Here is a 69,008-nt window from a genome sequence, read left to right on the forward strand (position 1 = left end):
GAATCAATCTTACAAAAGACCCAGCCCGCTCCCACCGAACAATCTGCAGCAGTCCACGCCCCGTCTACAATCACACTCATCTACACCGAATCAGAAGGACAACCACAAATACAAGTCATCGAACGAGGTACAGAAAGAGAGTGTGGACTCTGCTGAGCAGCTAAAACCTGAAATGTAAAAGACCAGCCTTGTTTCCTCATGAGACCCAATCATCAGCCATAGCTAGGATGGAAGAAGGAGAGTACAGCGCATGTCGAAAAATATATTGGTTTCGCGACAGCCAAATAGCCCATAGAAAGCAAAGAAAAGAACGAAGTTCCCTCCATTGCTTAAGGAGACCAAGTTGGGAAACCAGGTTAGAGAACCAAAGCTCAAAAGACTGCCCTGGCTAAGAGGAACTATCCCATAACGGAAATCTTAAAGTGTACAAGTGTTGAGTAAATGAGCAATCCCGAAAAAGATGAGAAATCAATTAAGGAGATTCTCGACAAAAAACAAAGTGGGATTGATCAGAACACCTCTCCAACTTAAAGAAGTTAAAAGCGGTAAAGCATCATGGAGAATCTTCCAACAAAAGATCTTCAGTTTTGGAAGTATAGGCATTCCCCAAAACTTTTTCCACCATGTATCTGAGGCAGGCTGACTGGCTATATTCTCCATTGAAAGTCGGACGAGCATAGAGTAGGCAGTCTTAGTTGAGAAAGTACCGTCCCGTGAAAACTTCCAATACACAAAATCATCCATAAGCTGCTGAGGACGTTCGCTGACAGAATGCGAGACGCCGTGGGAGGATCAAAATACTTGTGAACCAATTAAGGTTCCCACGCGTAAGAACACGAATTAATGATAGAATACACATAAGTCGGGACATCCGACCCACCAACACCAGATTTAAACTAAACAGGCCCCCCCGGGGCCCAAATATCACCCAGGATACGCACCTTGGAACCTGAGCTGACTTTCCAAGCAATACCTTTAACTATCATCTGCATCCTCACAGCTAACCCCTTGCTCCCCCAAGATCTACAACCAGGCCTGGAAGGAGGCAAAGATAAGAGACAAGGGTACTTAGCCGACATAAGCTGGGAGGCAATAAGAAGCTGAGGATGTTGTCCAGTGTTATTTAGTCACAATAAACATTAATTAATTCATTATATTACCACAAAGTTAGAATTTATTTAATACTCATCAATTACTCACCAACAATAACTCACTAAAATTCATAGCTTGCACAATTTTTACCTTAACAAATTTGTCCAAAACAAAATAAAAATGAACATTCTAAATCCTTAATTGCATTGTAAAATCAAAATACAGACTAAATTATTTTTCTAAATAAAACTCTAAGCTATAAACCTTTGAAAAAATGACAAAGTCTCCTAATTACCATATTTAAAATCAACTAATTTAATCTATTATCCTTAGAAGTTTCATTCTTAGGTTGAAGATAGGATTGTGCAATATAACCATAAGCACCTTTAGGAAAAAACCCACCAACTTTCTTAGGATCACCACTTCCATACACAATGTTTAATACTTCTATTGGACTTCTAGGGTACCCCAAAGAGTTGTCATCCCCTACAAGTATATTGCCCTTAATCTTGCCTTCTGCACCGTCTTTCCGATCTACGAATATGCCTTCATCCCTTGAGCCTAGGTCACTCCCTAGCTTGTTCCTTAGTTTTGAAAGCCGGTTTGTGAACTCTTGCACGGTTATTTTGTAAGGTATCACCCTTTGTAATCGTCTTTGGTAGAGCAATGATCGGATTACTGCGTCTTGGCCTGATTCCACTGCTAGCAATCCTGCTACTAGCTGATTTATAGGAAGGGGAAGAAATTATGGGAGGTCAAAATATGATAACACATACAATTTTAAAGTATGCAATATGAAGTAATATAGTATGTATTCCTCGGATAACTAACATATTAGAAGCGACATTTTATATTAGTTCGTCTTAGAATAATAGACCAGTAGATGGTAGTGGAATAATCGGTCGTTGGACAATCACCCTCAAGCCAAACACTATTTCTACCTAAACTAACCTAAGACAAGTCTAGGGCAAGTAAAGGATCGTATCCACAGGGAATGGGTATGAGTACACCGAGAATATGAAACGGTTGTAATCTAGTTCGGTCACAAATGGGAGGTTTGATTAAATAACTACTATATGGAGACAAACACTAGGGGGAAATGGGAATCGACACCAACCAAACCAATGAATCAAAACAATAGGCAAGCATGTACACAAATTGGGTGATAGAAAGGGCACTCAACATTGTCTTCTTTCGAAGCCACCACACTAAGCATTCTTAAACCAAACTCAACTAGCAAGATAGGCCAACCAAGTCTTAACAATAGGAAGTAGACTACTAACTCGGGTTCGTCTTTCGATCGATTCGAGATAGTACTAAGGCACAAATAATTGGGATTTCTCACCTAATTATCGCAACTAAGACTACTACATCATCCAAACAAGGAACCGTAATCAAGATAGAAATTCGGTTTAATCATACAAGAAAAGGTTCACTTCTCTCGAAACTACAACACTAAGCATTCCTAAACTAAACTCGACTAACAAGATAGGCCAACCAAGTTTTAACGATGGGAAGTAGACTACTAACTCGGGTTTGTCTTTCGATCGGTTCGAGATAGTACTAAGGCACAAATAATTGGGATTTCTCTCCTAATTACCGCAACTAAGACTACTACATCATCCAAACGAGGTACCGTAATCAAGAGGAATTTAGCATAATCATACAAGAAATGGCTCACATCTAGACCTCATCTTTCAATGCAAGCATAGAAGTGAATACATGAGCAATAAGTGGCCATCCAATTACACATGCAATTAACCAATTCTTTAACAATCAATCATCAACCCAAAATGAACATGCAAACACAAACATCAATTAACCCATGGCTTGGTTGGGTCTCCACCCAACCCCTAGTTAAGAAACTACTCACTAAACATGGTGAAGAACATTCTAACAACAATATCTAAATTCAAAATTAATCTAACAAATTGAAGAGAGTAGTAAGAACAAAGTAGATTGAACATGCAACAACAATTAACCAAGATTAAGAGAGAAATCTACAATTCAAGGAATTAAAAACAGAAAATAAAGAGTAAGGGATAGAGGAAAGAGATTACTAATGAAGCTTCAAGGTTGAGAAAATGTTGAAAGGAAGAATACAAACTTCAATTAATCTACTTCAATGATAGAGTTTGAGAGAAACTAAGCTAATTAATAAGAGTTTAGAGAGTTAAGGGCCTAAGAAGACTAAAGGGAAGAAGGTGATCTTCTCCAAGGAAGAAGATGCAGAAAACTGAAGCCAAGGGTCGTATTTATACACCCCGAAATAACATTGTAAAATCCGCCTAAAAAGTCGGGTCTGCATGTAGGAGCGCCCGCTCCTACATAGAGGAGCGCCCGCTCCTCAGGCTGGAGCGCCCTCTCCTGTCTCTTGCGCGCCCTCTCCTCCTGCAGCGATTTGAGGCAGTTTGTGGAAGATCAGGGAGGAGCGCCCGCTCCTACTATGGTGCACGCCCTCTCCTAGCTGGGAATAAAGAGAGGCAGATTGTGGCGCTTGGGGTAGGAGCGCCCTCTCCTAAGGGGTTGCACGCCCTCTCCTCTTGTGCTTTGCTTCCAATATAGTTCTTCATGTTCATGCTATATGACCAATTTCTCCTTGCATCTACAAACACGAACACACACATAAAAAGGAATGGGGAAGCCAAAAGTTGTAATCATACACAAAAAGGAGTCGGAAAGGGGGGGTAAAGAGGGGAAAATGACAACAAAATTGTGCTAAAAATACCATGATAAGTGGACAAATAAAACACTTATCAGTAGACCACTTTCTCTAATTAATTTTGAACTTTTATCGTGTGTGCGCGCGCGCGCGTCTTATACATGTATACATAAGAATTATTTTTTACTATCTTAGAGGTAAACTATTTTTACAATCTTACACTTTTATAATGATTGTCATATACGTAATATAAAATCTAAAGCATGCATCGTGTGCAATTAGATGTGATAGTGAATAAACTAACAGATCAAAATAAAGGCCTCATGCATCGCGTGCAATTAGATATGACAGTAAATAGACTAACAAATCAAAATAAATGCCAAAAATTAAGCAGTGAAGAAGGAAAACATATAGTACTACCTTTCTGGCTTCAACGGAAATAAGCTTGGGAATAGTGCCCACGTAACCAGTAAGACCAACGTAGGGAATCAAATAAGAGGCAAGAAGGTAATTTATTGAATTTCTATAAGGGTCAAATGGTGGAAAGAGTGGATGTTCAAATGCTGAGTTCACCACTTCACTAAACTGTGTTGTACTTAGATTTAATGTTGGTCTTGGAAATCCCTTCACCACTTTCTTGATTGCCCTACATAAAAATAAATCATTACCTTTAGCAAAAAGACACTATATAATGTCAAATTTCAATCAATTGAAAATAATCTTATACATGTTTATAGTTCGTGTTGTTTAAAAGTCTATGTTGGATGGTTACTTAGCTTGCTAGCTAATAATTGAGGTGAAGTATGGTTCGTGAAATTGATTCTGCATGTACAGAATTTCAATATTAACTTGAAATCGCTAAATTTTGCTAATCATGAACATACGAGAAGTTTGTACTTTATTTTTAATCTACATAAACAATAATAGTAATAACAACAATGATAAAGAACAAAACTAACCTTAAATGACCAACTTCTTGGAGGGCAAATTGAGCGATAACATCATTAGTGAAAGGGTCAAGAAAGGCTTTTCTAACTCCAATTGGAGGAGGACCTCCCTCAGCAAGTTCAGGGGCAATTTTGTCTAATCCCCTTCCAATAGAACCCCATAAGAAAAACTCAGCTTCTAAGTATTCCAAATTCAGTGGGAACTCCAAATAATTTGTGTCCCATGTTGGGATATTCGATTGTACCGATTCTCTTTGGTGTTCAACAATTTTTGAACTACTAACACTTTTCACTAAGCATAATACATTAATTAAAAGAAGAAAAGGCATTACTATTAACTTTAAGGTGAAAGACAATGTCATTTTTTAAGGTTAATCAATACGGAGTAGTAATTAACCTAAGCTCGCTCTTAAATAAGTACTAAGCTAATGTAATGTATTATGTTGATGAGAAATGAGAATAATTGGACCTATATTTATATATACATGGGAACAAAATCCTCTAACGTAAGCAATTGTACGTGTAAAAATTGTAGGATTTGAGGTTGTTACATTTATGCTTAGTCAAGATCCTAAGTTTATGCCTCTTGGATTATTTTAATTTAAGACTATTTTTTGTCATGCTTTTAGATTTATTGCGTTTAGGCATGTATCTAGGTAATGTAGTTTGTAGTTGGCATTTATTTTGGCAAAATTTGATCTCAATTTGTTGGGTCTAATATATGGAAGTTTGTCTTCCATTTTGGATGGCGAGATCTTAAAATAATTCCCCCAATCTATTACGATGAGTAGTTTAATTTGCTACGATAAATGTTACTATGTATATAATAAGTTTCAAGACATACGTAACTTTGTATTTGTAACAAAAGTCTGATCTTATTGATACGAAAGTACTATAAATTATCAAAATATGACTTTACATGTAACAAATATTTGGTTAGAGTTAGAGATGATATTATTAATTATTAATTAAAAGTAACTCTAACCTTATTTGTCACGAAAGTACTATAAACTATCAAAACGTAACTTTTTAATATGTAACCAAAACTTGATTAGAAATGATAGTGAGTAACTCCAACCTTGCTTGTTTTATTGTTATGAGATATAATAGGTTACGTTATAGGCAAGTGCTTATACAGTTATATATGAATAATAACATAATAATAATGGTATCCTAAAAACTTTTTTTTTTTTAAAGTATGCAAACTCGATAAGAGATGAGCTTGGATTTTTTTTGGGTGCGAGTAGTGGTAATTTTAAATTTTAAATAGCCGCTTAAGTATATTTATTGTGGAATGATAAAATTAGTACTAATGAGGCCATGAGGGTTTATGAAAAATAATAGATGCAAACATGGAGATTGGAATTGAAAAGGAATGATTAAGAATTATTAGCACGTACTAATAGCATATTAGCAATCAACATGCATGTGATTTTTATAATAAAATTTTGAACTTACTAATGCGGCTAACATCATGTGCGCCATAGTTAGCCATGTTGGAATCGAATGTTTTCTAATGACATAAATATAAATAAAAGAATATATACCCTTTTTTTTTTTTTTTTGCATTAACACTTTACGTCATCTTCGTTCCTTCTTCTTCCTCCTTTGCCCATCCCCATCCACATTCATCTTCTTCTCTCCTCTTCCATTCGTCTTCATCTTCTTCATCCTTACTCACCTTCCAATGTAAGCACCTTTTTCACCATTTCCAACGACACCGACACTTTCATCTTCTTCTTCTCCACCGACTTATCCATCACTATTTTCGGCGAGTTTGTCACCAAATTGTTGAAAATTCTAAGAAAAAAAGGAAAAATAAAGGACATGGTCAATCGCAAAGGGTAAAGGTGTCTCCCAACCTCCTTAAGACCTTAATGTCATTATTCACAAAGTTAACTTCTGTTATCGCTTTCGTCAAAAAAAAAAAAAAACTTCTGTCATCATTGGAAATTACAATCTTACCCCCACTTACTCAAAATGACAACACCCCAAATAAAAAAAATAAAAAAAAAGGAAATTACCCCCCAATTAGGCGAAGTGAATTTTATTCAAGTCTGGTTTAGTAATTATGCTCGTTCCAGTGTTCCACAATTATACATCTTCATTCTTTGTTAATTGCAAAGTTGAAGTTAACACTCTCCAGTCTCCAGCAATTGAAAACCCAACACAGTCAGCTTCCAATTTCAGGTAACAATTTCTCAGTTTTCAGAACTCCCCAATTTTTGGGCAAGTGTGTTAATTTTTGCTTAATTTTTGCTCCCAATTCAAGTTTTTGATTATAAACATGTATCTGAAAGATGGGTGCTCCTTGTTATTAAAAATTCAAAAACCCTCAATTCCATTTCTTCTCAACAAAAGAAACCCAATTCCTGATCCTAAACCTTACCTTGAAACCAACAAAAACAATCTCAATGAGTATACAGTAGTGAAGAATTTGAGAAAAGAATCTGATATTAGCTTAGCTTTGAGCTATTTTAAGCATATTTCCAATTCAAATTCTTTCAAACACACCCCTGAAACTTATAGAATCATGGTTCAAAAGCTTGGGAAACATGGGGATTTAGATGGGGTTCAGTATTTGCTGCAACAGATGAAATTAGAGGGTGTTAATTGTTCTGAGGAGTTGTTTGTTGATCTGATTAGTTATTATAAGGATATGGGTTTAGCCGAGCAGGCCTTGAAAATGTTTTATAGGATTCAGGATTTTGATTGTAAGCCGACAGTTAAGATTTATAATCATTTGTTGGATGCTTTGCTTGCTGAGAATAGGTTTAAGATGATTAATCCCCTGTATAGTAATATGAAGAAAGATGGGGTTGAGCCTAATGTGTTTACTTATAATGTGCTTTTGAAAGCATTGTGTAAAAATGGTCGTGTAGATGGTGCACGTAAACTCCTTAAGGAAATGACTAACAAGGGTTGTGCCCCGGATGATGTGAGCTATACAACAATTGTATCATCCCTTTGTAAGGGTGGGAAGGTCCAGGAAGCTAAGGAGCTTGCTGAGTCTTTTGGTGCGGTTGTACCGGTTTATAATGCTTTGATTAGTGGGTATTGTCGAGATTGCAACTTTGTGGAGGCATTTTCTTTGTTGAATGAAATGGCTAAAAAAAGTGTTGATGCAAATGAGATAACGTATACAATAGTAATTAACGCCCTATGTGATGCTGGGATGGTTGAGTTGTCTATGGCTGTTTTAGGGAAGATGTTTTCCAGAGGATGTGAACCAAATATTTATACGTTTTCTTCATTAATCAAGGGTTTTGTCTCGAGAGGGAGACTGAATGATGGATATGATGTTTGGAACCGGATGGTAAGGGTGGAAGTTATGCCCAATACAGTTGCTTATAACACTTTGATACATGGTCTTTGCTCAAATAGTTCCATGGATCAAGCTGTAGCTCTTCTCCATGAAATGGTGAAAAGACATCGTATACCAAATGTGACAACCTACAGTACCCTTATAGATGGTTTTGCCAAGTCAAAGGATTTGATTGGTGCGTCTGAAATATGGAATCAGATGATAAGAAGTGGCTGCCAACCCAATGTTGTCGCATATACATGCATGGTGGATGCCCTTTGTCGAGTTAAAATGTTTGATCAGGCTCAAGATCTCATTGAGTGCATGATGCGGGAAAAGTGCACCCCTAATACTTTGACATTTAACACATTTATAACAGGACTATGCCACGGTGGACGAGTTGATTGGGCTTTGAAGGCTTTTACTTCAATGGGAAGGTACGGTTGTTTACCTGACACAACTACATTCAATGAGCTTTTGGATGGCCTTTTCAAATCCAACTGTTTGGAAGAGGCTTTTGGGCTATTTAGGGAGATGGGAAAAATGGAGATCAAGTGGAATCTAACAACCTGCAATACAACTATCTATGGTCTTTGTCAGCTGGGTAGGTTTAAAGAAGTGCTGATGGTGGTAGGAAGAATGTTGAAAAAGGGAAATAAACCTGACAAAATTACTTTCAACACCATAATTAATGCTTACTGTCAGCATGGTGACATCAACAGAGCCATTCAACTAATGGATGTAATGAAGGCAGGGGAGTGCCGCCCAGACTTGGTTTCTTATACTAGTCTTGTATGTGGCTATTGTAAATGGAATGATACAGATAATGCTACAGCTGTGCTTCAAAGGATGATGGATGAAGGATTTACTCCAAATATTGCCTCATGGGATGATTTAGTTCGAACATTATTCAGCAAATCTGCAATTTTCTACCAAGAATCAATAAATAAACTGGATATGGTAGCGGGACTTTCACACAGATGTTCTATGCACTAATTCCTTCTGTGCTAAGGTATATTGGGTTGAGGATCACTACCTTGGCTTTTTTACTATGACAATGGGCAAACATTCTAGCAACCAAATCCTTTTAGGGAATGAATTACATCCAATAGCTATAAGTTTGTAACAGAGTTTTTAATTTTTGTGTACATAGAAAATTCCCTACTGTACTGTGATAATCTTGCAGCCCTTTCCTCTCAAAACAAATTACATACATTCTGTGGAAATTAAGACTCTCAAGGGATGACTCTTAGAGTACATCTTGCCATCAGAACCAAATACCGGGTATTGCTGTTGGCTCTAGCTGTTGCATTCAGAGTTTCAGATAATTTGGAGCATTAATTAAACAAAGCATGAAAGATAATTTGGAGCAGTTTAGAAGGTAGGCTATGTTTTTAGTCTTTCTCATTAATGTTACTGCGCACTACGAGAAAGAGGATCTCAGCATATGTCTGATACTCTTTTGTTCTTTCAGAAATATCATGTGAAGAGAAACAACAGCTGTCCACAATTTTGAATACTGAAGATTGAAACATGACTGTCCATTACAACTTACAGCCTTACAGGGTATGAATTGTTATCTTAGAAGCATTAATTTCTTTTAAATCTTGTCTACCTATCTGACTAATCTGAGCAATCCTTAGTGGGTTAGAAAACTAAGGCCCTGTTTGGTTTAATGGAAAATGATTTTCCATTTTTTACCCATTTTCCTTTGTTTGGTTTGTCAAGGGGTGGAAAACAATTTTTCCAAGAGTGGAAAATTCCATCCTTAATGATGGAAAACATTTTCCTTCCAAAACCAAGGGAAGCCACATTTTCACTTCCCTCTCATTCATCCTTACATTTCCACTCCTATTTTTTATTTTTCTTGAACTTTTCTTGTATGCAACCAAAGGAAAACTAATTTTTAATTGTGTTTTTCCTTGAAAATATGTTTGCATGAAAATTAATTTTCCACTGAAAATGTTTTCCATTAAACCAAACAGGGCCTAGTACAAGTACTTGTTTTCTGGATTATTATTGTAAAGTACTCCGTAGGACATATTTTCATTTAGAGTATACTGGTCAAAGTTTTGATATCCATAATTAGATAGGTGAGCAGCTATTGCGTGTCATTTTTGCTGGAAATTTGTGATCTACTGCTGTTAAGCTAAGGAAGTCTTAAAGGAGGCTGTGCAGTTTGTATGATCTCCGTCGCCTTACCTTACATAATTTCTTCATATGCATACCTATGCTGCTTTATAATATGCATGAAATCATCTTCTTTTATGAGCTCATCATCCAAGAGCCAATAATACATGGTTTATGCATGCTAAGGCTTCTTAGTTGTGTTCAATTACAGGCATACCTTTAATAAGGCATACTCGAGGCCTGAAGCACAGAAATCTTGTTAGAAAGATCTTGAAGAACTAAAACGATGGCTGTGTTGGAGATACTGTCTGATAAGGTCAACAAGGCAGAGAACAAGGAAAACAAAATTCCAGATTATGATTTTTACTGTACAGTACTACAGTTGGGAAGAAGCTAAAGCATAAGCTCTTGACAATAGAAAAGGCATTTCACGAAGAGTCTTCTAATGTTGGTTATGCACAATTGGTTAAATTTCTCCCACTTTCGGCTTTGAGCACAACTTTCCCCATCAAGTTATATAAATTTTGTTTTCCTTTTTTTTTTTTTTTTGGCTTGAGCTTTGCAGTTGTTCTATACCCTTCAGTACTTCATTGTTATTTACTAGAAATAATACGAACTCTCTTAATCCTTTTCAATAAAAAAAAAATAAATAAATAAATACATTGTATTGTCAAATATAGGTGAAAAAGATTAAGCATCAATTACAAATTGTCATGCAAAGTTCACTGTTCATACGAGGGAGTATGTTTCCCACGTTCCCTGGGTTAAAGCCCTTAAAGGACCAAAATGGCAAAATCTGGTTATATAGGTAAATTGAACTTGATAACCCATATCTTTAACTAGTTCAGAAAAATCTTGTCCGTAAAAAAGAATTAATATCTCAATATCTTAAACTAGGTTCAGAAGTTAACCAGCTTTCTTGATTATTGGTTGAGTGTTATCTCTGACCACTAGATCCAGGGTCAAGCATTGGTATCTAGAGCTTTGTACTGAATTTTCCTGGAAGTACTTTTAAGGAGAAAAGAACAGACCCTTAGTAACACTCGCTTATAAAAGCATGCATACATCTATGTAGGTTAGATATGTCACAAAGCAGGTAATGCAGTGGTCAGACTGCCAAAGATTGCTACTCGAATAAATCAACCATATTTCCAAAATACTTCGTATTGAATAAATAGGCATATAGCAGATGACAAACATAAATTGTGCAAAAGGGCCACAGGGGAGTCCATAAACAGATCAGCTACTCTTACAGCTTTACATCATCATATTCAAACAGAAGAAGCATATCAAGCTTCATGCATTTCGACCACAAGGATGCATAATTATATTCATCGATCTCACTTTGGGCTAACCATCAGAGGCAGTTACCAGCATTCTTGAACAAAAATGGTCAGGGCTAGTTCTAGCAGTTGTGTCTGATGTCCTGAGCTTTTCTGACATTACTATTGCTAAGATAATATATACTGACGTCTTATCTAATAGCCTTCTCACGTTTTAGGTTCTCTATGCCCTTATTATCAGTTCCTTTGATAGCATTACTATTGCTAACATCTTCATTACTAACGGTATCATCTTCATCGCCTTCAAATTCTTCGTCATCCTCATCATACCACTCATCATCTTCATCATCGTCGTCATCTACTTCAAACTCATCTGTCATGTCAGCTCGTAGTGTATGAAACTCCGGAGGGGGTGGGCAATCTTCCGTGATCGCCTTATCTCTTTTAATCACAAGATGACGAATCACTCTCTCATCCTGGTCTAACATCTGCTTGAAGTCATTTATCCACTGGGCTGGCAGCTCAAGATTCATCAATACATAGTGGGCATGTGTCGTCTTTTGTATCTTGTAAGCTAGTCTTCGCATACCCCAATCACTAAACCTCCAAACTCTGCCTTTCTTCTCCCTTAAAAAGTCTGCAAAAGTATGTGCTATGAGGAACACTGTCTAGTTTAAGAAATATTTCAGGCCTACAAGAGAACTCAATTTCCAAGATATATACGAATTATGTCATATTTGTGTTAAACCACAATCAAGGATATAGTAAAGCTTGATGCCATTCCTAGATTAAAATTTGCATCATTCTTTTCATTTTTTCAATAAACAAAGAAAATAATATTACAGAAACAAAAACACCTAAATCATACATGAATCTGAAAGAGTGAGCAAAGTGTGACTCTGTGAGACATACAATGTCAAAACCAATAGCACCACTTAAACTGTAGTGTCTAAACCCTCTAAAATAAGCTGTCCTTGTCTGTTTATTTGAAACTCAATAGGATCAAATTTTCCTACATCAAATTAATTATTTTCCAGTAACTTGCAACTCCATAAATCTTCTACTGAGCTTTATGGAATGCTTCAAGTTCTACAACAGTAAGGAAATTGAACAGGCATGGCCCACTTAGAAATCTTCTACTGATTCAATGTTGATATAAAAAAAAATACATTGCAATTAATTACCTTGTATCTTGGAATTCACATCTTCAACCTTGCCTTTATAGTCTTGATGGATCAAATAAACCACTTCATAGTGACGCACTGTATCAGATAAGGGAAAATAGATCAGGATATAGCTTCTGAAGGGCATATAAAGAAGCGCAGTATTAGCTCTAGACTTGGAACGTTGTAAGAGTACTACTATGTGTGCAACCAAACAGGGGATAATTACATAAAATCAGCAAAAGAACTGTAAGAAGAAATCAGAAGTATCTTTGTTATTTCATTATTTTCTCTTATCCTGCCATCATCTTTCCTTAACTAGTGATTGTATAGGCATTTGCACAGGTGCGCATTCCGTTAGAAATATCTGTGACGAAGACAACAAGAACCCATAGGATAATGTATTTAGATTGAATTTCGCTTAATGGAGGCTGCCCCCCCTCCCTCCCTCCATTTTTTTTACACACACACTGATACACACACACACACACAAGGCTTTATTAAAACAATATGATTTCGGCTTCAATTCGATTCCAGCTTCACACAGCAATAAGTCCACTTAGTTGGACAGGAGAAAAGTTCTTTAAGGAAAAATTTGCTTTTTATAACAAAAAAATTTTAGTCAAATTATTCCTCTAAGAAATTTGGAGATGATGGTCATAGCTTCATCCTTTGACAAATACAAGTACCAGCAACATGGCGAATCCACACAAAGTAATGTGCAGTTTGACTACACAGACTTGCTAGATAATCTAGACTCTAGAGTCTGGACAGAACCAAAAAAAAAAAAAAAAAGACAAATATGGTACATGGGAACTCCCTTACTTCAGTATCATTGTTTTAGAGCTACTTAGGGCCTGTTCAGATTTACTGAACTGAGCTGAAGTGATTGGAGCTGAGCTAAACTGAATAGAGCTGAAATGAATTGTTTATGAGAGAAGGAAATTAAGAACTAAACTGAACTGATTGGAGTTAAATTGAACTGAAATTAAGCTGAGAACAGGCCCTTAGTTAATTTTAGGAAATTTTGTCAGAAAAAACCATTTATAACAACTATTTTGTTGGAAAAAACCTTATAAAATTTTTTTGGCAAGGAGAACCAGATTGTAAATTATTTTTGTTGAAGACAACCAGATATATCTCTAATCACTCAATTAATCACTAATTTACCCTTAATTAATTATTCTAATTAGTCATAACTTTCACTAATTATTTAATAATTAGATTGTTTTATAAATTAAAAAAAAAAAAACCAAAAACCACCCTTACCACCACCAGTCAACCACCCTCTCCTTCTCCCCCTCCCATGGGGGCACCCCCCCTCCCGGCCTCCCCCATCCCAAGCCACCGCCTGGAACCCCTCACCCCCTCCGAACCGACCCCCTCCTTTTCCCCTTCACCCTCGCCGACCACACCCTACTCCAGAACCCAATTCACCATTTTTCTAACTCTTTCTCTTTATGTCTCTCCTCTTCTTCCCCAATTCAACATTGTTCAATTGTTGAAGCTATTGTCACGATTATGTTCATCTCATTTTCTCTCTCCTTCACTTCATCCTATATTCCTTCCGTTATCGCATTCGGCGGCGCTTTTCTCTCTCCTCCAGTTGGAGTTCGGGTGGTTTTTGGGTTGTGGTTATGGAAGAAGGTGGTATTGGTGGGTGGTTTTTCGGATGAGGGTGGTGTACGAGGGTAAAGGGTAAAGGGGAGAGGGAGGGGGACAGTTCGGCAGGGGTGTGGAGGCTGGGAGGGAGGGGTTGCTGCCATGGAAGGGGAGAAGGAGGGGGTGGTTGAGTGGTGGTGGTGAGGTGGTTTTTGATTTAATTTATAAATCAATTTAATTATTAAATAGTTAGTGAAAGTTATGACTAATTAGAAGAATTAAGGGTAAATTAGTGATTAATTACGTGATTAGAGATCTTTGGTTGTCTTCAACAAAAATATTTTACAATCTGGTTTCTCCTTGCCTATAATTTTTTAAAAGGTTTCTTCCAACAAAATAGTTGTTATAAATGGTTTTTCTGACAAAATTTCCTTAATTTTAATCTGTTCAACTGCATTAAAATGTATACTTAAAGCTGCTTTATGACCGTGTCAAAAACTACAAAAAATTACATGGCATTGGCAAGTGAAAGTAACAACATGGATTGAAAAAAAAAAAAGCCAGAAACAAGAAGGTAATAGCAATATTACCACTCGAGCAACATCCCTTCATAGATTTTATTCTTTCCATTTGGGGGATGGGTAACAAAAGAGGAGTACATGTATGTCTTTCACATCACTTGTGGCCTTGTTGACTGTGGCCTTTAAGTTGTGGGATACTGAATTACTGATAGCCAACATAAAAATCTCAAATGGACTAATAAACTGAAATGTTGAATGGGCTTACTCTGATCAACATTCAAATCACTTTCCAGCTGAAGGTTTAAAAATTCAAATAGTTCTTCTGCAAAACAAACAAATAAATTTAGCTATAGCAAAACTTATTTTACACAAAAGGACAGAATCTCACATTTGAATCACTTACGCTCTTCATCATCAGCAAATTCGGGCAGAGCTCTACCATCATCCTGAACATTTTTCTGAAAAACACAAGGAAATTTATAAGTAGTTTAGTTGAGTTGACTTATGAAATCATGAACATTGAAGCCATCAATCAACTACAATAAGAAATCTAGAAATTCCAGCCACATCAATTGTGAACACACTTTTGAGCTCCCAACTTTGTTACCAAGACTCTTCATTTCACCTCAAGTACCCATTGTCATGTCTCTAACACACTGACATGGGTAATGACACTTCAAAACATAACTTTGGGCCAAAATCATGGAAACTTTTCGCATAATATCTGAGTCGAACACTTAGACATGTACCAGTGTCTAAGTAGCTAAGTCCGAGTAACATAGTATAGGCTATAACCAATGCTAACCTAAAAAGTACTTAACCCGAGGAAGAAAAAAAATTACAAAATCAATTACATGTACAGAAATAATTAACAATAATCGAAATTTCCAACTTCATTACGCAGAAATTAGGATCTAGCCAAATAAATTCAAGAAGCTAACAAATTACTCAACAAAAACACCCTCAAATATCATAAAAGTATGCCGAAACTAAGAATACAAACAATCTCAAAAAAACACAATTACAAATAGAAATTACAAAATAATAAGCAAAATTAATCGAAAGATAGAAAGTAAACCTCTCTAAGTAAGACAGCTTCAGGAAAAGGGCCAATAGCTTCATCAGGTTTAGGAGCAAAATTATGAGAGTCAATCTTATTGTTCTTGCTCTTTTGATCGTCACCCTTTTTAGCTTCCACCATTAATGACCTTCTAAAAAGTACCTTATTTGATGATATTGGTCCAAAAGGTGAGTACCCATTTCGAAATTTCAAGCAATAATTGTGTGACGAAGAAAACCCAGATGAATTTTTAGGGAGAGTTGATGAATTTTTAGGGAGAGGTGAGAGAAAAGTGGTAGCTTTGGAGGATGAACCAAAAAGGGTCTCCATTGGAATTGAGTAATGGAGGAATTGGGGGTTGCCTATTGCCCGTGGAATATGGATAACACAGGGAGCGCGCCTTCTTCTATACACTGGAGTAGGAAAAATAGGGATAATTGTGAGGGGGTGAATAAATCTATACTTATATATTAAAAAGTAAGATTCGAATACGTAACCTTATATTCCCGCAACCTTATGTTTTAACACCAAGCTATATAATACTTTGATGTTATTTTTATATTACAAAATATTAATATAGCGAATGATAATATGAATTAAAACTTTAATTACAAAAAAATGGAGTCGTAATTCAAAATGTATATTAATAATTAATCCTATGAAATTACTCGGGGCATCGCCCGGGCCTACACACTAGTTATTATAGTAAAAGTAATATGGGGACCATGAAAGAGAAAGTACGTGAGAGAGGATAAATATTTTTATTATTTTAGTGGGACCATGAAAGAGAGAGAAATGATAAAATAAGTTGAGTGAGGTTTAAAATAAGAGAGAGAAATCATAAATATAGATAAAAGTTACCAAATATAGAAGTGATGCATTTAAAAAAAAAAACCTCAAAAAGGAAAGTGATGTATATAAAAAAAAGCGGAGGGAGTAGTAGGTTAAAATCCCGTGCAATATACGGTTGTTAAATATTTTTTACAATAATTTATAAAATATAAAAGATAAAAATATTTCATTTGAGTATATATGGAATGATTGTCAAATAAATCAAAAAAAAATCCATAAGGTATAAATAGTTTACTTAAAGATTTTGTAAAAAAAAAAAAAGAAAGAAAGAAACGAAAAACGCAGGAAATTTTTTCAGAAGGTAATGAAAAGTGTCATACTGTCATGAAAGGATTTGCTTTTAATATAGGTTAATAGATAAGCTAGATTAGGGGCATGTTCATATTTACTTAATTTCAGTTCAACTCCTAATTTCCTTCTCTCATAAAATATTTATTTCAACTCAGTTCAGTTCAGTTCAGTTTAGTTTAGCTCTAATCAGTTCAGTTAAGCTCAGTTCAGTAAATGTGAATAGACCCTAAGTGTGTTACTACTTACTAGAGATGGTTTAGAACTAAGGGCCTGTTCACATTTACTTAATTTCAGTTCAGTTTAGCTCCAATCAGTTCAATTCAGTTCAGTTCAGTTCAGCTCCAATCAGTTCAGTTTAATTTTGCTCCTAATTTCCTTCTCTCATAAAATATTCATTTCAGCTCAGCTCAGTTCAGTTCAACTCCAATCAGTTCAGTTCAGTAAATGTGAACTGGCCCTTGTGACAACTTTTTGAATTATGCAATGCACGACTTGTTAATAGGAAGTACTCCGTAGTAAAATCATGGAAATAGATACAATTTTCTTAAAACATTTTTTAGTGGGGAGAATTAAAGGATGAGAGAGATATGTTAGCATTGAAATTTACTAATGAAAGGTTAAATTGACGGATGTATAATGACAATAAGCATTTTATATACGAAGTATTTAAGAATTTGGTGCAAACATATAATGGTGCTTCGTATCAATTTAGAAACGCATAGCAAAATCAACCGTACTTCGACATATGCGTAATATGTGTTCCTCTATTGTATTTATTAATTTATCTTACTTGTTATTATAACCCTAAAAACTATGCATATTATTTCCCATATGAAAAATGTTACAATTATTATATAAGGAGGCTTGTGAAATTAGGAGGTAGTACAGTTCATTATAAGCTCATTGTGGGTGTGCTTGAAAAGATTGAAGATTAAAAGAACGAGCATCGGTCACAGACAAATACTGAGATGCAGCTAAATTTCCCAACGCTTAACTTGACATTTTAAAGTTGCATTAGATTTATAGATAATATAAGAAATTCAGAATTAAATTTACAAGGCTAGGCTGGTAAACTTCTATATTTTTTTGCTAGTTGATCTTACAATTCCGGAAAACAGAATTGCCAGTTCTTTCAGAGCATTACATTCTGTCAAGTATAATGATAATCTAAAGACTGTCAAACAACAGAAAATATACAATCTGCGCATGGCTATTTCAATTGCAGTGTACATTTTCAGACCACATTACAAGACCGGGTATTTGACACGTCGAGTCTCTTCATTTACACTCTCTCCTGCTCACTTACAGGAATCAAGATGGATTCATAGAAGGAAGATTTGTCAAAATTACCACGGTTTTTTACCCTTTTTCTTTTTCCTACTGCTGCTAGCACTACCACTAGTATTTGCACTACCAGTTTTTGTGTCATTTTTGGAGCTACTTTGTGAACTCTCATTCGGATTAACCCCATTAAAGTTCTCAAACATTCCTGATTGCATAGCGTTCTGTAACCACTCAAAGAACTCTTCCTCACTCATATTTTCTTCCATATTTGCTGCTGCTGCTGCTGCTGCTGCTGCCTCGGCCCCACCACCTCTATGTGATGTAGATGATCCTTTCCCAAAACTGTTCTTTGTTATGCTAGTGTTAACATGAAAACTTGGTTTGTGTGAGTTAGCCGGGCATCTCATTCCCTACAACAAAAAATTGCAGCAGTAGAAAGTCAAGCTCATGGAAGATGCAAAGATTGCAAACAAGTATTCATAGCATCATTGCAGGGAACAAGAAATTGAAATTTTCTTCCTGAATTTAGAAATACTGATTACAGATAATATATCCAATATTTCATATGAATCCGAGATTCCTACAAGGGCTGGGATAGATACCTGACAAATATACCACTCAGTGGCATCATATACTCTGCCATCCGCACAAACATACGCAACAGGTACATCAACCTGCAGGCCATTTACATCAAAATCAGAATGAAAAAACCTCCAGTTGGAGCAAAAATAATTTTGTCTTTTTCATGAGAGAGACAATTGCAAAAAATAGAAATATTCACACTAGGCATTTATTCAACATAATATTCCACTACAAGCTTCATAGCTTCCTCGTCTTTTCATTTTATGTGTGCTTTTGAGATTAGGGAGGAGGCCGATAAATAAGGTAAAACTAAATATAAGCACCATGTTATCATAAGATATAAATATGATTTGTCTGTAATACCTTCCGTAGAATTCCGAAAAGCAAAGGTTGGGAAGACTGTTCAACCCATCCATCCCCATCTTTAGCTTGATGTAATTCCTCACAATCCTTCAGCATTTTATAAACAATCAGCATATAAATTTCAAATAAAGAGGTAAGTTGTTCTCTACAGGAGTTGTGATAGGAAAACTAGGCTAAACAGCACAAACCTGGCACCATCTTGCTTTTAATTTAGATTTCTTTGTTTGGAACCATATATGAAAGCTCCCACACTTCTTGCATGCAATTCTTCTTGCCTCCCCCAGAGGGTCTTTTCCATCCCCATCTGAGCGTGCAAAACCATTAGGAAAGAAGCTATGACGTCCACTCTGCAAATCAAAACATTCCAAAATTAAGGCTAATAACTTACCTTGTAAGTTTAGTTTAAGTTTCTTTGAAAAGCAGATCATGTCAAAACTGAAAGTTTCCCACTTGAATTGAAGTTTTGAGTCCAAAAGAAGGGACAATGAATTTGTTTCTTCATGGAATGTTGAAATTATAATAATGAATTGTTTAATGAAGGAAATTGTGTAAAATATAACATTGGAATGCCAAAGCAGAGAACTGCACCATGAATCTTAATTACAATCAATTTTTGCTATTAGGGGCTTTTTCCCCTTTTCGTGAGAATACAACTTAATACATTGACTAGACCACTAATTTTATTAGGATCAACATGTTACTTGTAAACTTACAGGTATTTCCGTTTCTAGTCATTTTTGCCTTCAAATAACATATTTTTCTGTTTCTAGTCATGTTACTTGTAAAATTTTGGACCTCCCATACTCCATTGGTCAGATCCAAACAGATTATAATATATTGCAGTTGCTTTTAAGATTACAAATCATAGGGTGATTAAAGATGAACAAATCTGTATAAAGGGACATCAAAATTATAAAAACAAATCAAACCTTTTGAGAAGAACCCTGAAACCGGCAGAAATAACTCAGTAACTCTTCCTTCCTAAGTTCATCATCGTAAGCTTTTCGCTTCAAAGAATCTAGCAAAACCTATAAGAATAATACAACTTCAGTAAACTGCCCAACAAGTTATAAGAAGCTAAACATAAACTCTGCATTACAACAAAAGAACAGAGAGTATATTACCTCATATGCATTTTGAAGTTTCTTAAAAGCTTCTGCAGCCTTTTCATTCCCCATATTTTTATCAGGATGAACAAGCATAGCCTGATGATATAACACAAATAAAATAAAATTTTTTTTTTAAAAAAAACTAAATAAAATTACTGAAAAGTAAGTATATATTAAAGAGTTATACACAAGCAGAATAATAATATTAAAAAGAAAAATACCCCAGAAACAAGCATGGTGCTCAGGGAACCTCCAAACAATGAGAACTAATCCCAAACTACCCTTCCATGTCCCATGATTAACAACTTAATGGTATGACATTTTTACACATATAATCATTACAACAGTTGTGTTATTTCTATCATCTTTCCAACACTTAATTTGAGTAAGGTCACATTAAGAAATCAAATCATAAACTATACTTTATTAAAGGAAAAGTGGCATTTTTTGGGACATCCCAAAATAGTGCAAGTGCATATGGAGACATATATAAACCCATCACCCAAAACAAACACAGAGCAATAATGTACCTTTTTTCTGTACTCTTTCTTCAGTACAGACTCATCTATTTGCTGATACCGAGACAAGCCTAATGCTGAGTAGTGATCAGTACAATTTAATAAACGAACAACTTCATCTTCAGATGTAATCTCAGAATCAGCTCCACTGGTAGAAGCAACACCAGCATTACGATCCATTGACTTTCCTGAACCAATGTCCGAGTACTGAAACTGCGCTTCACCATTAAAAAAGCTTCGATCACCTTGAACTCCATCTGCTCGTTCAGATGACTTACTTTTCCGTTCATCTATGTTATTTTTCAGGAAGTATATAAGTGCATCACTTGAAATGAATGACAGATTGAAACCCAAAAGCACCCCAAGCCATCCAACATATGCCCAAGCACAATATACTGAATATACAGTAAGAATTGATAAGGAAATGCGTTCGCGACTCAATATAAATGCCAATCCTGCATAGTTTACGTGAACCAAAAGTATGTTAAATTTATGGAAAAATAGTTGAATATTCCAATTTATAAAGTCAATTCGAACCCGTGAAAAGATTAAGAGCCATCACCGGCAAGAACGATGACAACAGATGTGGTCCAAAAACTTCCATACATCCACAGGAATACTCCTCCAGTAATAACGATTACCAGCAATGAAATGATGTAGCCCACCAAAACTCCAATTAATGCAGCAAAAGCCTGCATAGAAATTTGTCCGTAAGGAAGTGGTAGATCCTATATTCCTATAAGGTAAACATGTGTCACCCTATGTGTCATCATCACCCATCTCTCACCACATTGAATTGTAGTAATGTTTAGTCACTTTGAAAAACTCTTCATTGACATGACTTTAATCTTCTATAATAATGTTTAGTTTACTTGAAAAACTCTTCATATGTATAACCTCTCAATTTAAATTTGACATATCTTATATATATTAATGAAAGATAATATAGATTATTATATTTTTTATTCACTTATAAATATGGTTGAACATTAACCTTTCTTTTCATTTTGATCAAACTTATAAATTTATAATGTGCCGGGCCAATAACTAGTTGATATCACACACACACACACACACACAAAAACACACACACACACACACACAACAATTCTTAAGGGTCTAAATGAAAAGGACCCCGTTAAAGTTTAGACAAAGATATAGGTGAACAAAGGGCTTACCAACACCAACAGAAACTTGAACATCCCAATCATTGCAATGACGGAAAGTATGCTGAACCACAGGATAGAAAAGAAGGAAGTTGTTCCCATCCGCAGAAAGGAGTCCATGCCACGAAAAGCACAATCCAACCAAACCATTGACAAAAGGAGCATTATGTTGCCGAGATGGAAAAGCCACTTCAGAACAATAGGATATGTGTGAACAAGTTTTAATTGTATATACTTACGAACTTTGTAAACATTTCTTACTACAGCAGCGAAAACTGGTTGTTGCCTTTCCAGCCATCCACGAGATATCCTTAAGATATACAGGGCATAATGTCTCAGGTTTTCAAGTACCATCATACGAAAAATCTCCAATTTATTAGTTCTTCCAGCTATAAAAGATCCATTTACTCTATGATTATCAGCACCATCATGATTTCCTGAGCTATTGTTACTGACATGTGATGTATTAAAGTCCCTTGAAAGCTTTTCCATACTCTCTCCAGAGACAATATTGTCAGGGACTGAGGATCCAAATTCTACGCCATCAACCTTCAGCTCACCTTTCTTGGGAACATTTTTAGATTTTTTGTTCTTTTTTCTCCCATCTCCTGCAACAGAGGTCCTACTAGCACAGTCAGTCAGAGGAGAGTTAAGATGTTCACCACTCAGAAGCTCATCAACAAAACCTTTAACTTCTGGGTCCTTCTTTTTACTCTTTGAAGAAGTCTGATCAATACCCCTTTTCTGTTGATTTCCTCTCCGAGCCATGAGTAGCAGTTTGCAAGTTGTTTGCACAAATGAATAAAATCCTTATCGCATGATCATCACGCAACACACAGTACAAGATTCCTATCTGAAATAATAATGGGTCCATAAATTTCTGTCTCTAGTAAAAATTTGAAGTACATACAATGATTTAGATAAAATAAAATAACTAAATAACTTGATACAATTTCATTAATCATTACGTACACACACAGCATTTAAAAAAAGGATGGAATAAACAAATGTCATTCAGTATTGAGAACTCGTGACAGACATGGTGTGTACATGAATTAAACTTGACTATTTTATTATAAATTTCCAAATAATAAAAGTAAGGGATTCATCAATTGCTGGTTCAATTTGAGTTGGTAACTCAAAAGCAATGAAGAAAGGGATCTTCCATTAAACGAAAAGTATTAGGTCTACATTGATAAGATGATCTATCTATCTGTATATTGTAAATAGATGAGATGTACAATATATAAAGGAAATTTAGCTATTTAATCGATAATTTTCAACAACAACAACAAAGCCTTAGTCCCAAAATGATTTGGAGTCGGCTAACTTGAATTGTCATAAGGAATCGTATATTCGTATAATATAAAGAAACGAACATAACAAAACCATCATTTAAATTAGTTTGAAAAAAGGTAAATAAAGTGAGTAAATGAAAGAGTATTTAAGAAAAATAAAGGGAGTTTTAACGGAGAATCAAGAATAAAATTCAACAAAGTTTCAAAAGAGTGGTTAAAACGTTAAGTTGAAAACATAAAGGTTTGAGAAAACTTTAGCAAAAGATAACAGTACTGACATAAACAATGGTGGGCTAAAAATAAACTTTAAAACTAATATAAATTGTAGAAAATTTTGTGAAGAATTACCCCAAAGATTGATTGTTTTGTGAATAACTACCCTTTTTTTTATTTTACTAGGGTAGCTAACGCGCGCGATGCGCGCACATAGCTAGTCAAATCTAGAGACTCTTTTGGCTTGGTCTTAAAATCATAAAATTTAGTTGTTGACAGATTTAATGACAAAAAAAAAAAATATGTAAACACTATGTTTATGAGTATATAAATGTCCAAGACAACTAACATTAAAGCATGAGAGCAAATAAGTACATAATTAAATATTTTAGAGGGTATAATTGTCCAAACACTATTCATTAAAAAAACTTGTATACATTAATGAGGGTATATATGTAAATACACATTTTAAAGGGTATACTTGGCATTACACTATTCATAAGAGTAACTTTCTACTTTTTATAAGGTAGGGATTTTATTCGTGAACAACTACCCAAGTACCCATAAAATAGTAAATGTTTGTCTAGCACTACCCATAAACGGATTTGTCCAAATTATGCCATTTGTGGGGCTCACTTGGCCACTTCTAAGATTTCTCCCCCAATTAGCTCTCTCCCAAAGAACCCTAAAGTCATCCAAAAATCCAAAAAAAAAAAAAATCAATCAATTTAACACAATTTCTCAAAGTGAAAATAAAATACGCAAAAGTTACACTAAAACGCACAAAAGTTACTCAACATATATAAGAGTTATTTATGCTTCATTGATAAATTTGACTAAAGTGACACTAAATTTAACAAAAGTGCACTCGATATACAGTAAATTTGGAGCACAAATATTCGCTCAGTTAGATTAAGATGGTGAAAGGTGCAAGGTCTAAGATGAGAAGTAAAAATGGAGGGAAATTAAATGAAGGAGGAGAGAGATACTTGGGGAGGGAGTTAATTAGGAGAGAAACCGTAGGAATGGGGCCCACGACCGGCACAATTGGACGGAACCCGTTAATGGGTAGTGCTAGACAAACGTATGCCATCTTATGGGTAGTTGTTCACAATTGACAAAAAAAAACAGGTGGTTGTTCACAAAACAGCCTATCTTTGGGGTAGCTTTGACAAAATTTCCTAAATTTTAAGTCATTGACATGAATTTTCTCCCTCCACGCCGCCCTATCCAACTCCATATGTTCCTCAATCCCCAAAGCACCATAAATTTCAAACTTCAATATTTTTTCATAAAGTGAAAATAAGCGAAGATAAGCCATCCTAATAAAATAACAAATTCTATTGTTACAATAATTTAATAACAAATTCTTTGGTCATCAAGGTAATGTTTGGTGTATTGAGTTTACTTCTTTTCCGGGGCCTTAAAAAATAAATCCTTGCTTATCAAATATTATTCAACCATTTATGATAAATGGAGTCGAAGGCAGGAAAATATATATCCACGCTTACTGAGAAGATGCCCACAAGCACTAAATTAAGAATTATATTAGGGGAGAGCAGAAAAATCTGAGGAAAACCACAACCAAAGTCAAAATAATTCAAATTTGGAACAGACAGTGAAACCTAAGCATAGAGCCACCATAAACATCTAACTATCAAAGAAAAAAAAAAAAAAAAACCTAAAGTTTGATTTTAATATTTAAATAAAAGAAAAACATGAACCCTCAAATCTCCTTGCTACCGGTCTACCACTAATCTCATTCTACATTAAATTTTTACATAGAGTTTGTTGCCAATCTTGCCACTCACACTACCAACTACTTCAGACAAATCCCAAACACTTTTATGTAACAAAAACTCAGAAAACTGAAAATCTCCAACCTAACTATCCTTTTGTTTTGTTTATTCTTTATGAATATTGTGAGTAACAACATAAATTTACATGTACCGGTTCCAGGTTAAACTCCACAATCTTATGTGTGGATAACTGACCAGAAAGTGTAAAGCTTTTGGCGTATTTTGGTTTGACAAACTAATGTAGCTCATGGATACTTTTTGTGCTAGCATTTTAAAACAGCTTTACATAATGCCTCATACCCTCTCCTCTCATGAATAGCTACAACCAAGCTAATTTGCTTGTTTTTCTACTTCCTTTCCTCACCCTCAAAGCTTTTATCTTCAATTCTTACAAATTCCTCCATACAGAGTAAAGCACTTAGTATCTTACCACAGCTGCACAGAAAATTAGGGACAGCACACAATAAAACCATCGATTGTTGAATGCCAGCTGTCTCTTCACTCACTCGTGACAGTCCTCAACTCCATTTAATCAGTTTACTCTATTCACTGAGGTTCATCCTTGGCAGAAATTCCATCATCGTTCCTCCATCAATATTACCAAAATATCCACTCCCCTAAGCTTACAATACCGCAAAAGTTCCCAACCTAGATAATCTATGAGCTCTAAAAACACAATAAACAATTCATTGCCACAATTTAATTTCAGGGTCTCCTCCTAATCTCTAATTCTTTGCTTCTTTACATCCTACCCATCCTTTCAATCAATCAATTCAAACCCGTCAATTCAATCAAAACAAAAATCATACAAAAATTGAAAAATTGCAACTTGGATCAACTAAAACCCAAACAATTCTCAATTACATAGCATCAAATTAACCCAATGCCCAATTCAATACTAGAAGAAAAACCCACAAAATCAAGAGCAGCAGGTTTGTAGCAAACAAAATCAAATCAATTCAAATTATGACCCATCACAAAAAACAACAATAAAAAATAAATAAATAAATAAATAAAACCCAGAAAAGTTCCATAAAACCCAACAAAATATAATAACAAAAAAGGGAATAGTTCATTTAATTCAGAGAAGTACCTGCTAAACAATTAGGGTTTAAGAGCAATCGAGAATCGGCGTAGTAGCGAAGCATCAAAGATCGCGTCGAAGTAAGTAGGTTAGCAGCAACCCATTCCTCCAAACAAAGAGTTTTTGGCGGAGAGAGAAGAGATAAATTAACAAAATTGATTAAAAATAAAAATATGAATAGCAGTAATATCCACTGCAAAACTGCGTAACTACGACTTTAGGAAGCTAAACACTTTCTCTCTCCTGGTTTTTTGTCGATGGAGCTTAGGGAAGGGATGCTGGCAAGTTGTGGCCTTTCGTTTTTTCCTGTCTTTTGCCCTTGAAAGGGGAGTTTTTCTGGACTCGTTATTACTGTGTTCTTTGAAATTAGTTGTCACTTTTTTTTTTTTTTTTTGACACAACTCCAAGCTTAGCTTTATTAACGCATCAAAAGATCAAGGTCATTACAAACGTCCCCATGAATTTTCGGGGATACTCTTTTAACCATGTGCGGAAAACACTAAAAGAGTTACTTAAATATGCTAAGCTATGGGCAACACTATTACCCTTTCTTTTAATAAACGAGAAAGAACACGAAACACACTCTCTAGCCAATATAAGAATATCCTTCACAACATTACCAAAAGCGGTGCTAGGCGACTAGGCGTGACTCCTTTCTTCATGTGATGAAACAATGTGATATTATCAGTTTCCAACACAAAGCATCTGAAACCGGCCTCAATAGCAATCACCAGACTTTGCCAACATCAACATCAAAGCTGCCCGTCACTCTTGAACAATACGCCACCACCACTTCCCCAACATGGTCCCTTAAAACACCCCCTACACCAATCTGTTGTTGCACTTGGAAATTTGCATCTGCGTTCAGCTTATACACTCCAGCAGCCAGCAGGTGGTGCTTTCCAAACCGAGCTCGGGCTCTGACTTGGTAGCGCGGTAGACGTCCTCTCCATTGCTTCTTCGTACTCTCCCACCAAGCTAACAGCTTTGTGTAAGACATCAAACTTAGGTTTTGACTTCCACTTGAAAACCCACATATTGCGCCTTAGCCACACACCCCAAGCCAAGCACCAAAAGATGTCCCACCACTTCGAATCTGTAATTTTTTTGCACAAATTATCACACCAAACACAGAAGCAGCCTGCATCATCTTCATTTGGCTCGAGACTTAGCACCGAATGTCTCCAAATTGTCACTACTTTTGGGCAAAGAAGGAGCATATGCATTAAAGATTCACCCACATCCCCACACATTGGGCATATATGATCAACATCCATACCCCTAGCAACCAAGTTCATTCTCACTGGGAATGCCCCTTTAATACACTTCCACGCAAAAAATCTAACCTTTGGAGGAACCTTGGTCTGCCAAATGCTCTTCTAGTTGAAAGAAATAGGGGCTATAGATGACGTTGCTCTGCTCCGTTCCTCCTCTTCTATTAACAGGTTGTAAGCACTTTTCACATTGTAGCAACCATCTTTAGAGTAATGCCAACACCACTCGTCATTTCCATCAAACATAGGGATTGGAATACCACATATCCCAACCACTTCTCTCGGGAAAATAAGTCACTAAGTAAGCTCATGTTCCAGTTTCTATCATCCCACAATTCATTCACATGGGTTGGCATATAATCCCCATCCTCTCTTGGTGAAAATACACGAAAATATGGAAGATTGGGAACCCACGAATCATCCCACATTCGAATGCTACTTCCTCTCCCAACAATTTTTCTTGCTCCTTTTCAATCACATCCCTCACACGTAAAATATCTCCATGCAAAGCTCATATCAGAAACAACTTTTGCATCAAAAAAACTAGAGGAGGGGAAGTATTTGCCTTTGAGAACCCGAGACATCAAGGAGTTCTCATTTTGAATGAATCATAATTTTTACTTTATACATTCATACTTAGTATAGATATTTTGTGTAGGCGGTGACGTGTTGTATTTCACATTGAATACGTGTCCGTTACCAATACACAATTTGTGTAGGTGGTGACATGTTGAATTTATATCTAATACGTGGCATACACGTGTAATTTTATTCAGTTTTTTATTTAGTGCATACACTTTGATTTTAAAATGTTACTGGTAATTAACCGTACAAAATAACGATTAATCGGATTGATGGGTATTCAAAACGTTGTGATTGTTGGATCAGATGCTTTACTTTTTGAATCATGTTTTCGCATGATTTTGATTTTGCTCAACCCAACTTTATACCATGAAGCTCTTCCCTTTTCTTTGTAAAATTATAAGCATAATTCAAATAGCATCCCACGCTTATATGAAATAGCATCCCAAAACGGCAAATCAAACAAACCAATTCTAATATTTCCTTTTAAAAAAGGCACAAGAAACCAATATTTTAATTTCAATTTTTCCCTTTATATATTAATATTTGCATCACTTTAACCATCACATTTGTGCAGACATAAGTTTGATCATTAATATTCTACTTCCTCTGTTCTTTTTTCACTTGACTTGTTTCTTTTAACACGCTTGCCAATGCAAAACTTTAACGATCAATAACTTTAATTATGTATAAGTAAAAATTGTAAAACTTACATATTATGATAGTACTTATTTAGACGAATTTAAAAACATCCCACATTAAAGTGTTTTTCCTTATATATTATACTTAAAAGACGGTCAAATGAGGGGTTGTGAATAGTGTAAAAGTCAAAACGAGTCAAGTAAAAAATAACGGGGGAAGTTTTTTTTAAAAGAAGGAATATTCTTTTGTAATTGTTTACTAGTAATAAAAATTGTTAAAGAATATATATATGATGAAAATAAACATGGTAGTGATGGCTGTTAGAATGGTCGCACATTTCACACTCATTTAAACACATTTATAAGCAAACATCTCACAAACCAAGAACAATGATAAGCAAGAGTTTGGTCCACAAGGAACGGGATATAATCGCTAAAGATCTTAATACGCAAGCTAATTTGAAGACTTTTGTTGATTGGGGGTTTGTCAAGTAGACAAACAAACTATTGTTCTAAATCAAATAATTAAAAGCACTAGAGAAATGGGATCCACTCAACCATGGTAATCAAGCATATTGGGAGCAAATAAAGACAAAGAGATAGTAAGGACTACATGTAAGACCAACCTCATGCAATTAAAAGTTCAACTAATACTCTTAAACTTAGATCCCTCATTAGTTTAGCGATAGGAGATACATAATCAAATTGCAATAAGTAATGACGAACTTAATCTACATTCCCATGTCAAATCAATCATATCATGCTATCAAGCTCAAAATCAAGGGTAGCTACTCCTATCATAAGGAATTAATAAGCAATCTCATATAATCAATTTAATCACAATTCAAACATCAATACTTCTCCCAAATTCACTTAATTAACCATTAGGTTGAGTGTCACCCAACCACAGCCTAGCGATGAGAACTACTCACAACTCATTGTGAGTAACATGCAAAGTTCCAAGTTGGGGTTCTAAACAATTCTAAAATTGGGGAAAAGTGATTCATTAGGGGTAAAACTAACATGCAACAACAAATTATCAAGATCAAAAGAGTTTAAAGAGACTTGATGTAACCAAATAAAATCAGAAAATAGATAGAAAAAGGTGAAAGAAGTTACTAAATTGAAGCTTCAAAGTTGAGTACAATTGCTAAAAATTAGAGAATAATCATTGAATTCACTTCCACAATGATTAGATTTGAGAATTTCTACACTAAATTATTAACTAAATTAATGAGCTAAGTTGCTAACTAAGAGGAGAGTTGTTGAAAACTATTCTAAAAACTGCTGCCCTTGAAATGAACCAAAGGGGTAGTATTTATACTCCCCGAATTACATAGGTTATTCCGTCAAAAGTAATCTGGATTCGTAGACAGAAGCGCCCCGCTTCAGAAACTTGCGCACCCGCTCCCCTGTTCTTCAACTGATGGCAGATTCAAAATATCAGGGAGGAGCGTCTGCTCCTCGCAAAGTGCGCGCCCCGCTCCTCCTGTTTCAGACTGAGGCATATTCTATCAGAACAGCTAGGAGCGCCGCTCTCCTTTGTGAGTGCACGCCCGCTCCTGGCGTTGATGGCTGAAGCAGTTTGTGGTGCAACGTGCAGGAACAGCCACTTTGACACCCGCTCTTGCTAATCTCAGAAATGTGGCAGATTGTTGAGTTCACGCCCGCTCCTCTGGGAGTGACCTCTCCCTCTTCAATCTTGCTCTATCTTAATTAAGTCCTTCAAGAGCTATTCTTGCGCCAAAACTTCACCTATACTTGCGAATTAAGTACACAAGTACACAAGGAGGGGGAAAAGCCAAAATGCAAGTTTTATATACAAAAGGGGGTTAGAAAGAGGGGGAAAGACTACAAAATTGGTTTAAAATCATCACAATAAGTGGTAAAATAAACCACTGATCAGGTAGATAACTAAATCTAATGATATATTACAAGGAGATTGTAACCTTTTTTTTTATAATAGTAAAAAAAACTAAGTTAAATACAATATGTGAATATACATAAGTCAAAGTGATGTAAATATTTTTTTTTAAAAGAGAGTAACTTATTTTCAATTAATTTTTTTTTTCCAAGTTGTGAATAGTACTCCTTGTTGTCAAAAAAAAAAAAAAAAGAATAGTACTCCTTAGCTCCTCTACAAGTCTACCCTAATTGTGAGCCATGAATGAGGTGTTAAATTAAGTGTCTAGTTTGAGTTTAGTGAGATCAAATCAGGTCTATTTCAAACGTGAGTCATTCTAAATTATTATGTTCATACAAATCAAAATTTAAATCGAATAATTTTAATTTTTGAATCGGGTCATATCAAATTACATTTGGACACCTCTCCAAGATCTTACATTTTTCTATGGACAATTGAGTAATTGACCCATCTGGCCATTTCTACTCAAAGCAAGGGCCCAAAATTGTCATACAAAACAAAGTTAGGGGCAAGTTCAGTCAACGTGATCACATTCTCTCAGATAGAATCGGATTTCGGAACTCGAATTTTTTGTCTGACCACGTTTTCTTTCATCATCAATAATCATCATACTTCTACAAACTGCTTATCTCTCAGTACTGGTCCGAAAAAAAATATTACGAAGTCATAAAAAATTCTCTGAATTATTTTCAACTCCTATTTGACATTTGATACATATGAAAAAACGCATCTTCAAATCCCAGCTCACAAGTTTTCTTCATTGGTAAGCAAATTTCTAACTTTTTTTGCAAAATATTTTTTTGGGGTCAAAAGATCAATTTTTTTTTGGTATAATTGTTGATATTTTTTTTTTTGGATTATACAGTAATTAGAAGATGAATTCAATCGATTCAAGAAATGGGTTTTTCCCGGATGAAGTAATTCTTCAGATTTTATCAAGACTGCCAATAAAGTCTGTCTTCAGATTCAGGGCAGTTTGTAAATACTGGTACCAATTGCTCTCAGAAAGGTACTTTGTTCATCTGTATAATGAAATGTCAGTTAGGAGTTCTATGATTTTGGTTGAAATTACTGAGATTTCAGAGTCTAAATCAAGCTTAATTTGTGTTGATTATTCAAAGGGTGTATCTGAATTTCCATTAAATTTTCTGAAAGATAGGGTTAAAGTTAGAGCCTCATGTAATGGGTTGTTATGCTGCTCAAGTATACCTGATAAGGGTGTGTTTTATGTGTGTAATCCTGTGACTAGGGAGTATAAATTGCTCCCCAAATGTAGGGAGAGGCCTGTCACTAGGTTTTATCCTGACTGCGAGGCTACTTTGGTTGGTATAGCTTGTGATTTGTATGATACTAGGAAATTCAGTGTTGTGTTAGCCGGCTATCATCGCCCATTTGGTTATAGCCCGACTAAGACGTTTATATGTATGGTGTATAACTCGGAGATAAACCAATGGAGGAAGTTTGTGACATTGCAGGAGGAACATTTTACTCAAATGAACAGAAATCAGGTTGTTTTTGTGAATGGGATGCTACATTGGTTGACAGTGAGTTATTCGTGTATTATTGTGTTAGATTTGGAGACCGATGTTTGGAGAAAACTTTATTTGCCAGATGAAATGAGTTACGGAAAAGGAAATAGGATGTATTTGTTGGAATCATATGGTTGCTTGTCTGTGGTTCAGATTTCTGATGCTTCAATGGATGTATGGGTGATGGAGGACTATGAGAAACAAGTATGGAGAATGGTTGATAGGGTGAGTCTTAGATGTATCAGAGGATTGGCGCCGGGAGTTTTCCCTATAAGTCAGACAGGTGATTGTGTTTTCCTGGCTACACACAAGCAGGTGTTGGTCTACAATAGGAGCACTGGCGTTTGGAAAGAAATGTATTCGGTGAAAAGCAACTCAACACTTCCTCTGTGGTTCTCTGCATATGCATTTCGGAGTACAATATTTTCGTTTCACTAAGTTGGCAAGATAAGGTGAATATCTGTACATATTATCTCAAACTCATGAATTATTATGCCATATAGATGAATTTGGAAGTAGTCCTCTTGGTGTTTGTAATTAAACCTGTGAACATTATATAAACAGGAATACAGGATAGTTGCAATAGTAAATTGTTAGGTTGTAAATTTGGTTTTATTCTCTTAATGTTACATACTTTACATTGTCATTGTCTTGGGATCTTTTTCATCGAGGTGTTTGTGAAATTCTTTTATGTTGGTTGTTTCATTGTCAGTCCCCAATTCGGACTTTTGGAGTCAACATAACCACAATGTCAGATTGGTTTTGTTTGGCTGGTTGTCAACGGCATTCTCACAGAATTTCCAAGAAAAATTTACCTTAATTCCATTTGGTAGGTAACATAAAAGTTCAAAGTAGATTAAGTCTCCAGTTCAGATAGGGTGATAGCCTTCTGTGTTAGTCTCTCTGCTGTGTGCTGTGCTGATTTCTATGTATTTTGGCAACCGAGAAGAAAATGATAAATGCTTAGTGGATTTCCAATTTTCTCAACTCTCATACATATGCAATTCTAGCATCATCCTCGGGTCCAGGTTAAAAGTCTCTGTAAGAGGTGAATTTCTCCTTGACTTAACTCAAAATGGTATAAGTTCAGTGCTCTGAAATAAAAATAAAATTTCCTGTACAGCTCAAAGGAGTGCTTTTTTGCTGCTGTCAAGAATTTGAAGGCTTTAATGATATGCTTCTGCTAAGCGTGTAAGCATATCATGTAATAAGCTAAACAGCATCTTTGACAATCCCAGTCACTGTATTTGGTTGATATTTTAGTTTTCAAATCACCTGCAAGTCTGTCAAATTTCATGGATATCCAGTTATCTATGACTGAATGTAGAATTTTGTTTGGTAAGTAATGACTCCTTTTCTATTATCAAGTATTGAATTGTTGTCAAACGATAGTTTTAAGAGCAAGAATAAAATCACTATAATCATTGGCGTTTAGCTGTAGCCTGTAGGGTCAAGGAAATATTGAGAATATATCTATCAGGGTGCAGGGGTGTGCACAGGCTCCTTACAGTCCTCAGTAACAGAAGATTACCATCTGTTTGCATCAACTAAAAAAGTGAATCGATTAATATCAGTTCCAGCAGGTATATGCTGAACTGTACAGGAATTTCATGAGTAAGTGTAAAACAGAATTTACAACCACAAAACCAGAAAGATCTGGATGTTCTGGTGCTACGCTCAAGAGAATAGGCTCTTGGGCACAAAATTGTTTTGTGAGAATAATGCCAGACAGACCAAATTACTGGAAGAAATTGACACCCATCAAAAATGACTGATGCTGAATTTGCAGCCTGCTCTATAGTCTCTCTCTCTCTGAAATAACATCTAGGTTAAAAAGGTGTCCTGCATTATCAAAGTTGACAAGCATATGTTAGCATCTTTATTCTACAAACTTTCATTTTATTTAATACTAACAATTGTTCATAACCTCAGTGCCAATTCCAATTGTGCCAATATTGTGGTGGCAAGAGTATAACAGGCTCAAGTATATAAATGGCAGCAGTATTAGTTAAGAGTTTAATAAGGTTAATAGGTCATATACAGTTATTATATATACACATTGCTGATTGCTGGAAACTTGGAATTAGTAAATGAATGTGTTGTTAATCGAAAATCTGTGAACCAACTGCAAAGTTAACATATAACAGAGAATTCATCTACTAGTAATCTAGTATAACTGTAAGAAATCATACCTTAATTGCAGTAGTGATCCATTTCCCATTAATCCATTCCTGATGAGTCCTCAAATTTATATGATCAAATTCTAATTCCTCTTTGGTTGCCTCAAAGTACACCATGTATTTCAGATCAGCAAGAAGTTTAGATATCACACCTGCCCACCACCCATCATTATACCAGGCATCGACTTTTTCAAGCAGAAAATAGCAGCCATCCACTTCCATATCAGGAGGAGAAGGTCTTATATTTTGAGCCTCAGCCTCTTCTCTAAGATAATTTCTTTCATCTTCTGATTTGAGTGTCAGATACTCTACCAAAAATCTACCCTTTCTTGTTGAGCTAACAATAACTGCAGAATACCAGGATCCTTCATAGCCTGGCTCATCGCTTTTAACCTCAACCATTGTACCTCTGCTAAAACTTCTATGAGCTTCGCTTTGAGTGTATTTCCTTTCAGTTGATGAATTTCTCAACTTTAAGTCATTTGACGAATGCTGCAAAGCAAGAGCTCAGGATTCAGCATACGTAGAAAATTGGTATATGCAGATATAAAACATCGAATACCTTTATAACAACATTAGTGGACATATATTAGGGTCTTTGCTTTCCATTGACCACAGGAGAAAAGAAAAATTCACATTATCTAGCTGAAAGCAATTAATGGCAAACCCTTACTACTGGTGAACTAAAAGTTTCTCTTAAAGAGTTCATATTAGAAGAAATTGTTTGTAATATACAATCAAATTGGCTAAGAATATTCTGCATTTAATCAGCAGAAGTGCAACGCTCATGATATGCTCCATAGTTGGCCAAGCATCATTGAACTTGGATGTCTAATAAAATAAAGACAATTCTAGCAAACGAAAAAAAGAGAGAACTATTACCTTGTTGGTTATCCATCTTCCATGAATCCAATCTTGGTGAGATCTCAAACTTCCATGATCAAATTCCCGTTGATCACCTGTAGCGAAGTGCACAATGTACTTCTTTCTATTCAGAACATTGGAGAATTTGCCTACCCACCATCCACCAGCCCACCAGGCATCAACTTCCTCAAGACACTTGTAACGACCAATGTGCATTGTACAAGGAGGCAAAGGTCTAACATGAGTAGCAGGAACTTCTCCTCTTACAGGCTTGCTCTCATCTTTTGTTTTCAGACTGTCATATTCCACCAGAAACTTATCCTTCGCTATCAATTTGATAATAGTGGCTGCATACCAGGATCCTTGGTAACCATCTTCGTCACTTCTGACCTCTACCAGCATACCTTCCCTGAAAATTTCTTGTGGTGGTTTTTCTGCATCGAATCTGTTCTCCTCTGTTGATTTCTGCAGTGTAAGCAATTAGATAGGTGAGACAACTGAAGACAGAGGAGAAAGGCAAACTTCAATTCCAAGCAGTAAATCTACTAGTATTACAACAGAAAATCAGATTTATTTAGTCTACACAATAAAGCAGTTTCGATAATTTTTTATTATCAACACAGCCATAACTTGTTCTTCTGGCATACACTAGTTAAAGAAGTATGACTATTGCAGATAGTAGCTTCATCTTATCTAGATAATATCTTGACTACTGCTACCAAGAGAGTAGTAGCTTCATCTTATCTAGATAATATCTTGACTACTGCTACCAAGAGAGTATGATCTGCGGAAGTCATTTACAAATGAAAATCATACCATGAAAGCCGAACTCCATTTTCCTTCAACCCAATTCTGGTGAGGTCTCAGGTTTGGATGCTGAAAGACCAACTTCTCTTTAGTTGTAGCAAAGTAGACAATGTATTTCCAGCCATCAAGAACTTCATATATTACACCTTCCCACCATCCATCATTATACCAAGCATCTACTTGCTCAAACTCCTTATATCTATTGCTATGGGAAATCTCTGGAGGGCAAGGCCTGATATCCTGCTCATTTGCAACTTCTTTCAGGAGTTGTGACTCATCATCGGTCTTAAGGGTCTGATATTCCACCAGAAACTTGGCACATCCAGCTGAACCAACAACAGTAGCAGCATACCAAGAACCTTGATATCCATCCTCATCACTTTTAACCTCAACAGCTGTCCCAGGGCTAAATTTTGCCTCCTCTAGTCCCTTGGCACGCTTAAAAACGACCCTCATTCGCTTGCCATTGGCATCGGCTCTGACTGCAGTAACTGTCCCAGGCTTAGGAACACCATCCTTTTCCATCTTCAATGAGTCTCTCTGAAAGTCAGAAACCAAGATCATACAACTATATAAGCAACGTCCCAAAAATTTTGATTCACTGCTTAATCTAAAAACAAAGGGTACTATATAAAATGAAATCATATGCATAAAACCAATTCGACCCACAAAATTAATGTCATACTGAACTCTTAAACCCTAAATTCACCCACAAAATTAAAACAAATCACAAAACAAATTTCAAATTTTACTAAACAAAATCAAATAATCTGAAACCCTACACAAAACTTCACTAAACAAAACCAATTAATTGGAAAAATTATGTAAATAATTTGTACCTGAACATGATGATCAAAAGGAGGAATCCAAGACCCATTACACCAATCTCTATGAACCCTTAAACAAGACCCACTAACTTCAATAGGACCATCAAAATCACCCTCAATTTCAATAATATACCTCAAACCCTCGTACAAAACCCCCAAGATCATACCTTTCATCCAACACCCATCACTCAAAACATCCACTTTATCACCCACACCAAACACCCCACCAGCACCATCTTCAGGGGGAACGGGTCGAATATCGGCCAGTTCGACGAATGTTACAATGTCATTAAACTGTGTTTTATACTGCACCATAAATACCTCTTCTTCATCTTCAAATTCATCATCATAATCATCATGATCATAGTAATTATTGTTCTTCTTTCTTTTCTTTCTTTTGTTGGGTTGATTGATTTCCCGAAGAATAATTGTTGCTGGGTAGAATATTGTTGCGAAATTTGTTGAACTAGTTTTGATTATTTCAACTTTGTCACCTGCAGTAAAATTGATCAAATTTGACATTTTTTCCTTACAAGTTTTTTTTTTAGAGTGTGTGGCCCTACAATCTGTTTTGCGTGATACGAGTAATAGTTACTTGTACGTATGATTTATCAAACACCTTGTTTAATTCTTCTAGGAGTAGTACTATTTTTGATTTTCTTAAGGAAAACTACACTTGGAGACTTGGACTCTTGGAGTACACTTCATTATTTCTAAAACACCTAAGTAGGGTAAAATAGGAAATTAAGGTGATAATTAGACAATAATATCTTGTGTAAAAAGTACTTTCTCTATTTTCTTTTTAGGAAATTTTCACATTTGCTACCAATAAAAACACCACGCTTCACATTTGCTACCTGTTTAATTTTTTTTTTTTTTATTTTACTACCACCTAAAACAGAGTTTGTTAAAAATCACTACCACATGCCTTATTCTGTTACTATTTCCGTTAGTGGGCCCACTCCACCGTTTAGCCATCTCTCCAACCACCTTGCAGCCACCCCTCCTCCTCACTGCCACCCCTCCTCCTCACTGCCACCCCTCACCTCCCCCCTCCCCCTGCCGGCGCCGGCGCCGCCGCGCGAACCCACCCCCTCCCTTTCCCCCACTAATCCCCCTTTCCCCGTTCTTGAGCTCCGACCCCCACCCCGAACGAAAACCACCCCCTTTCCCCTTCCCTCCACCGGATATCGGCCCCCCTCCCCTGATTCCCCCACCGAAATCGACCCCCTCCCCTACCCCTCCCCTTTTCGGCCGTCCCTAACCCTAAACCACCACCCCAAAACCACCCTAAACGAATTTTAGGGTTTCGGTGGTGTTGGTATGGGTTTTGGGGGTTACGGTGGCGGTGGTGGTCTGGGTTTGGGGGTGTTGGCTTTGCAATTTTGGGTGGGGAAAAGGGAGGGGGGAAGGTCGTCGGCGCCGGCCGCCGGAAGGGGGGAGGGGGAGGGTGGCAGATTAGGGGAGGGGTGGGTGGGGTTGCTGGTTTTTTTTTATTTTTTTATTTTTTTATATTTTTAAACTCTTTTTAATTTTTTTTTTTAATAAACTTAACGGAAATCCTAACGGATTCCGTTAAGTGGAAGTGATTTTCAACAAAGTCTGATTTAGGTGGTAGCAAAGTAAAAAAAAAATTTAAACATGTAGCAAATGTGAAGCGAGGCGTTTTAGGTGGTAGCAAATGTGAAAATTTCCTTCTTTTTATTTGGAGTACAATCTTAGTCCTAAGAGTGCATTTTTTTAGGACTTGATTAGAGTAGGTAAATGAATGACTTTACCAAAGTAGTCTACTTCACTTAGAGAGCAATAAATTATTTTAATTAATTTATCTGTTTACGTCATAAATACAAGAAAATGGAGAAAGTGTTTTTAGAAGATAAAATTATTAACGATAATATGATTGTTTTTGTTTATAGTAACTCTTATTTCTAGATTTGGAGTGACTTTTGATAGTGTTTAGATTTCAATGGTATTGTGTACAGAATATTATATTTCTATATTAGTCTTAATTTAGTCTTAATATCATTTTGAGCAGATGAGGGTAAAAAGGTGGGATTGTTTCCATATTTTGAAAAAGTGGAATTGTTTTGAGTAGAAATGCCAAAATAATCCCACTTTTACTTATACTTAATATAGTACTCCGTATTTAATTTACACGTATACCCACGTTATTTATATGTTTGTGTAATTAACTAATTATCAATATCTTATGATGAGAGAAATGCATTTGCTTTCAAAAATAAAAATAAAAAATAACATGCATTTAACAACGCTTGATCGTTAACCAAACTTGCTTGGTAGGGTATGGTATGGGGAAACCAACCTTGTGACAAGTTCAAGATCTACTATGCCATCTACACCCATTATTCAATTATTAAGATGAGCGTAGGAATACTTATTAACTTATATGTCTATGCAGTCGAGATAAATATGACCAGCATTTATAAGCGATCCTAAAAAAAAAGTGTATGTAACAACAATTGTGTAACAAAATATACGGCGAGTTCCTTATTGCTATTTGTTTTATTTTACGCCTTCTATAGACATGACATAACAATTGATAATTATGAAACACCCTAAGTTCATCTTTTTGCTGGAAGATCTTCTCCTGTTAAAAAAGAGTGAATCAAAGCAAGTGCTTCACTAGGCTTATTTAGAGGTACCAGATGACCTGCCCCTCGAACAGTCACCAATGTTAAACCTTCGTACTCCACTAATCTTCCTCCTACCTGCATTTACAGTTATAGTTGACATACCAGCGTTAGTCCCTTTTAATGTACTTATATATAGATTAATGAGTGCACCTTAACTTCTTGAGAGACGAGAAAAGATTAGTTTACCTGATGTTGATGGTACCAGGAACGCCAAGGTGTCTTGATTGGCAGCCCAAGTGACTCAACCCAGTACCTAGTTCCAATCACTGGGACTCTACCATCCACATCTCCACTGTTCCAAGTAACACTTTAATTAGTACCAAGTAAACTTTTGATGTCTGGTTCAATTTATGAATAAGCCTCGTTTTTTTTAGCTCAAATTACAGTTTTGATCTGCTCCTGTGACTCTGTGACATCGACAACTCTCCAAATTCACCAGTCATGTCTATAACTCTATTATAGTTAAGAATATGCAACTTCTAATTTCTGTGATCTACAAGGTGGTGGATGATGAAGCAGAGCATTCTCAAAAACTACATTCATGACCAAGTAACAAGAAAAACAAAAATTAACTTTATGCCATCAATCAGAGATATACCTGTAAACCCAGATCTTGAGACCACCTTGTATCAGCTTCTTGTAGAACGGCAGGACAGATTGAACTGTAACATTGTATGTATTCAGAATGTTGTCACTGAAAAAGGAAAACCGAGGTGGTAAATATAGTATACGCCGCCGAGCATCATATCTTATAGAAAAGGCTGGAAGAGGAAGTAGCTAACTTTGTTCGATTTCACTGTAAATTTTCAATTCTTGAATTTAACATTTCAACTGTATAGACAGGTTGTATGATTGGATCATGTTATAAACTCAAACTATGAAGATTGACTATAGAAATCTGGAAAATGGTTTTAATTCTGCAATCTAGTTAATGGTTTTCCTAAATAATCAAAACTCACAGCTCACGGTGACGACAACAATTAGTTAGCTTACTTGCAAACATTCCACTTGACACTAGTATTTGAAGTCCCTCTGTTAGTATTTGCATGAAGCGATGCTTGTACATCTGCCCTGTTGAAGTACGTTTCTGCATAATTGGAATAGCAAGGGTCATACCCCCCTGAATATATTCTTGGCCTCCTCAATCCATAATTTTCCTCCTGTAAAAAATGTACCCACAAACTATTTACGTAGCAATATAGTGTAGATGTTACCCAAATAAAGGTTTTGTATCTTCACCTTAGAAAAAATGTTTCGGGAAAAATAAGTTCAGAGGGCTGAAAATCTTCATAATATGCACAGGGAAAGATACTTTTTGCACCATGAAAAAGAAGATCTTGCTTATTGCTTAAATAATGATGCGATTGAATTCTATTCATAGTGATAAAAGGAAAACAAAAGGTGATGGCTTACCTTATTTGTATAATAAGCTTGTGATGAAGTGCTGTTCGAAAGACAAATTGGAGCATATATATTGTAAAAGTCGATTTCTTTGTATTTGCCATAAACCAAATTCATGGCAATCACACATTCCTTCGGCCAATATAAGGTCTTGAAATCACACACTTGTTTAGTCTTATTATACATATCATCAGTTATTACAGCGTGACTCCAAGCATATTCTAGCAGACCCTTTGAGTCATAAAAATCATCAGTTTCAGGGTTCCCTACCTGCATAGAAAATTAATTTAAAGCAATATCAAATTTCTGTGGATCGACGTTTTTAAGAATATCAATGTACATGGCAGTATGGAAGTGTACATACTAGGAAGCCTTTGAGATTAATCTTTAGGCTCTTAGTCTGATCCTTGTTCCTGTCCAAAATAAGCTCTGCCAATTGAGGAACATAGTGACCTATGAAAAGGGAAATATATTAGATGAGAGAAACTGGTAAAGTTTGGAATTTGGAGTTGCTACTGATTGTCCGTATACTGAAGCAATAACTTAAAATACATTATCTGAATTACCTGCATAACTTTCTCCGGCTAGGAAGAAGTCTCGGTTCTTGAACTGTGGGTATCTCCCAAGCCAATTTACCAAGAAACTGTATGCATCATCAGCTTTATACAAAACAATAAAGGTACGTTATCTGAGGCAATGACAACTTGATAAGTTCATACAAAGTTGCTGCGAAGATGAGTAATATCGATCCATGTAGAACTTACCTACAAATTCATCATCCAATTTGGTGAGGTCAGAGGATGTGTTGGTGTAAGAGAACCCTACTCCGACAGGGGACTCCACGAAGAGCAAATTTGCTTCTACAAAGATAGCATGATACAGAAAAGAAAAGTGGAAAAAAAAGTCAGCCTTAGGTGAAATCATCTCACACTTATTCAGCAACATATTAAAAAGAGTTGGCCTGAAAATTAACCAGGTACCCCTAAAGTCAGCCTGCTAGTCTCTCTATAAGTTATATTGTGATACAGCCCATACTCGAGATTTTGCTAATTACTACAAGAAATATTATGATAGTGAACGTGCTGATAATAACCTGTAATCCACGAAAAGTTATTGAAGAGCAAACCAACACCATTTTCATCAACTTTAAGAGGACCTAATTCCACAAGAGCGCCATATCCTACTGATGAGCAACCAGGTCCTACATAATGGAAAATAACTTTTAAGCACTGAAGCAAAAAAGAAAATAGTGTACAAACTTAAGTGAACGCGTTGATATACATACCTCCATTGAGCCAGAGTATGAGAGGTTTATCGGAAGGCTGTGAAAGAGCTTCAAAGAACCAGTAAAATAGGGCCCTGCCATTATTTTGGTTGACAGTGATGTAACCTGAGTACTGTGATATTGGTGGGTTTGATGGTTGACCTGGTAAATTTAGTATCTTGCTGTCATGTTCTTCAGACACAGCGGATGTTTCTGACGCTTTAATGAGTGTAAAATAGAATACTAGTAAGATGAGAAGAGAAGAGAATTTAGTAATGCTGCTCATCATAAGATCAAGATAACGCCGAAAAACAACCAATTCCTGTAGCCTACTTTCAGATATCAGTCAGTCTAATTGTGTCTGAGTATATAAAGAGCTGATGTAACACTTTTTTGAACACCAATCAATAACTATTCACAGAGGATGATCGTTGGCGCACCTCATCCATTCTATTATGGAGATCACAGGTCCACCTTGCTAAAAGTAAAGGTCAAAAGTATGGCAAGTTTTCAAGTATCTTCAACTTTTTATCAATTTTGACTAGCATTATGCTCTAGATTGAACTTTCCACAATATTACAGTGAATATTACAAGTTCTTTTGTAATATATTTCTTTCGGCTGGGGAGTAAAAGTGATACGGTGAATTAGGCGCAGGTGTGAAGAGCATGCTCACCTATTACATGCGAACATATCATGCATGCGTCAAGCTAGAATCACCATTCTAAATACTCCCGGATGCATAAAATAATTTACAAGTGGCGGACTAAGCAATGTTATTGTGTATCTTAATGCAGCACATTATCCCACTACCTCTTTGGCCACTTACCTTGGTAGCAAATTGATGATATGCTAAAAGCTAAATGTCCAAAGTTAGGTAAACAAGTGTTCAATACCACATTCGTTAGAACATGCGGAACAAACGCACGAGAAAACTATGGTAAACCACTTTTACTGAAGTGGGCATCATATGTGCAAAGACCAATATCACGAGATCAGTACTCAAGCAAAGTGCAAAGATATGGAGTTATCTGCCACACTCATAAAGAGACAGATAGAAGGGAATGAATGAATTAATTCACCATAGATAACTTCCGAACTCTTCTGGAATGTCGACATCAACAATAATGCAACTTCGGTCCACAATGGTATGTAGTGGAAGACTCCAATAGCGACAACCACTGAGCTTAGCATGATAGCAACCTAGCAACCTGAAACTGGAGCTTAAGCTTAGAAACTACTTTTCTTCATCAGCTCTAATTTGTCTTTTGGGGAGTTCTGCGGTTGGGGGAAATGACTTATAGTGTTGACTTGAATCCGAAATTTCATGATCAATAAAATGTACTCAGTAATTCAGTATGCATTAGATTAATAGATATTGAATAATGTACATTAAATATTTCTGTGTACATTAGAAGTATCTGAATACAAATTTCAGGAAACAACAGATCCAAATCAATATGAATTTGGATCTTATTGGACATACGAATTTTAAATATTGGAAGATTTACAAATTTGCATATCAATATGCACTTCAATTACACTGGCAGAGCGGCAAAGCTTTCTATCAGATAATATAAACATCAGAGAGAATCTCTAAGCATCACCTTGCTGTTTCAACTTTCAAGAAACAGGCCTTCTGCGGCAAGTAAAATTCGCTTCAGATCATTATCCATACATGATTAGGAAAGACAAGCAATATATCAATGCTTAATGTAATGAGGGATATGGCAGTCAGCTACTCTGGTCTGAACACATATATAATATCCAAACCAATAATGACATGCGATTTATCCAACCAATATATCCATCAACATGAAAAATTGAAGAGCACATACTACACCTAAAACCATAAAAACAATCATAAGAATTCTATCATAAATTTCATGGAGAAAGATACATATACATATATATATATATATATATATATATATATATATATATATATATATATATATATATATATATATATATATATATGCAAATAGAAACAATAAAATACCATGCAAATATGCATAAGACATAAACACCATCGTACCAATCATAATTCTCCTTAAAAGGCTAGCCATCTGCGCGCATCGCGCGCGTAAGAATCCCTAGTATATATATATATATATATATATATATATATATATATATATATAACAGGTCAGAAAAACAGAAAGGGCCTCAGGTATCATATACTTCAGAAGGCAATTGGCCTATCTTGATAAAATTATATACTTCATATTTACTTTACCTTTATTATTAGAAGAACGCTCCTTGACAGAAAACTTTGATAATGATTCTTATACCAGAAATTGCCCATCAGGCAGTTGAACCCAGAGGCAATAAGGCCAATTCAACATCATCATCTTCAAGTTCAGATTTCCTTCTGAGTTTGAGAGGTCGACAAATAAATCTGAGGAAGCGACTTAGTGGATCCTGTAGTCCTTCCATCTCATAGTGTCCAAAACGCCAATCTCGATCAGCGTAAGGGCGCCATACGGGTTCGTCAAGACCCCCTTTTAGAGATCGAAATTAGGAAATTAATGGCCAATTGGGATGTTATCCAACTAAGAAACTAGAATTACAATTATTTTATTGTGTCATGCTCCTACTATCTTACTAAACCAGGTCCTTTCAATCAGAAGAACAATAATCAATCTAGACAGCCATTCTTACCAATTTTAAAATTTATATCTAAAACAGAGAGTTAAATGAGAGCAAAAAATTCAGTCTTGGTTAGGAACAAGAACATGATCGTGCCACAGTTACCTGCGTACATTAAACCATGTTTGTCCATAGCTCGATAGAATGGCCTAGTCTTTTTTCCTTTAGCAGCTCTACGAAGTTCCCTCCATGCTTTCTCCCTGTCTTGACGTGAGACTATACCCGTTGTTGCCACCTGAAATGTACATGAGCAATGAAGGAAACCTCAGAATTGTATATGGCAACGCAGCTGCACATATCAAACTAAATTTGGATAGGAAAACAGAAAAAAGAACAATAATTACTTTGGAAAACAAATGGTAAGAAGGACGTGGGACCCGGGCTAGATTATTGGCACGATCAACCGCTACAAGTCCAAATTTAGGTCCATATCCATCTGCCCACTCCCAGTTGTCTGAAATTGTCCAGAAGAGATAACCGATAATAGGGATACCCTGCATAACAAAAGTGAAGATATGTGAGATTGAGAATTGGTTAAAATGGTAAAGAGCTAGATATACTCAAACGGAAATATACAGGGAAGGGTCACTATAAGCACCATAATCATGGCACCGTAAATGGCAAGTAAATGCTCCAGTATATATGGCCTTCTGATTATGTCAGTCTCGTCTGAGACCCCATTTTCAGTAATAATAAATGGTTTGTTTAAATGCTTGTATCTCTCATGGAACTGAAGAAGCATACGGAACAAGCCATCAGGATAGACTCCTCGTCCAGACTCACTATATTCATCCGTCTCTACTAGCTTTAATCCAGCACCACAGACAACTTCCTGACACGAGCACAGTAGATAACTGTAGAGATTAATTTGATCCTTTTGTAAGAAAATCTTTCAGACACAATTTACCAGGGTATACAACAACCTGCCCATAATAGTTTAACCCGATATAGTCCATCTTCTCAGATATACTGTCCATAAAAGGGTAAAGAGTCATGGAGTTGGCGAGTGTGACAGCAGCAACATCAAAGAGCCCATAGGGTCGCATAAATGAGACATGATGAGCAACGCCAACAAGTGGCTTTGATAATTTGCTGCAATAATAGTTTTATAGTTAATTAATACTGATAATTGCCGATTCAAAAAAAAAAAATACTGACAATTGCATCTAGAAGCTTGCTCCAATTGAAGGAAACTTTCAGTATCTTCAGAACCAGGATAACTTGTACAGACAACAGGACATGAATTTTAAACCACCACAAGACACAATATCTGAAAATTTAGGGACCTAGTACTGAAAGTAACAGTAATCTCTTGTAATGAAACAAGCCAGAATGTCCCTTAGCAAAAAGGAATATTTTCACAAAACACATTATGTGGCATATTTAGTCAGTGTTTATGAGAGAACTTGTTAGCAAAAGATCTTTGGCTTGATTTTCTCAGTTGCACTTAGAACTCTGCTGAAAAATAACCTGTTTTCATGGATGTAATCATATGCTTTTGAGTGTGCAATGGCAATCCAGTCCATGGTTTGATTAAACACACCAGTTGGTAGAGCAGAAGTTGCCACCTCCAACATGTCAGGATTGCCGCCAGGCCAAGCACCGGCACAGTATGTCAGCATGCAAAAGACATGAGGCTCATTAAACGTTACCCAATAGTCTACTACATCTGACACGCTATCAACAACAAGCCTGCAACATTAAACAATAGACCAAGTTATACTTGACATAGCAAGTGAAAGATAGTACGATACAAATGAAAATCTAGCATGACAGCTCCCACAGGAGTATCAAACTATCAGTATCAATAAACAAATTCAATGATGGATGCAGTTTACCTTGCATGCACATCAAACAAACATTATTGTTCTAAACATTATTTTGTGAAAGCATGATACTAAACATTATTACGTGGAAGCAAAAGCCTAATAAACAATCAAATGTTCAGAAAAAACAGATTACAAACCCACTTGGAGTCACGATTAAAAGTCCTCCTCACTACCTTAGCTCATCAAAGAAGCTAAATAAGTAATTGTATCACACAAGAAATCACTAATTAAAACATTCCCTGAGAAAATTTGTGTGTTCCACTCTACCACAAAGCAAGACACAACATCTTCTCCTTTGCCCATCCAAAGATCATACCCCCCCCCCCCCCCCCCCACACACACACACACACCCCGCACCCCCATCCCCACCCCCACAAAAAAAAAGTTGCAGCAGATCCAAATCAGTTTTTTTTAAAAAAAACCTCCTCCAAATATGAATCACCAAGACGTCAGTTCACAACAAAGGAAAAACTGTGAGCAGGACTCACTACAGGCACGCCACAAAATACACATATTCTGAAGATTAGCCATTGCTGGTCTTCTCCTCTAAAGCATATCATTTGTGTGTGATTCTACCCAACACCAAAATTCACATAAAAAATTTCACCTCAAGAAGAAATATAGCCCTCCAAATAAAAATTTCAACAGCAGAGATATGGTACCTCAGTGGTAAAGAAAATTAAACCCAAAAAAAGTCTACTAACATATTAAGTTTCTTCTTAACTGAGATGGCGACAGAGAAGATAGGGTACCTCACTGGAAAAGATAACCCATTTTTATAAATGTCTACTGACAGAAAGTATTAGTATGGCACAAAATTCTTTTATGTAATATGCTTCATGAAGATCGGCTCTGGAAAGATTATAACAATGAGTAAGTTCTTGTAGAAAGACAAAAATCAATGACACAGAAAGTTCAATCCACACATAAATGACAGCTTTTTGGAAAAGTACAAGACACCTGAGAACAATTCGTTACAGAAATAAATAGATCTCAGTGAGAGGGGATAGCTTTGGCACTATCAGCTCTTAATTAGTCAATGTTGGATCACATGGATAGTTCAAAGTTACAAACTATTGATCAAGATATTCAAAGTGATCTCTTCCAAAAAAAAAAAAAAAAAAAAAAAAAAAAAAAAAAAAAAAAAAAGTTATCTTTATCTTTTTGAAAATTTGGAAGGAAGCCTCAAATTTCAAGAATCTTACAGGGGCAACAGAGTAGGGGACTAAAAGGCAAGTATTAGCCAGACAACCACAGTTACTGTTATATTTATAAACAATCCTTTTTAGCATAACCATTTAATGTTATAATAAGAGATTAGACATGATCAGTAATACTCATCACTTCACAGTTAAAATAAAATTAAATTCTTGAGACAGGGAAACGAAAATAGCAAACAGCGACCCAAACATATGAAGGGTAATAAGATTTAACCAATACTTTGGATTAGGGAAAAATGGGCTATTCAAAGCAAGCCCCTTATTAAAGCTAAAAGAGAATTAAATTATTTTAGACACGTATATAGTCAATACAGATATTAACTAAAAAGCTAGAATAGGATAGAGAGATTCATCTGAGTAAGGACCAAAGACACTATAATACCCCCATGTTATACAACAATGTATGCTGTACCGGTTAAAGAAAACCCTGAAAAAAATACAATAGCTCAAATAAAAGCCCAAAAAAAAAAAAAAAAAAAAAAAAATTCTGCACACTAAAGACTACAGGCAATGAAAATCTCTGGTCTAAAAATTCCAACATTCTACTGTGAACACAACACCCAGAGAAGAGCCACATAACCCGATCACAATAGAACTGTTGCACCTTATGCCAACCAAAGCCTATATTATATTGGATGCTTGGTAGTCCTCCAGAATATATGTTAAACAAATCCACTCTATCCAAAGTGCCTCACAAAGCTTGCAACATAAGAAAGTCCAGGATCTCACAAAACTCTTGTCATTTAATCCACACACAAGGTCCCAACAAACTAAGTCTTTTCCCCTCCCCTCTCCTACCCTCTGTCTAGAAGAATCTCTCTTGACGTTTTCCAAAATATGGGTCCCAACAAAATTCTTGAAGACATTTTCACGCCGTATGGGTTCCCCTTACCTCAGCTGTTCCTCGACACAACTCATACAAGATTTTGAATTTCAAGGACATGGTACTTAATTACCCTGGAACCCTTCACTCATTTTTCACTGTCATTGATCCAAAAGTAGAAAGTTGACTCTTTAAATACAAGATCTAGGAAACAAAAAGTTCTCAAGGAAAATGTAGCAATAAAGCTATAAACATTATTTCTATTTAGATAAAAAAAAAAATCAAAAGAGAAAAAAGTGAGTGATTTGGCAGGTAAAATATCAATGGTGAATAGAAGGAAGACCTAGTAAAATGCATGAAGTAATCAACAGTTTTCTCCAGCTTCCACCCTCCATACTCTCCAGCCCACGGAGGAAGTGAATGGTGGAACAATGTCAGCATCACCTTCATTCCATATGACCGAACCCTATTGATGATCCACTTGTATCGCTCTAATGCTGCAAAATTTACCTAAAAGAAAAGTGATATACAAACGAGCACACATAAGAAAAGGGATGGTGCCATTAAGGGATCAAAAGGCTGAAGAAGCATATAGACAACATAGTGATTATATATATATTGGAATATCTATATAGGAATCATGATACATCATATTCCATGAGCTCCATTCTTCAGATGGTCTAACTAATAATTAGCATAAGATTACAGATATGAGACGTATGAATGCAGCAGAAAGACAAGACATATATTTGAACAGGACTTACAGCTTCATTAAGTTCACATGTTGGCTCCTTTGGCATGATTCTTGTCCAATCAACACCCATGCGAAAGACAGTGACACCAGTATTTTTGGCAAGCTTGAGCTCCGTATCAGGATCAGACCAAAACCTTAGTCTCTCCTCCCTGATACGAATTTCGAGCTATGTAAAACATTGTTCCAGATAATGCTAAGATTCTAATGTAAAGCTTGAGACCCTTAAAAAAAATCTATATGAACTCCAATACATGACATAAAAGAAATCAGTAGAAGTGTGGGTTTTCAAACTTACGGGCGTGGAACATTATGCCATGCAGCCACATTGTGGTTGCATTCACTGATTGGAGCCTGCTCTTCTTCTTCTTCTTCTTCTTCAACTACTTTCTCAAAACCTCTTATCATTGCTTCCATAGCTACCTTATAAGTTTTCTTTTTCTTCAGTCTATCCTTAGCTTCTGTAGGTAAAGCTGGTTGAGCCCCACCATCTCCTGCACCTGAAGCCAAAAGAGCATCAGCTGGTTGTTGTGCAGATTCAGTTTCGTCACAAAGCTTTTCTTCTGCAAATTGAAGCCAGGCATCATTGAGCTTATCCTCCACATGAGCAGGTGCTGTTGCCAGTCCAAAGAAGAACTCAGGTTCCCCATCTGGTAAAAAAAATCAAATATAAAAACTGTTAATAAGTTCCACAAAGAGCTTACATTTCATTCAGAAATGTAGGAAAAATTATACAGTTTTTGAAACAGAAATAGTCTAGACTCATAAATGTTCAGAATTTGATATCAAATAATCAAAATGATACTGGCATTCATAAAATACATGCAAATGTTGAAGTAATGCCTCAGTCCCTCAAACACATGGACCGTGTAGTCAGCTCATCAGTATACAGTTAGTCGGTCAGTACAAGTAAACCAGAACCAGGAGTCCAGGAGTTCAGTAAATGAGTATCTAAATCATAGAGTCTTTTATTTTAAGTTCTTTATTAAGGCCTATTGTATTATCCTAATGTAAATGAAGAAGAATATAGGCTCCTTTTCTGAGAAAATACCGGTGCCTTCTGGCCTCTTTTACAATCCCACATAATGAAACTTCTCTCTACCTAAGGGCATAGCTAGTACATATTGTTAATTAAACACGTACGGTCTTCGTAATTTGATTTTCTCAATTCACTTTAATTTATTGCATCTATCTACCAAACATACACATGCTTTATAGGTTCTATATCCACCAATGACATTTCAAATTACTTTCACTTAAGCAACTCCGGAACTCTCTATTTTAAAAAGGTTTTTAATTGAAGAACATGTTACGCGTCACTTAAGAATACCAATGCCTTATTCCCTTACATATGAAAGTATTTCTAAACTTGGAATAGTGTTACACTATTACTGTATTTTCTCCTTGTAAAAGTGCATACACACAATCTTATGGATTCTTATCACTCATGCAGCTTGAACTTTCAATTCCTTCAACAAGAAAGTCTAAGCAAATATCCAATATTGATCAATCACGCATATCACCAACTATAACCAACACACACACAATCAATCAATGAGTCATGCAGCTTGAAATCTTTGATCCCTAGATTAGAACGTCTAAATTAATCTCTAATATTGATTAATCATACACACAACCTCAACCACATAAGGTCAAAAATGCTCTATTAATAAGTCATTTGTCTAAATAATTTGAACACTTTCCTTTTTCGTCTGTCCTTAGTTTGAGTTTGGAAAGACCACGTTATTTTTTTGATACTTTAGGCAAGAAAACTTTATATAAGTGCCACATTGGATATTGTACGGGTCAAAATATTGACTCGGGTTTTGTTGACAATTAATTAAATGTAATTATTTTGGGTGAAATAAGTTAAATTAGCCCATTTTAATTACTACGTATTTAAATTAAATTGTTCATTGAATAGCAAAAACCTACTAAAATGGGTTAAGCTACATAAATGAGTCAAGATTACCAAGTCAAAAGACCAACTCCATTGTACATCAAACCCTAACCCTAGGAGTGCCTCACTCTATAAATAGAGCTCTCTCTATTTCATTTGAAGAAAGAGGAAACAAGAAGCCTATATTAGAACAGAGAAGACTCCTCAAAACTCTAAACTTTTCCAAAGAAATCCTCTCAAAACCTAAAAGAAGAACAACAAGCATGAAGGAATTCAAATCATCAACAACACCAGTTCAACTTCTACATCAAATAGTCATTTATCGAGATCAAGCCTCGTTGGCCTCCAATCAAGAACTCAAGTCAAAAGTCTACATCAATATAAGTCAAAGTTCAGCATTAAATCTCTGATCGAGATCAAGCATCGACGACTCTCGTTCGAGAATCAAGTCAATTTGTGAATTACGTCAAAATCAAAGTAGCAATCGAGGATCAGTACCCTAAATTCTCAATTTTCTCTTTCCACTACCAAATGATTAGGGCTTAGGGCCCAAAATACACCAAAATTTTTAATAGCAGAAAAAATGATATTGAGGTAATCTCTTATCACAACCACTTTCTAATAAGAGTAATAATTGACAAATCTCAACAACTTATCACTTAATAGTTAATACATGCATTGTACCAGAGAAGTGTTCGAACTATATATTAAGTATCTCACTAAAACTAACACTTCACAACCACGAACAAAAAACATCACAATTAAATCACTCAATATTTGCACCCAAAAAAAAAAAAAAAAATCACTCAATAAAACAGATTTAAAAGAAACAATTAAAATTACTCAAGAAACAAAATTTATAACAACACAACAAAACTGATCAAATAAATGAATAAAAACCAATTAATTTTAGAAAATAAATTAAATTAACAACGATATATAATTGACAAATCTCAACAACTCGTCACTTAATAAATTAAGTACAATAAAATCAATAAAACAAAATTCAAAAGCAACAATCAAAATTAATCAAGAAACAAAGTTTATAACAACAGAAAAAAACTGAATTAAATAAATGAATAACAACAATAAGTCAGAAAACTAATTGAATAATAAAAAATTAAAAAAAAAAACCTGAAGGATTAACATTGAAAAGAGCAAGTTCATCAGCATTCTCATCAATAGGAGAATCAAAAGGGCGAAGACTCTTCTTGCGAAACCGAGAGAAAGAGAAAGCATTCGCTGCAAATGTCAATGAAACCAATACTCCCGCAAGCTTCGTCGCCGTTACTATCAATTCAACTACTGCCATTGGAAGAAGAATCAGTGATATGCAAGGTTTATCAACAAGAAAATGTTGCTATTTTTGGAAGGGATTTTAATGGGATTGTTTATATTTGGAAGGATTCAATGATTCATAACTCCATATACAATGTTTGAAATTCTGGTATAAAGGGAAAGGGGATTTTCAGAATTTTAGTGGACATAACGATGCCATACTAGTTTCTAGATATGGCCATTTCGGAGACATTATGGGTCAATCTACTAGGGAGTTTTGGAGGCTATATTAACGGAGGGTTGAGAGAGATTTAGAAGTATCTAGCAGGATTAGATTGGTCATTTCATACGGGATTTGAATTTTGCCATTTAGATTCAGTGATACAAAATACACTCTCAGTGGTACAAAATATAATTTTAGTGGTATTTAAAAAAAGGTTCAAATGTCTAATTAGGCTGTCAAATAAAATCATTACAGCTCAGTAGTACAAATACACTCCCAGTGGTACTCAATGCGGTTTTAGTGGTACTTGTGGTACAAAATATACACTCAGTAGTTGTGGTCCCAAATGCTCATCCCTCGCCTGGTATACCTTCCAGCATCCTCACTTGTCTTGTTCCATACTTTAACGAGTAAGCAAATAGGAATTACCTTACTCTCTTGAGTAAGCAAGTCAACTACCTTTAGATCCAGTAGCTTACTAAGGCATCCGTTGATCCTGAACCACCTATGAGATAGGCCTGCCTGTGCCTTCAGGCGAGAAAGAAAGATAGGTTTTCAATTTATTAGGAAAGTGATAGTTCTCTTGCAGAGAGAGAGAGTTCCTGGGAGTTGGAGTCTCCAGACGAGTGTCTCTCAAGTGGAGAGATTTTCTTACTCGACCAATAGGGAAGGGATAGGATAAGGCAAGTAAGTTATTACGCTTAGGAAAGTTCCCCGCCATTCATTAAAAAAGGGACTATTCTGTTGAAGTCCTAAAGACATCCAGTGCCAATGCAGCGGAGAGTGCCCTTTTCCTTCCTTCTCTTGTAACCGCGGTTTTAGGAAGAGGGGCAATTGACATACACCTAGTTTCCAGTCATGGAGGGATAGTCTATCTAGTTGAAGTTTTAGTTCCAGTAGTCTAGCTATCCTGTTAGAGGTCGTCTAATGGGAGTCGGGCTATGGGCTCTTCAAAAGATCTAGCTTTACTTATCAGCTAATTAAATGAATTCCTTGCCAATCCCAGGGTCAGCAAGACAAGAAGCAAATGCTAAAATGAAGAATGAAAAGAAGCTTTAGCGAGCCAATTACATTGCCTTGACCTTAAGAAGAATTTGAAAGATTTGAAGGAGAGGAAGCATTGAACTGAAAGGAAACCTCTGAGAACAAAAAAACATATTGAAATAGAAAGTGAAATAGAAAGAGGGGTATCTCCAGTAGGAGGAAAAGGAGAATTTCTTGTCCCAAGTATCGGGCATAACCCACTTATGGAAGGGCCTGCCAGTTTAAGATGTTTTCTTATTTATAGCTATAGCCTCTTTACTCATTATAAGAGAAGTCTTACCCGCACAATCCTATGGCGAGCTAGGTTTACGGGACCCCCTTAGCCAGAAAAGAGAGGCAATGAAATTCCTCATATCTTTCATTCGAGGCTGAGGATTTCATGTCTGGTATGACTTAACTGCCTATTCCTAAAGGGAAGTTTTTAACATCTTTTTTCTTTCGGGTCATAGGTCATTTCTGATATCGTACAAAAGGTAGTTTACTTACTTAGTTAAAGCAAAGCATTAAGGTTGTTTACATGCTTACATGCTTGCATTATGGGGGAAAAGCAAGAAAAAAGTACATATATCAATTCTGATACCCTTTAGAGTAGATGTAATAAAATCTCAAGAAGGTATTAATCTAAATCATCATTCAGATTTTATTATTGTCTATCTATTATGGGGTGTTCAGTTGATATAGGTTGATATTGAATCATCTCCTATTTTCAGACAAACCACTCAGTGCTAGCAGCTCCGATCCCTTACTTCCCAGCTTGATTCATTCGCTGTGGCTAGACAATTTGTTGGGGCCAATGCTAGATCGTAATAGACTGACCAGACACAGCAGTAGCATAACCAACCAGAGACAGCAGTAGCCTAACGAACCATCAGTATGAGCAAATTATCAGTCTGATACCCTATAAAGACCCACCTTCCCTTTGCCTTAGAACGATATGAACATGCCCTTAAACTTTTCCTTCCTTCCTTCGAGGGTAAGGGCATGTCCAGGTGGATATGCCCGCCCCCATTACCTCTAAGCGATGTCCCCAAGGATATCGTTTAGTATCCGTGAAACACACAGGAGAGTACTCTACTAATACTTAAGGAAGAAGAACCCTTACGCTTTACCCCAAGCTCCATACTATCACGAAGTACTCCGCTAGGGAGCGAAGGAAGCCAGCTCGTCTAGGCTTCCGAGCGTATCCGTGTTCTAGTTACACGGAGTGAACGATCGGATGTAGCTGGACACGCGAATCACTAAAAAGAGTAGCGTGTCCAGCGGCTAAAACAAAGCTGAAAACACTTCGTTGAGCTGTCTTTCTTCATTAAAGTCAGATAGTTGATCGAGAAAGCACCGCATCAAAAGGGCTATGAAGTTTTAAATAACTCATTGATAGTGGGCATCAAGTGATTGAAAGGGGGACGCCAAAAGGGAAGGTCGGACACAAAGGAGCGTCTTCAATAAGACCAAGGGCAGTGAGGGCGATCGAAGTGAGAAAAGATGGCATATTTCTGAAACCAGGAGTTCTTTTTTCACGATTATTGAGAACGAACGACATTGATTTGTGCAAATGGGTTGACATCAAGCATAGTAGGGGTTGAACCTACACTCTTCCCAGGGTTAACCAATTCCCATGAAGATATGCCTTTGATAAGGGTCTTCGAAAAAATTGATTCGATGTGAAACCATTTCTGAAAAGTTTTAGTAGGGCCCACATCACCTTTTTCACTCCTTCTTTCTCTCTTCTTTTTACTTTTATGTTATTTTAATGGTTGTGAGACATTTGAATTTGTCTCACAACCCTCCATTTTTACTTCCTCGGGAGTTTTGTTCTTTTTAGCCTTTTTGGGTAAGAGGAATACTAGTATTTACGTACTCCCTCCATCCCTAAATTACATTCCTCCTTTCTATTTTTGGTATTCCAAAATTACATTCCTCCTTTCTATCTTTGGTAAGTTTTTTTAGTAAATCAACTCTCTTTTTTTGTTTTATATTTAATGCTTTCTCACTCATCCTTACCTAATCTCACTCATAATCCTTGTGCCAAATTACAATGAATATGATTGGTTAAAAATTTTCAATTAGGAGCATGTGATTGGTCCTTTTTTTTTGCAAAGGATTGATGACATGCCATGAGTAATAACTAATCTATCTTTGTACTTCCCATTGCATTATCTATTTATTGTTATTTGTCTTATTCTTCTCTCCTTAATTCCCGTGTAAATTTCCAAAGAGGAATGTAATTTAGGGACGGAGGGAGTAGTAGTATTTACAAATAAGCTAATCATCTAAAATTCTTTTGATTTAAAATGTCATGCTCGTGTAGCTAAAAGGTTGTTAAAGATTGTATTGCAATCAATTTAAGTATTTAAGTCGGGTTCAACTTAGGCATGTCAGGTTTAATCATTCTAATTGTCTCTTGTCTTATTCTAATTAGGTCAGTTTAGCCTTCAAAAATAAATGAAAACTAAAATGTACCTGTGCCAATGCATGGTCATATTATAGGCGAAAGAAAACAATACAAATAATCGTGTTGAATAATGGAGTCCCTTAAAAAAAAAATTTTGAAAATTTGTGAGATAGAGAGTTTTTATTTTAAAGTAAAATGCATATAATTTGAGTGTTGAAGTTTTAGAAAATTTATGTCAAAACTCAAAATGACTCTAGTTATTGACATGTAAAACTCTACTAGTGGGTTTTCTGCTGCCTATCTCAAGTCTTGATAAAAGGAGGATGGTGACGGTAAACAAGTGATAGCCGGTGTAAAATTTTGTCACATCACTTGACATGAGCCACAAGGATCGAGAGTAGTATTAGGATGAGTGACCTCTTGTAAAGCCCTCATCTCATGTTGGTTCATGTAACCAAATCCACTTATGGGATTAAGGGCCCGTTCACATTTATTGAATTGAACTGAGCGAAACTGATTGGAGCTGAAATGAATATTTTACGAGAGAAGAAAATTACTGGACTTATTGGAGGCTTTGGGGTTGAACTGAACTGAACTGAAATTAAGCTGAAGTGAACATGCGCTAAGGGCTAAGGCATTCAAGCAGAAGAAGATTGACATGATGATAATAAGTTAGGTGTAGAAGAGAAGACAAAACTTGAAGTTGTCAATAGCCCCCTTACCAATTAAATTAAACGCAACACCAAATTGATACTATTAATTATAAGTTACTCTGTAATAAATACTACGAGTACAAAATAGGAGCATTAAGTACTGTATTTACTACGCAACTAATAAAGGTAGCAATCAACATATCAATCAAACATACTAAAAACACAATATATCAAAAACTACCAAATTACTAGTGGGTTTTCTGCTGCCTATCTCAAGTCTTGATAAAAGGAGGAGCATGGTGATGGTAAACAAGTGATAGCCAGTGTAAAATTTTGTCACATCACTTGATTTGAGCCACAAGGATCGAGAGTAGTATTAGGATGAGTGACCTCTTGTAAAGCCCTCATATCATGTTGGTTCATGTAACCAAATCCACTTATGGGATTAAGGGCCCGCTCACATTTACTGAATTGAACTGAGCTAAATTGATTGGAGCTGAAATGAATATTTTACGAGAGAAGAAAATTACTGGACTTATTGGAGGCTTTGGAGTTGAACTGAACTGAACTAAAATTAAGCTGAAGTGAACATGCGCTAAGGGCTAAGGCATTCAAGTAGAAGAAGATTGACATGATGATAATAAGTTAGGTGTAGAAGAGAAGACAAAACTTGAAGTTGTCAATAGCCCCCTTACCAATTAAATTAAACGCAACACCAAATTGATACTATTAATTATAAGTTACTCTGTAATAAATACTACAAGTACAAAATAGGAGCATTAAGTACTGTATTTACTACACAACTAATAAAGGTAGCAATCAACATATCAATCAAACATACTAAAAACACAATATATCAAAAACTAACAAATTATTATACCCATCAAACTAATATCATATCAAAAGAAAAGTTGCACGACACATTAAACTAATATCTCTCTTATACTAAAATACCCATATTCTAATTAAATACAGAATATAATTAACGATTTAATTGAAATTTTTTATTAATCGATCAAAAGAAAAATTGCACGACACATTCAACTAATGTCCTCGTCTCATACTAAAATACCCATATTCTAATTAACAATAAAATTAAGTAACGAGTCAATTGTAATTTTATTTATTGACTAAAAGGAAAGTTGCACGACACATTAAGGTAATGTACCCGTCTTATAGCATCACTTATAAGTTATAACTGTTATACAAAGTACTCCGTAAGGGCCTATTCTCATACGTTAAAGTTCAGTTCAACTCCTAATTTCATTTTCTTATAAAATATTCCGTTCAGCGTTAAGTCAAACATGCCTAAGTCTTAAGCTTTGCAAGTCTCACCTACTTATCCACCCACCTAGCAACTTTCACGGATCACTTCACTAACCCCTTCAATCTCCTCTCACCATTGTTGACCTTTTCTCACTTTCTCATTACATCTCCATTAAAACAACTCAAATCTCTGAAACCCCATCAAACATCTTATTCAGTTAACCCTTCTCTCTTCCTCTTAATTTCTCCTCCAAAAACAGAGGAGAAGAATTAGAGGCGGAGAAAACAATGTTGGGTATAAGATACATACGCCAATCTCTTAGACCCCAGATTCTTGGGTTTAATTGTTGTTGGTATTCTTCCTCTTCAGCTGCTGCAATTGAAGCTTCCAGAACTATTAAAGATGGCCCCCGCAATGATTGGACTCGTCCCGAGATTAAATCTATTTATGATTCTCCTGTTTTAGACCTTCTCTTTCACGGGGTAAATTTGATGCATTCTCTTTTTATTAATCTAATTTTTTTTTCATGTTCCACTTTGTTTTGCTTTGGTAGTGATGTAGACGGAATTTGATTCCAAGTCTTGTGTACAATCCCGAGACTTTATTAACTAAGATAGTTGGCATTATTGACATTTGGTATTCATTTTGAGCATTGTACGGAATATGTTAGATTTTTGGTTGAATTTGTAGTTCTGGTCTTGTGTTGATTTTGTGATATTCCCCAATTCTAATTTGTAGTTAAAAAAAGGTTGAGTTTTTGGTGTAATGTAGCATACTGTTCTGTTTTACCCCTTAAATTTTCTAGCTTTATATGTTTTCTGAAATTAATTTCTTTAATGCTTGATATGGTAGCATTTGAATTTTTAATTTAAACAAGTTGCTAGACTAAGTTTGCAATATTACTTATGCTTGTGCTTAATCTGATTTGACTTGGTTTGAGTCTATCTAAGAAAGCTACAATTCCTGCCAATCTAAAAGTTTCTTCGGTCCTGCTATGTAAAAAATTCAGCCTCCAAATTGGTTTGGGTCTTATAGAGCATTACAACTTGAGTTTGATTGCGGCCTGCCCGTTAATGGGGATTTTTCCTTGAAAACACGAACAAAGGTGAGCCATTGCTATATATTCTCCCACACTCAGTGAACACCGTAACTAATATAACTGGGATCCCTTGTAGTCATCAAGTCCAACAGCCAAACCGTCCCATGAATATGTTATTCTTAAATGAGGCATGATTCATGACTATTATGAAAAGACCCTGTGTTCGCGTGGTTCAAGAATTAAGACAAGGGAAAGTGGGCATTTGATGATGAATTTAGTTTACTATATGGCTTCAATCAACCTATATTGAGTAGCACCACAATAGATTTTCTCTGAATGTAATGAACTTATAAGTGATCTTTCTTGGTGTTAAAAATTCCTTACGCTTTCTATGTGTCATATGTCGATGTTTTTGTCGTATTGCATCCTTCGATTAAGTCTAATACATTTTGCTTCTTCTCTAGGGCTGCTACTATTTATTGTTCTCTTTGTATAGTTACTAAATCTAAAGAGTGATGTCCCCAATAGCCCAGTTTGTTCACATTTTCATTGCTTGTATTGTTTATTTGATTGTCTTGTCAACCAATTTCTCTTCACTGAACGGAGAATGTTGTTATATGGAAAATGGTATTGCAGGCCCAAGTTCATAGACATGTCCACAATTTTAGAGAAGTTCAACAATGCACTCTTCTCTCCATAAAGACTGGAGGCTGCAGTGAGGATTGTTCTTATTGCCCACAATCCTCTCGATATGGCACTGGAGTGAAGGCTCAAAGAATGATGAATAAGGACACAGTCATTGAGGCAGCGAAGAAGGTGATTTTTTTCCCCCATCATATCAAATGCTGAGATAGACAATGAATCCTCAGCCCAAACTACACATGAAAATAAAATATGATATTGAATGTAATTTCTAATAAACATTGGTAACAGTTCAGATCTTTGTCTCAAAGGATGAAGAAGGGAATAACATGATTTAGTGCAAATTGATGTATCCAATTAATTGTGTTAGAATGTAACTTCAATGACTATCAATTGGTTTTATGTAGGCCATATAGTTGTATTGATTTGTGTGCTTTTGTTTCTTCCCTGTGTTTGTTGTTTAATGGTATCTTTTCCTATACTGGCAGGCAAAAGAGGCTGGAAGTACGCGATTTTGCATGGGAGCTGCTTGGAGGGACACTGTAGGGCGGAAGACTAATTTCAACCAAATTCTTGATTATGTGAAAGAAATAAGGTGATGAAGATTTTTCATTCTGATTTTATGTGCTTTAGTTTTTTTTTTTTTTTTTCCCTATTTTTCTTTTCTTTTCAATTATTGAGCCAAATTCTGGACTTTGTGAAAGCATTTTTCTTTTTATTTACTGAGCCAAATTCTTGACTTTGTGAAAGCATTTTTCTACCATTTGACTATCCCCATTTGAGTTCACAAATCCAGTGCTTCTTCTACTGATTAAGGTCTAGCAGTACTCATATGTTGATGATAATTTTTAGTTTTTTACAATCTGAAAAATGTCTTTGGCAATGCGTTTCCATCTATCAAGTCTTTGGTTATCCTTTCTCTTCTCCTCTCTTTGAACCTCATGAATCTATTCTTAATCCCCAATTATTGTAAATTTTCAAGCTATCATCTTATTCTTGATATTGTTTTATGTTATGAGCTTATCACTGTAGTTGGTTTAAAAGAAAGAAATCATATCATTGAGCTGCCATCATAGCTAGATGCAAGAATTAAGAATTACCTTTATATCAGCTGTTCTTTCACCTTTTATTTCTTGTTTCATTAATTTCCTAGGATTGATTGGATTAGCCTCTGCTCTTTGAGCTTTGTGCCAGATTGTGTATAACCATTCAGATTTTGCAGATTTGAGTAGAGTTGTCTTTTCTGTGAATAAAATCCTTTACCCCTTTCTTTTTTTCCCCCTTAGATGAGATCTGTGACACAATATCTATTCAAATCATTTGGTCTCTTTCTTTATATAATGCTGCATACATATTTACCATGCTGCATACATATAATGCTTTTGCCCATGTACATTGGGAATGTAGACCATTTAAGTGATTCAATTACGTGCCATGGGCTGAAGCCTTTCCCAACACATTAAAGTATGCAATATTACAGGAGGAATATGGCAGGGTGAGAGAGAGGAGAGAAATACTAAGGAAATTGTTGGAAATAATGAGTCTAATTATTGTATAAGATTTTCTGAGTTATTTCTTGACACCACTTGCTTATAGCTAAGACAAAAAGAGATTGATGATTGTCCTAAAAGCTTTGTGGTTAATATCTGTCATTGTCATCGTAGTACTTTAGGTGAAGCTGAAAATCTTCTTACTAAAGTTTATTTTATAACAGGGAAATGGGCATGGAGGTCTGTTGCACCTTGGGCATGCTGGAGAAGCAGCAAGCAGAGGACTTGAAGAAGGCAGGTCTTACAGCATACAATCATAATCTTGATACCTCAAGAGAGTTTTATCCGAATATTATTACAACTCGATCTTATGATGAGCGACTGCAAACTCTTGAGTTTGTACGTGATGCAGGGATCAATGTCTGCTGTGGTAGGTTATTACAAGAGACGGTTGGAATTTTATGTGTAATTACATTTCTGTTTTCTGTGCTACCATATCCAGTTGTGAATTGTGATAACCTAAGGCATTTAACTGGTTGCATTTAAGTTTTGTACATTAAAAATCGCCAACAACTACCATTTATATTTTTCAAATTTATTACCACCTCTTATTTATTTTTAATAATTTTAGTCTCAAACCACCTTATAAAAACTTTGTTAAAGTAAGTCCACCATTAAATATCACCGGATCGATTCTGACACCCGAGGTTTTACAGGCCAATGAATTATGCAGAATTCTATTATTACTCTTTAATATATGTAGTTGGGTATTTCCTCATTTCAACTTGGTTGACTTTTATATTGGTTTGCCACAGGAGGAATAATTGGACTTGGAGAAACAGCCGAGGATCGAGTAGGTCTATTACATACACTGGCTACTTTGCCTTCACACCCAGAGAGTGTTCCAATTAATGCACTTATAGCTGTAAAAGGCACTCCTCTTGAAGATCAGAAGGTAAATATAATCCCTAAAATTACCTGAAAATATAAATCTTGGCTCAATTCTTTGTTGAATTATGCATTTTACATCACACTTTTGTGACATGAGTGCCTAGTTTGTGGAGATAACTGATTGTTTGCTTGTGGTCAAAAGTTTGTCACTCTGTTATAAATATTATTTTCCATGTATCAGTGATACTTTTCATATTAGTATCAAGTTATCTATACTACTATTGTTTGTATGATTCTTGCCATTAAAGCTGTCTTAGTGTGTATTAGTAGAAATAATGTTTCCTTTCTGAAATGGAGTATCTGGACCCTAGACTTGTGGAATGAGGCTTTCCCGTGTTATATCTTAGCCTTATGGACCCTTTGCTTCCCAACTTAAAGGCTACACTTTTGTTGTTATTTCAAGCTAGTCAGACATTCTTTCATCATATTTGGTAGCGCGATAGTTTGATACTAATGTCATCCTTCCTGAACGGCAAGTTTTCATCCCTTTTTTGGAAGCTCTGAACTGTGTAATTCGCTGAAAAATACATGTAGAAGCATTTGTAGTCTTTATAATCCATTAAACTCCTGATATGCTGAGAATGCATGTTCCTACGTTAAAGTTCATATTTTTTTTTTGTGACAATACATCGACTTATTTAAACATTTCTTGTATTCACTTCCGTCTTCAGCCAATTGAAATATGGGAGATGATTCGGATGATAGCAACTGCTCGCATAGTGATGCCGAGTGCAATGGTCAGGTTATCAGCTGGGAGGATTCGGTTCTCAATGCCCGAACAAGCTTTATGTTTTCTTGCTGGTGCAAATTCGATCTTCACCGGTGAGAAGCTATTGACAACTGCTAATAATGACTTTGATGCTGATCAAAAAATGTTCGAGGTTCTTGGTTTAATTCCTAAACCTCCGAGTCTAGATGATACACAAACAGAAGCTTGTGAAGCAGTTGCATCTAGTTCAGGTTAAGACTCTAATCAATGTCTTTAGTTTGTAGGATACTGCTTGGCTATGATCGAGTTAAATGTACGTTTACATATTATTTTTGGTCCTGCCTCCTTCCTCCGTTTTTATCCCAAAGTCGTGTTTGGATGCATGGAATTGTTTTGAATGTATTAATTTTAAATCTAATTTATCAAACAATTTGTGAGAAGCAAGATTATTGGCCCTATGACAGGTTTTACCCCCAAGTCCCCAACAAAAGGCTAGGTTGGGGATGATATCCTCTATTATATACTTCCTCCGTTTTCTTTTACTTGCAACACTTCCCTAAACCCTAAATGTCACAATACTTGCAACACACTATAAAAGGAAAGTTACTTTAGGGAAATACTATACTATATTCTTTATTTAAAACATATGGCCCACTAAATTACACTCCTAATAACCACTCATCTTATTTTAAAGTTTATTATATCATGTAAACCCCACCTTTCTTAATTATCGCGCTAAAGGGTGTGTTGCATCTAAAAAAAAACTGAGGAAGTAGGTTTCATGATATTATCTATAGTTTGGATGATATCCTCTATTGGTTCTACGATATCATTTATAAGTCGGATGATATCATTTATTGGCTAAATGATATCATCCAATGCTTATATTATATCATTTATAGGCTGAATAATATATATCCTCTAATAGCTACTTCGTATATGATATCATTTGTAGGGTAGGTGACTCATGTATTAGTTTATTGGATTATATTCACCTAATAGAGGATATCATCCAACCAATAAAGGATATCATCCAGTTAGTAGAGGATATCATCCAACTTATAAAGGATTATATCCAACTTATTATAGATGATATAATTAAGAAAATAGAATTTATTTTATAAAAATAATTAAAAGGCCAATAATAAAGGAATCACCATTGAAGGTCCCGTACTAAGATCACGGGTATAACATAACATGCTCATTTCACAAACAAAAAACATGCATTTGTTATCAAAACGCTCACAATTCAACATACAATTATATAGAACAATCAATTTCAACAATTATAGATCACACGAGAAAACTACAAATTGATTTTTTAGGCTATTTTCGAAAAATCCGAGAATCTTAATCAATTATCAAGCCAATTCAAGCATAAATTATGGACAAATATGACCAACAATATTTATTTTCATTATCCTTATCATCTTCTTCAAGGCAAGCATGAATTAGGAGCAAATAAAATGAAATAATTTAGCAGAAAGTTGAGGAGTGAGAAATAGGGGCGAGTTAAAGGTGAGGGAGGTGAAAGAAAGTGAAGTAGGCTTGAGTGAGAGTATTGTTGGTGGTTGTGAGTGGAAATGAGGGTGTGAGAAGTTTGTAATGTCGTACATAAAACAATAGCATATTTAGGGTCCAGGGGTCACGGTTTTAGGGTTTAGGGTTTAGGGGGTTAAGGGTTTAGGGTTTAGGGTTTTAGGGTTTAGGGTTTAGGGTTTAGGGTTTAGGGTTTAGGGTTTAGGGTTTAGGGTTTAGGGTTTAGGGTTTAGGGTTTAGGGTTTAGGGTTTAGGGTTTAGGGTTTAGGGTTTAGGGTTTAGGGTTTAGGGTTTAGGGTTTAGGGTTTAGGGTTTAGGGTTTAGGGTTTAGGGTTTAGGGTTTAGGGTTTAGGGTTTAGGGTTTAGGGTTTAGGGTTTAGGGTTTAGGGTTTAGGGTTTAGGGTTTAGGGTTTAGGGTTTAGGGTTTAGGGTTTAGGGTTTAGGGTTTAGGGTTTAGGGTTTAGGGTTTAGGGTTTAGGGTTTAGGGTTTAGGGTTTAGGGTTTAGGGTTTAGGGTTTAGGGTTTAGGGTTTAGGGTTTAGGGTTTAGGGTTTAGGGTTTAGGGTTTAGGGTTTAGGGTTTAGGGTTTAGGGTTTAGGGTTTAGGGTTTAGGGTTTAGGGTTTAGGGTTTAGGGTTTAGGGTTTAGGGTTTAGGGTTTAGGGTTTAGGGTTTAGGGTTTAGGGTTTAGGGTTTAGGGTTTAGGGTTTAGGGTTTAGGGTTTAGGGTTTAGGGTTTAGGGTTTAGGGTTTAGGGTTTAGGGTTTAGGGTTTAGGGTTTAGGGTTTAGGGTTTAGGGTTTAGGGTTTAGGGTTTAGGGTTTAGGGTTTAGGGTTTAGGGTTTAGGGTTTAGGGTTTAGGGTTTAGGGTTTAGGGTTTAGGGTTTAGGGTTTAGGGTTTAGGGTTTAGGGTTTAGGGTTTAGGGTTTAGGGTTTAGGGTTTAGGGTTTAGGGTTTAGGGTTTAGGGTTTAGGGTTTAGGGTTTAGGGTTTAGGGTTTAGGGTTTAGGGTTTAGGGTTTAGGGTTTAGGGTTTAGGGTTTAGGGTTTAGGGTTTAGGGTTTAGGGTTTAGGGTTTAGGGTTTAGGGTTTAGGGTTTAGGGTTTAGGGTTTAGGGTTTAGGGTTTAGGGTTTAGGGTTTAGGGTTTAGGGTTTAGGGTTTAGGGTTTAGGGTTTAGGGTTTAGGGTTTAGGGTTTAGGGTTTAGGGTTTAGGGTTTAGGGTTTAGGGTTTAGGGTTTAGGGTTTAGGGTTTAGGGTTTAGGGTTTAGGGTTTAGGGTTTAGGGTTTAGGGTTTAGGGTTTAGGGTTTAGGGTTTAGGGTTTAGGGTTTAGGGTTTAGGGTTTAGGGTTTAGGGTTTAGGGTTTAGGGTTTAGGGTTTAGGGTTTAGGGTTTAGGGTTTAGGGTTTAGGGTTTAGGGTTTAGGGTTTAGGGTTTAGGGTTTAGGGTTTAGGGTTTAGGGTTTAGGGTTTAGGGTTTAGGGTTTAGGGTTTAGGGTTTAGGGTTTAGGGTTTAGGGTTTAGGGTTTAGGGTTTAGGGTTTAGGGTTTAGGGTTTAGGGTTTAGGGTTTAGGGTTTAGGGTTTAGGGTTTAGGGTTTAGGGTTTAGGGTTTAGGGTTTAGGGTTTAGGGTTTAGGGTTTAGGGTTTAGGGTTTAGGGTTTAGGGTTTAGGGTTTAGGGTTTAGGGTTTAGGGTTTAGGGTTTAGGGTTTAGGGTTTAGGGTTTAGGGTTTAGGGTTTAGGGTTTAGGGTTTAGGGTTTAGGGTTTAGGGTTTAGGGTTTAGGGTTTAGGGTTTAGGGTTTAGGGTTTAGGGTTTAGGGTTTAGGGTTTAGGGTTTAGGGTTTAGGGTTTAGGGTTTAGGGTTTAGGGTTTAGGGTTTAGGGTTTAGGGTTTAGGGTTTAGGGTTTAGGGTTTAGGGTTTAGGGTTTAGGGTTTAGGGTTTAGGGTTTAGGGTTTAGGGTTTAGGGTTTAGGGTTTAGGGTTTAGGGTTTAGGGTTTAGGGTTTAGGGTTTAGGGTTTAGGGTTTAGGGTTTAGGGTTTAGGGTTTAGGGTTTAGGGTTTAGGGTTTAGGGTTTAGGGTTTAGGGTTTAGGGTTTAGGGTTTAGGGTTTAGGGTTTAGGGTTTAGGGTTTAGGGTTTAGGGTTTAGGGTTTAGGGTTTAGGGTTTAGGGTTTAGGGTTTAGGGTTTAGGGTTTAGGGTTTAGGGTTTAGGGTTTAGGGTTTAGGGTTTAGGGTTTAGGGTTTAGGGTTTAGGGTTTAGGGTTTAGGGTTTAGGGTTTAGGGTTTAGGGTTTAGGGTTTAGGGTTTAGGGTTTAGGGTTTAGGGTTTAGGGTTTAGGGTTTAGGGTTTAGGGTTTAGGGTTTAGGGTTTAGGGTTTAGGGTTTAGGGTTTAGGGTTTAGGGTTTAGGGTTTAGGGTTTAGGGTTTAGGGTTTAGGGTTTAGGGTTTAGGGTTTAGGGTTTAGGGTTTAGGGTTTAGGGTTTAGGGTTTAGGGTTTAGGGTTTAGGGTTTAGGGTTTAGGGTTTAGGGTTTAGGGTTTAGGGTTTAGGGTTTAGGGTTTAGGGTTTAGGGTTTAGGGTTTAGGGTTTAGGGTTTAGGGTTTAGGGTTTAGGGTTTAGGGTTTAGGGTTTAGGGTTTAGGGTTTAGGGTTTAGGGTTTAGGGTTTAGGGTTTAGGGTTTAGGGTTTAGGGTTTAGGGTTTAGGGTTTAGGGTTTAGGGTTTAGGGTTTAGGGTTTAGGGTTTAGGGTTTAGGGTTTAGGGTTTAGGGTTTAGGGTTTAGGGTTTAGGGTTTAGGGTTTAGGGTTTAGGGTTTAGGGTTTAGGGTTTAGGGTTTAGGGTTTAGGGTTTAGGGTTTAGGGTTTAGGGTTTAGGGTTTAGGGTTTAGGGTTTAGGGTTTAGGGTTTAGGGTTTAGGGTTTAGGGTTTAGGGTTTAGGGTTTAGGGTTTAGGGTTTAGGGTTTAGGGTTTAGGGTTTAGGGTTTAGGGTTTAGGGTTTAGGGTTTAGGGTTTAGGGTTTAGGGTTTAGGGTTTAGGGTTTAGGGTTTAGGGTTTAGGGTTTAGGGTTTAGGGTTTAGGGTTTAGGGTTTAGGGTTTAGGGTTTAGGGTTTAGGGTTTAGGGTTTAGGGTTTAGGGTTTAGGGTTTAGGGTTTAGGGTTTAGGGTTTAGGGTTTAGGGTTTAGGGTTTAGGGTTTAGGGTTTAGGGTTTAGGGTTTAGGGTTTAGGGTTTAGGGTTTAGGGTTTAGGGTTTAGGGTTTAGGGTTTAGGGTTTAGGGTTTAGGGTTTAGGGTTTAGGGTTTAGGGTTTAGGGTTTAGGGTTTAGGGTTTAGGGTTTAGGGTTTAGGGTTTAGGGTTTAGGGTTTAGGGTTTAGGGTTTAGGGTTTAGGGTTTAGGGTTTAGGGTTTAGGGTTTAGGGTTTAGGGTTTAGGGTTTAGGGTTTAGGGTTTAGGGTTTAGGGTTTAGGGTTTAGGGTTTAGGGTTTAGGGTTTAGGGTTTAGGGTTTAGGGTTTAGGGTTTAGGGTTTAGGGTTTAGGGTTTAGGGTTTAGGGTTTAGGGTTTAGGGTTTAGGGTTTAGGGTTTAGGGTTTAGGGTTTAGGGTTTAGGGTTTAGGGTTTAGGGTTTAGGGTTTAGGGTTTAGGGTTTAGGGTTTAGGGTTTAGGGTTTAGGGTTTAGGGTTTAGGGTTTAGGGTTTAGGGTTTAGGGTTTAGGGTTTAGGGTTTAGGGTTTAGGGTTTAGGGTTTAGGGTTTAGGGTTTAGGGTTTAGGGTTTAGGGTTTAGGGTTTAGGGTTTAGGGTTTAGGGTTTAGGGTTTAGGGTTTAGGGTTTAGGGTTTAGGGTTTAGGGTTTAGGGTTTAGGGTTTAGGGTTTAGGGTTTAGGGTTTAGGGTTTAGGGTTTAGGGTTTAGGGTTTAGGGTTTAGGGTTTAGGGTTTAGGGTTTAGGGTTTAGGGTTTAGGGTTTAGGGTTTAGGGTTTAGGGTTTAGGGTTTAGGGTTTAGGGTTTAGGGTTTAGGGTTTAGGGTTTAGGGTTTAGGGTTTAGGGTTTAGGGTTTAGGGTTTAGGGTTTAGGGTTTAGGGTTTAGGGTTTAGGGTTTAGGGTTTAGGGTTTAGGGTTTAGGGTTTAGGGTTTAGGGTTTAGGGTTTAGGGTTTAGGGTTTAGGGTTTAGGGTTTAGGGTTTAGGGTTTAGGGTTTAGGGTTTAGGGTTTAGGGTTTAGGGTTTAGGGTTTAGGGTTTAGGGTTTAGGGTTTAGGGTTTAGGGTTTAGGGTTTAGGGTTTAGGGTTTAGGGTTTAGGGTTTAGGGTTTAGGGTTTAGGGTTTAGGGTTTAGGGTTTAGGGTTTAGGGTTTAGGGTTTAGGG

At 36.2% G+C, this 69,008-nt stretch overlaps 7 protein-coding genes and 2 pseudogenes across 10 annotated transcripts; 3 read left to right on the forward strand and 6 right to left on the reverse strand.

The window, feature by feature from the left end:
• Positions 1-1,402: 1,402 nt before the first annotated feature.
• LOC145607631 (desiccation-related protein PCC13-62 pseudogene) lies at positions 1,403-5,062 on the reverse strand (annotated as a pseudogene).
• A 1,644-nt stretch (positions 5,063-6,706) lies between these two features.
• On the forward strand, positions 6,707-10,746 carry LOC145608844 (uncharacterized). Its single transcript, XM_081664435.1, has 3 exons — positions 6,707-9,386; positions 9,480-9,571; positions 10,347-10,746. The coding sequence occupies exon 1, from the start codon at positions 6,989-6,991 to the stop codon at positions 8,999-9,001; it is 2,013 nt and encodes a 670-aa protein (XP_081520561.1). The 5' UTR covers positions 6,707-6,988; the 3' UTR covers positions 9,002-9,386; positions 9,480-9,571; positions 10,347-10,746.
• A 537-nt stretch (positions 10,747-11,283) lies between these two features.
• On the reverse strand, positions 11,284-16,185 carry LOC145608959 (protein REGULATOR OF FATTY ACID COMPOSITION 3, chloroplastic-like). Its single transcript, XM_081664538.1, has 5 exons — positions 15,783-16,185; positions 15,108-15,162; positions 14,970-15,026; positions 12,603-12,680; positions 11,284-12,055 (listed from the first exon to the last, which is right to left on the reverse strand). The coding sequence occupies exons 1-5, from the start codon at positions 16,092-16,094 to the stop codon at positions 11,610-11,612; spliced, it is 948 nt and encodes a 315-aa protein (XP_081520664.1). The 5' UTR covers positions 16,095-16,185; the 3' UTR covers positions 11,284-11,609.
• Positions 16,186-17,886: 1,701 nt separating this feature from the next.
• Positions 17,887-26,694, reverse strand: LOC145608254 (uncharacterized). The gene is made up of 10 exons (XM_081663865.1): positions 26,333-26,694; positions 21,942-22,782; positions 21,326-21,455; positions 20,776-21,218; positions 20,261-20,341; positions 20,066-20,164; positions 19,325-19,483; positions 19,137-19,223; positions 18,794-18,865; positions 17,887-18,601 (listed from the first exon to the last, which is right to left on the reverse strand). Exons 2-10 carry the CDS (start codon positions 22,695-22,697, stop codon positions 18,254-18,256), a joined length of 2,175 nt encoding a protein of 724 aa, XP_081519991.1. The 5' UTR covers positions 22,698-22,782; positions 26,333-26,694; the 3' UTR covers positions 17,887-18,253.
• Positions 26,695-31,330: 4,636 nt separating this feature from the next.
• On the forward strand, positions 31,331-33,076 carry LOC145608940 (F-box protein At5g49610 pseudogene; annotated as a pseudogene). 2 transcript variants are annotated; one of them, XR_014105956.1, is made up of 3 exons: positions 31,331-31,507; positions 31,610-32,725; positions 32,986-33,076. The product of XR_014105956.1 is annotated as an F-box protein At5g49610 pseudogene, transcript variant X2 (transcript). The 2 variants fall into 2 exon arrangements; XR_014105955.1 differs by lacking the exon at positions 32,986-33,076 and having other exon boundaries at positions 31,332-31,507; positions 31,610-32,919.
• Positions 33,077-33,842: 766 nt separating this feature from the next.
• LOC145609052 (protein AGENET DOMAIN (AGD)-CONTAINING P1-like) lies at positions 33,843-37,521 on the reverse strand. The gene is made up of 5 exons (XM_081664623.1): positions 36,964-37,521; positions 36,134-36,664; positions 35,336-35,782; positions 34,466-34,945; positions 33,843-34,115 (listed from the first exon to the last, which is right to left on the reverse strand). Exons 1-5 carry the CDS (start codon positions 37,471-37,473, stop codon positions 34,098-34,100), a joined length of 1,986 nt encoding a protein of 661 aa, XP_081520749.1. The 5' UTR covers positions 37,474-37,521; the 3' UTR covers positions 33,843-34,097.
• Positions 37,522-39,372: 1,851 nt separating this feature from the next.
• On the reverse strand, positions 39,373-42,789 carry LOC145607723 (serine carboxypeptidase-like 33). Of its 2 annotated transcripts, none has more exons than XM_081663318.1 (10): positions 42,292-42,789; positions 42,100-42,207; positions 41,771-41,863; positions 41,573-41,665; positions 41,371-41,459; positions 41,019-41,276; positions 40,599-40,765; positions 40,204-40,299; positions 39,792-39,897; positions 39,373-39,680 (listed from the first exon to the last, which is right to left on the reverse strand). In XM_081663318.1, exons 1-10 carry the CDS (start codon positions 42,557-42,559, stop codon positions 39,534-39,536), a joined length of 1,425 nt encoding a protein of 474 aa, XP_081519444.1. In that variant the 5' UTR covers positions 42,560-42,789; the 3' UTR covers positions 39,373-39,533. The 2 variants fall into 2 exon arrangements, with proteins under 2 accessions (XP_081519444.1, XP_081519443.1); XM_081663317.1 differs by having other exon boundaries at positions 41,771-41,866; positions 42,292-42,786.
• A 1,776-nt stretch (positions 42,790-44,565) lies between these two features.
• LOC145607912 (beta-glucosidase-like SFR2, chloroplastic) lies at positions 44,566-52,972 on the reverse strand. The gene is made up of 10 exons (XM_081663508.1): positions 52,579-52,972; positions 49,843-50,194; positions 49,558-49,696; positions 49,137-49,303; positions 46,392-46,613; positions 45,845-46,013; positions 45,520-45,753; positions 45,266-45,415; positions 45,027-45,156; positions 44,566-44,773 (listed from the first exon to the last, which is right to left on the reverse strand). Exons 1-10 carry the CDS (start codon positions 52,754-52,756, stop codon positions 44,577-44,579), a joined length of 1,938 nt encoding a protein of 645 aa, XP_081519634.1. The 5' UTR covers positions 52,757-52,972; the 3' UTR covers positions 44,566-44,576.
• Positions 52,973-58,411: 5,439 nt separating this feature from the next.
• Positions 58,412-63,536, forward strand: LOC145607940 (biotin synthase, mitochondrial-like). The gene is made up of 6 exons (XM_081663532.1): positions 58,412-58,783; positions 59,977-60,156; positions 60,471-60,577; positions 61,697-61,902; positions 62,288-62,427; positions 63,095-63,536. Exons 1-6 carry the CDS (start codon positions 58,589-58,591, stop codon positions 63,386-63,388), a joined length of 1,122 nt encoding a protein of 373 aa, XP_081519658.1. The 5' UTR covers positions 58,412-58,588; the 3' UTR covers positions 63,389-63,536.
• The last annotated feature ends 5,472 nt before the right edge of the window (positions 63,537-69,008 follow it).

This window comes from Chenopodium album, chromosome 23 (assembly GCF_948465745.1).
Source record: "Chenopodium album chromosome 23, dcCheAlbu1.1, whole genome shotgun sequence".
Lineage (NCBI taxonomy): Eukaryota > Viridiplantae > Streptophyta > Magnoliopsida > Caryophyllales > Amaranthaceae > Chenopodium > Chenopodium album.

What these genes read in the sequence shown, in the direction of transcription:
- LOC145608959 (XM_081664538.1), bottom strand. Translation starts at nt 16,094, where the DNA reads ATGGAGACCCTTTTTGGTTCATCCTCCAAAGCTACCACTTTTCTCTCA. An exon ending in TGATTTGAATGTTGATCAGA is followed by an intron (nt 12,681 to 14,969) that starts GTAAGCCCATTC and finishes TATCTGATACAG; the next exon opens with TGCGTCACTATGAAGTGGTT. An exon ending in TGTGAATTCCAAGATACAAG is followed by an intron (nt 12,056 to 12,602) that starts GTAATTAATTGC and finishes ATACTTTTGCAG; the next exon opens with ACTTTTTAAGGGAGAAGAAA.
- LOC145607912 (XM_081663508.1), bottom strand. Translation starts at nt 52,756, where the DNA reads ATGGCAGTAGTTGAATTGATAGTAACGGCGACGAAGCTTGCGGGAGTA. An exon ending in GGTTAAACTATTATGGGCAG is followed by an intron (nt 45,754 to 45,844) that starts GTTGTTGTATAC and finishes TGCTCGTGTCAG; the next exon opens with GAAGTTGTCTGTGGTGCTGG. An exon ending in ACATGGTTTAATGTACGCAG is followed by an intron (nt 44,774 to 45,026) that starts GTAACTGTGGCA and finishes GATCTCTAAAAG; the next exon opens with GGGGTCTTGACGAACCCGTA.
- LOC145607940 (XM_081663532.1), top strand. Translation starts at nt 58,589, where the DNA reads ATGTTGGGTATAAGATACATACGCCAATCTCTTAGACCCCAGATTCTT. An exon ending in GATTATGTGAAAGAAATAAG is followed by an intron (nt 60,578 to 61,696) that starts GTGATGAAGATT and finishes ATTTTATAACAG; the next exon opens with GGAAATGGGCATGGAGGTCT. An exon ending in AGGGATCAATGTCTGCTGTG is followed by an intron (nt 61,903 to 62,287) that starts GTAGGTTATTAC and finishes GGTTTGCCACAG; the next exon opens with GAGGAATAATTGGACTTGGA.
- LOC145608254 (XM_081663865.1), bottom strand. Translation starts at nt 22,697, where the DNA reads ATGGCTCGGAGAGGAAATCAACAGAAAAGGGGTATTGATCAGACTTCT. An exon ending in TAAAAGCAAGATGGTGCCAG is followed by an intron (nt 19,224 to 19,324) that starts GTTTGTGCTGTT and finishes AAAATGCTGAAG; the next exon opens with GATTGTGAGGAATTACATCA. An exon ending in TTTTCGGAATTCTACGGAAG is followed by an intron (nt 18,866 to 19,136) that starts GTATTACAGACA and finishes AATGGCCTGCAG; the next exon opens with GTTGATGTACCTGTTGCGTA.
- LOC145607723 (XM_081663317.1), bottom strand. Translation starts at nt 42,559, where the DNA reads ATGATGAGCAGCATTACTAAATTCTCTTCTCTTCTCATCTTACTAGTA. An exon ending in ATTGGATGATGAATTTGTAG is followed by an intron (nt 41,666 to 41,770) that starts GTAAGTTCTACA and finishes TTTTGTATAAAG; the next exon opens with CTGATGATGCATACAGTTTC. An exon ending in TTAATCTCAAAGGCTTCCTA is followed by an intron (nt 41,277 to 41,370) that starts GTATGTACACTT and finishes TTTTCTATGCAG; the next exon opens with GTAGGGAACCCTGAAACTGA.
- LOC145609052 (XM_081664623.1), bottom strand. Translation starts at nt 37,473, where the DNA reads ATGTCAAATTTGATCAATTTTACTGCAGGTGACAAAGTTGAAATAATC. An exon ending in AATGGAGTTCGGCTTTCATG is followed by an intron (nt 35,783 to 36,133) that starts GTATGATTTTCA and finishes CTTACACTGCAG; the next exon opens with AAATCAACAGAGGAGAACAG. An exon ending in GAAGATGGATAACCAACAAG is followed by an intron (nt 34,946 to 35,335) that starts GTAATAGTTCTC and finishes CTTGCTTTGCAG; the next exon opens with CATTCGTCAAATGACTTAAA.
- LOC145608844 (XM_081664435.1), top strand. Translation starts at nt 6,989, where the DNA reads ATGTATCTGAAAGATGGGTGCTCCTTGTTATTAAAAATTCAAAAACCC.